This window comes from Mytilus californianus, unplaced genomic scaffold (assembly GCF_021869535.1).
Source record: "Mytilus californianus isolate M0D057914Y unplaced genomic scaffold, xbMytCali1.0.p SCAF_5, whole genome shotgun sequence".
Classification (NCBI taxonomy): Eukaryota; Metazoa; Mollusca; class Bivalvia; order Mytilida; family Mytilidae; genus Mytilus; species Mytilus californianus.
In genome coordinates this window covers 72,898,751-72,970,839 of record NW_026262701.1, presented here as the reverse complement: position 1 = coordinate 72,970,839, position 72,089 = coordinate 72,898,751, and the positions used below count along the sequence as shown (strand labels likewise).

Genomic DNA, 72,089 nt, shown 5'->3' with positions numbered 1-72,089 from the left:
TTCTATAAAGCAATGAGTTGTTCAACGGAATAATAAAAAGAAAATAAAAGTTCATACAACTAAACTTATTTTAAATTCCCGATAAATTTTGTCTCTAGCTATCGAAATTTATTTTGTAGACTGAAGGTAGCTGCAATTCGAAGCCAAACATTCGTATTATCTTATCTTTTGTGTAGCAGGAACTGCTTACCCTTCGGAGCATCTGAGTTCACTCCCGGTGTTAAGTGTTGCTCGTTCTCTAGTTTTTATGTAGTGTTTTGTGGCATCGTCTTTTTTACCATTGTGTTTTCAGTTTTGCTTCAACAGGATTTTTGATTGTCCTATTTCAATTTCTGCTGGTGGACTGAAAGTCCCCGAGGGTATCACCAGCCAAGTAGCACGTTCTTCGGTACTGGTAAAAAAATACGGATATTTTTCTATTTAAATGTGCTACTATGAAATATCGAAATCATTTTAAATTAAAGAATATATCTTCCTCACGCATAGCTCTGATTACTTGTCCAGATTTAGCTTTCCTTTGACCCTTTTTTGTGTTTTTTTCCAGCTCTTTAACGTTTGTATTAGGGTTTGGACTTTGGCCTCGAGCATCACTGAAGAGACATTAATTGTCGAAATACGCATCTGGTGCAATAAATTTAGTACAGTTATTGTTATTGGGTATATTCCGCCTCTTTTGTTTTATAATAAAATGATCTCTCAAAATCTTATTGTCTCAACATAATACAAGGTACTGTAAAAGGAATTCCCAAAAATCAAGCCCATTGTCTACTTCTGTTGGTACAATCGCCATTGTATAATACTTAATCAATAGTGTTGACTATTTGATTCCATTTGTATTGATCAGTTATAGTCTACATAGTACATGCGACTTCGACTGAGTAGCTGATATACAAATAAACAGCTGCGCCAAGAGCGCATGATACGCCTTTACTGTGCATTTTGTTGCAAGAATAAAATCGAAAATTTTGAACGCATTTAATCTTAAGCAAATAAAATAGCTCTGCAGAAACACATGAGGATATCTTTATTCTTAAATCGCAGCAGTTGTTATGTTCACCAATTCCAAAAATTATTTAAAGTTTCCACTGAATAAATTCAAGCAATCTCAAGTTATGGTACACTATGTTTAAAATTTACTTAAATCTGACAATTAAAGTCTTATAAAATGGAGCTTCCATTCATCAATCGCCTTAACAATATAAAGTTTTGAGGAAATCGATTCAGGATTACAAGGGTTAGTGCGCAATTTGTGAAAAATTGTCTTAAATCTAACGGTAAACGTTCCGTTACTCTAGAATAACATAGCCGCAAATAAAAAATACCAAAGGGAACTTTTGTTCGTCAATTTTAAGGTTGTGTTCAATTTATATTAAGATAGTTGAAAGGAAATTTGAGTTATCGTACAAAGCGTTGACGACTGACGACGGACTGACATTGGTATACCATAATACGTCCCGTCTTCGATAGGCGTTAAAAAATAATCCAAAGCTTTTAAACTTGAATATTTTATTTTATACGCTAAGTTGTTTGAACTTACCTCATAAATGAATTTTTGTCTAAATTCTACTTGTTACGATTTTATGGATGTTTTCTAGTTGTAAGTAATACTCAATAATTGTTTAACAAGTTTTAATTACAATTGATTCATGTAGCAATTTTCATTGTGCATGGTCAACTTTCCATTTATAACGCATACATATGTACATGCCTGAATAAAAACACTGTCAAATTTGCATTCACCTATATGACAACATATGAATGTTACTGGGTAATAATGTCATGTTAATATGTAAATGCAGACGTCATTTTGAACAACACGCTGTCATACTACTCGGACCTAGTGGGTTCATTGTGAGATTTGTAGCTTCGTACAGGAATTTTATTTCTGTTGAAAAGAAATCCATTGAATAACCACATGATTGCCTGTTGGTGTTCAACGTCATTTTCAGCACGACTGTCATGTATAACCGTTTTTCAAACAGATTTAAGTTCACAGCATCATATAGTATATATTAGTCCTGGTTATTCTATAATACTGTAAATGCTGTGTTATCATAACTGTGACCAGAAAAGGTTTGTTCGTCTTCTATTTTAGAAACTGTATTTTCTTTTTCTTTTTTACAACATCTACATACTCCAAAAACCATTCTTATCACGTTGTCTAATGGTTTGAAAGAATGGCAGCACAACGGCAAAACATTCCAATTTTTCAAAATTGACGGCAAACAATTGTTGCATTTTGTTTGACAACAGTTAATTATACAAATACAAAGTATTAAAAATAACATTATTGAGCCAATAATAGCAAATGGCAGCGTTCCTGTAAGGGATAGTCCAAAAATGAAACCTGGAAGAGCTAAGAACATCATTATTAAATATACGACCGAGAACCAACGATATTTTGCAGTGATATTTCCCAGCTTTTTCGCAAGGTTGATTGGCGCTTTTCTTGTGATCGGTATAGGATAAAATAAAAGTATTCCTGTGAGGTTGAAAAATAAATGACAAAGTGCAATCTGTAGTGCGTGTGGAATAGCCTTTGCTGGACTTGCAAGAGCAGCAAGTATTCCTGTAATACAAGTTCCAATATTTGAACCAAGAGTAAGAGGAAACATCCGGTCAAGGCTTACAACCCCGACTCCAACTAATGGCGTTAACGTTGATGTGAATACAGAGCTACTCTGGACAAGAATCGTCATTCCTGAAAAAAAAAAAAAATATCAAACTGTCATTGAAGTGCAAAGTACGTATATGAGATTAATATGATTAAGAAACTGACCAAATTAGTAATTCGAAGAATTACAAGATACGATAAGGGCACATTTTGAAATTGTCCACAGCATATCTTGTTGAAAGTATTGCAGACACCCTGTATTGTTCACATTGTTTTCTGTACCCATGAATGTACGTCTATGTTTGATCGTGTTTGCTTTATTTATTTGTTTTACGTCAAGTAAAATTTTGGACAAATACGATGAAAAGCAGACATAAATAATTACACTTCAATGATAACCTAGATACATCTTACAGTTTAATGCAAATGCTCAACTTTAAATTTGCTCTGGTTATAAAAAAAAACATATTTTACAAACAAATGCAATTATATAATTTTTTGATCTAAAATTGATAGTATGCATGCATTCAGACAAAAGTTGAAATGTTCGCTAAAAATTCCATGATTTTAAAAAGATTTATTTCGGTTTTGACTTCAGACCATTGGAAATTTTCCATCAAGAGAAAACAAATGTGGTACTACAATATCAAACATTAAATTAACGTTAAAATAGACCATATCGCTTTTTAGGAATCTGCGAAACTTGACCCGAGATTTTGCGGCAGTTGAACTATTGATGTAAAAAAAATCACTTTTGCATTTTTGTGTCAGACATTGCTCTTATGATGTAAAACGTTCACGGGGACGTCTGTGATGTCTACTAATGGCGGAGAAAATAGACATAAGGTGTATTAATTAAGAAAGGGATTTTCATAACAAACCTGTTCCAACAAGTATTGCAACATATCCTGTCAGATGTTTAAATACTCCAGGAAAATCTGAGTTGATGATCTTTTTGACGATTTTAGCAACTGAGCCCTTTAGGAGTGAATTTAGCAGTTTCACCATAATGATCAAAGATACCACGATTAATCCAAGGGAAATCAGTAAAAGAAGTATTCCAATAGTTGAATCTGACAAGTCTGTTTTGGCAAACAAATTGTCACCTATAACAATAATAGCATTACTGACACATATTAGAAATAATTTCAAAAACCGTCATACAAGATGTCAATGGAAAAAAAGAAAAAAAAAAGTTATCTTTACTCAAGAAGATGTTGAACATTATTATCACTCAAAGAGAGGTTGATATCAACATTATAGTGTGAATGCAATTAATATTTATGAATGTTATCGCGAGCAGTATTGCATGCATCTTTTGGCACGAATTTACAATGGACATGTTTCCGCGTGATTATTGATTCAAGACTTCACCTATATTATTTGAAAAATGTTTTAAACTACATATAAATGGAAGTTTTATCACTTTGAAATCGTATATACCATATCCGTCTATCATCAGAATGTCACTTATGATACAATATCACAATATATTTTGAGATTTAATGCATGAAAAGAAAATTTTTCACACTTTTCAAAACTATTCGGTGTCATAAGCGACTGTTACACTAATTCCGTTTTCCGCTCTGTCGTTTATATATCAAGTATCATTTATATTCGACACCTCTTTAAAACCGTCACTATGGGAAGAGAGTGCAATTGTTTCAGTATTTGAGTACAAGGTAAAAACTTGGCTTTGCCATAAAATCAAACTTAATATTGATAATGAGATTATTTTCAATATTGATGTTTGTTTCGTCCAAATTGAACATATCTGTATAAAATATGGTAGGTCAGATGTTTTATTTGCGGCCGAACACTGTGTAATAGTACATTCAATGCTATGAGTTGGCAGTTTATATCGTGATCCTAACAACAGGCTAGTTTTTCGTATATATTGAAATGTTATAAATCAGGCTGTTAGTTTTCCTGTTTGAACTGTTTCATATTTTAAATGTCGGGGCCTTTTATGGCTAACTAGAGATTTCCAATAAAATGACTTTACTCGACATAACCGACCTAACTCAGCGTATTTCGTCCTATTGCATTGCAGCATGACGGAGGGGAGCATACACTAAATGCATTTTTTGCTCTTTCGACACGCATTTTTTGCTGATATAGACTAAATGTAAAAATCAACCCCAACTATTTTTTTTAATCTTTAAATACTTTGTTATTAAATTTTGAAAGATTTTATTGACAAAAATAATTTAATAGAATAAGCAAGCTAGCAACTTGTAATCAAATACACCCATCATTTCTTGTCATTTCACTTGACCCATATTTCAGTTCTTCTCAAAATATGAATTTAAAAAACTACCAAGTAAAAATTTAGCATGAAAATATTAAAATAATGAAATCCGAAGCGAGAAGGTTATCTCTTTTTTAGTTTTTATAAGTTTTAACGCTTAAAAAGTAGATACCAACACACCCGAATGTAAAAGGTGTACGCGACTAACTTTTTTTAAAATTATTTTTCTATAATTTAATTCAAGATAATTTGACGTGAGCAGAAATTCATATCATTGGTACATTTATCAAATAGTACTTTTTAGTCTTTAACAATGATAATGCATGGGACGAGGTTTTTGTCCATGTATACCTAAACGTGCATTCGCAGATACAGGGGAGAGGGCGTACTCCCCCCTTTCGATCGCCAAATAATTTTGAAAATCTCACGTTTTCCACGTTATCTATACAAATGTTTAGTATAAAATCGTCCAATTCTTTTTTCGCGTTTCTCTGCTCGGCAGTATAAATTCAATTATCGGGAACTACGCCCTTTTTTCAAATATCTTGGATCCGGTCATAATCACAAATTGTATAGCACAAACAAAATTTAATGATTGTCGTTTGACTTTGATAAATACGTTTTAAAAACAACAATGTTTGAATATTAGACATCTCGCACGGGATTTAAAAGATTAAGGCTACATACTGAATTGGTTTTTTTCCTGGATTTAGAGCTCACTTAACACGGAAATGTGATACTGGAGTGTAATCTAATGGGTACATATTTTTGTTTCTGATGTTTCTTTTAATGTAAATATTCATTTATTAAGTTATATATAATTCCACTAACAAATAATCATGTATCTTTTACTGATGAATCATCATTACATTTTATAGAAACTACATATAATCTACTATACAGTTATGAACACTAATGGTCCTACCGACACTCTGTGCTTTTGACATGACACAAGGTCTTGCTTTTCTAGAGTGTTTATGTATTTTTTTACTTAATTTGTGATATGTACAAAAAAAATGTAGTATGATTGCCAATGAGACAACTCGTCACAAGAAACCAATTGACACAGCAATTAACAACTATAGGCCACCGTACGACCTTCAACAATTAGTAAAGCCCATACCGAATAGTCATCTATAAGAGGCCACACATGACGAATGTAAAACAACTATAAGGATAAAACTAACGGCCTAACTAATGTACAAAAAAATGAACGAAAGCACAGCAACAAACGATAACCATTGAATTACAGGCTCCTTACTTAGGACAGTCACATCCATACATAATGTGGCGGGGTTAAACATGTTAACGGGCCCTCTTACCTGGGACAGTGGTGTAACAGTACGAAATAATTGATTAATATTCTAGACTGAATAATTATTCTGTATTTATTAGTTGTAGTTGTTTTTAAGATAGTGTTCAGTAGCTGTGAATACTCTAAGATCGGTACATGGAGTTTATTTGGTAGTACTAGTAATTGCTGTTTTTGTGCTTCGTTTTAGTCGGACGAGTCAATCCCTTTCTTACTGTTTTAACTATGAGTGTAGACATGATCATTTGATAAACATACTTCTATGATCTCTATTGCTTTTAACTTGGACATTTATAAAACTTGAACTATGTAGCAAAGAGATGCAGGGGTAAAAAAAGTTCGCGACATAAATTGGCTAAAATATCAGATAAGGATTTAGCCTCAAGCTTTAATATTTACAAGCTATAATAAATACGACGAAGATCTAGCCTCAGGCTATAATACTTATGATGATGATGATGATGATGATACTGATGTATGTCTTATATCCAGCGACAAATATTACATATATATTAAGGATGATGAAATGATAATGATAAATGAATATACCTTTTTGTACATGACCAACACTTAAGAGTCGCATTTTTATATGCTAGATAACAAATTAGCGTACCCGATACAAAGACACACTTGGGGTCCAACAAAATAATTGAACCCGCAATTGAGGCTAGCCTGCTACCAGTCAATCCCATATTTAATAAAAACCTGTTAATATATTTTATGCTTTATGTGCATATCTTATTATTCTAGCAACACTTGTTTTGTTTTGATAACACTTGTTGTTGCATAATTTGTTTGATTATTCTCCTTGATTCTTTGTATCAAAAAGCTTAGTTTTTATTGTAAAATGGTGTTTCACAGCTTCCATTATCCTTGTGACTTGCTATTGTATTAATATCCAGTAGGCATGCAATTATTATTCTAAATAGTATGAAATATTTTTTAACAAGTAAAGATTACCCCGTTTTGATCCAGACTTCCTTACCACTAGCATCTAAGATACATACACTGACAAAATATTGTACCCGCACTCATATTACAATCATCCTGTCTGTCCGTCCGCCAGTCTGTCCGTTCAACAAATATTTTCAATTTTCTTTTCAAAAGCATTAGTATGCTTAGCATGCATTCTTTTTACGATTTATTCCATTTCATCCGACATGTATATATCTGGATCCGTGTCGAGCGTCCAACTATCAAACAGAGTCCAAATGGCGTGAATAACGACTACAGTGGCTCCTGCTGTCGTCAACAATAAGCAAAAACTCATACTGTATTATAATTATCAGATACTAGTATATGAGGCATTGACTTTGAAAAAAATATAAACAGTTCAAACGAAAATAAAACATCTTTACAACAGTAAAATTAACCCAAAAATGACAGAAAGTAAAAAAACGACATCCACTGAATTGAAAGCTTCTGACTTGGGAAAGCCAGTATAGAATTTGGCCTGATTAAACGCGTTTACCAGCGTTCAACACTCTGCTGTAACAGCACGATATAACAAATAAAACCGGCAAAATTCAGTTGGAAATAGCTCAACTAATCAATATTGAATTAATCCCAAAACAATTACATTTTTATGATGAAAGACACAGAGTACCGATCTTAAAGTATCCCAGGTACTGAAAGCTGATTCTTATGTTCATGTTGAATTACCTGAGTTAAAAAAAAATAAGGAGATTTAATATGATTGCCAATACGAAATGAAGTGGATGTAAGCAATGATAGGCAACCGTACGGCCTTCATCAATGAGAAAAATCCATACCGTATAGTCGACTATAAAAGGAACCAACTTGAAAAATATGAAACAATTCAATTGAGAAAACTACCGGCATGATTTAAAACAAAACAATTTACGAAAAACAAATATAAGTTATATGAACCAACGACAACAAGTGAACCACAGACTCCTGACATGGGACAGACACATTAAGAATGAGTGCTCAACCCCTCCCCGTAAGCCTGGGACAGTGGTGCAACAGCACGACATAAGAACAACCTGGAAAAACCTTCCTTCAGAGAGCTTGGTTTACACATATATACATATTTAAAGTAATTATGAATATAAAATTTATTTTCAGCCGTGTATCACCTTCACTGGTGATCCTATGCATGGATATGTCGTAGAGTTTAACTTTATATATAAATATATATCTCTAAGGCGAGACAACAATTGAAACTTAAAATTTTTGCTTATCTTAATCAATATGTTATAGTTTAAGAATCCACTTCTAATTGGACTAGTAAGAGTTGTCTTAATCCAAAAACAACTATGACAATATCAAGCCTTACTAATTAAAAGTACATTTTAAAAAGAAAATTACTGTAAAGACTGAAGTGGCATTGTAGTTGTCTTAAAAATGTAACAAGTATATAAATTGGCATTCTCGTCCACTTTAAATCAGAGATACTTGGGGACTGGACATTTTTTTAGCCAATTACTATGTACTATAAATTGATTGTTTACTATTCACAGCGGTCAATGTTTATATGCAGATTAGTCATCTATTGCTAATCAAGTACACCTTCCAAATTACAGTCTATATAACGAATTGGTGTACACATTTATTTACATATATCATTTTAAATTACAAATTTTTTTTTTTAATGTTAGTTGACTTTAAAATTTAAAGAAGTACAAGACCTGTATTAATTTTTTTTTAAATATACACATCCCTTTGTCGAACGTTTTCTCTGGGGAAAACATCGGAGATTGTAAATAAACAAGATTAACTGCAGAAAAAGAGAACGTTTGAAATGATGCTTAATAAAGTATGATGCAATCCCAGTTATCAATTTTAACAGAGACAAATTCTGACTAACACTTTGAATTCCATATTTCTGAAATTGCTAGAAAAATCTCTGTCTAATAATAAATACCCACGGAAATTAAATATTATAAAACATTAAGAGACGAAAGGGAAAAAGGGACACCAATCTGATAACGACAAATAAAAGCATGTCAAATATTAAATAATAAAAGGTTCATTTGCAAAGTATATCGAAAAACAAAATAATGGTCAAAACCATGAAAGACAACTCAAATCAATCGTATGATAGGTAAAGATACGTGTATATACGTGGTCTTATGACAGTGAAGTTTTGGCGGGAATCTCAATAATCACGTGATATATAAAAATCATGATTTCTTTGTTTTTCATCATCTTAGAAATACTTGATATTGATAAAATTTATCACGAATGGGTTTAATAGTTTAGGAATTCTTAGTTAAAATTTGAGTTACGTATTTAACAAAATTAATAGGTTAGCAATAACCGGTCCCGTTACGTGCGTACGTCGAGTTAGGTACGTATGTCATTTTATTGGAAATCTCTACTAAACGGTATTGTGTTTTCTCATTGTTGCAGACCATACGCTGACCTATTATTGATTACCATCAGGCCATTTGAGCTCAGGTGGCCAGTTGTCTCATTTGCAATCATACCATATCTCCCTTTTTATATTAAATAAAACAATTCTCATGAAATTTAATGTTGATGAATGAAAGAACATATTTTAAGGACGCCATCATGAGTTGGTTGACAGTTATGGAATATCTGTTGCACAGATGACGACGGAAATGTTCCAATTGTCGTCACGTCCATAAATGTGACCCACCAAATTATATTTATCACCCGGTTTGTACTTACATGAGCAACACGACGGGTGCCACGTGTGAAGCAGGATCTGTTTACTCTACCAGAACTCCAGAGATCACCCCGGTTTTGGTGGGGTTCGTGTTGCTCATTCTTTGGTTTTCTATGATGTGTTTTGTATACTGTTGTTTGTCTTTTGATGATTTTTCGTATTTTGCCATGGCATTGTCAGGTTTTTTTATTAAAGAGTTTTGAAAGTCATTTTGGAAGTCCTTTTGGAATCTTTCGCCTCTCTTTTATTAGTTTTAAGATTCATATCCCTCTGATAGTATTTAGATTTAATTCCTTCCGTTTTACTCCTATGTGCACGTGGCAATATTGAATCTGTTTTTTATAAGAAAAAAAAATCTTAACTCTAGACTACACGTGTCGTGTACATTTTTTAAGATGATACTTACATCTTTCTACGTTGATTGTCTTCACTAGTGTCTCGTCACTTTTCCAGTTGATGAACGTATTGTTGGTGTTAATTTCTTCTAAGGTATAATTAATATCTTGGGTTTTCAACTGATGAACTATTGTTAAATCTAAAAGAAACAAAATCTGGTTTAGATTAAAAAAAACAAAAACAAAAAACAAAAAAAAACAGCAAATAAGACAATTATATTTCTATGATCAATGAGAGTCTGGGTGGGGTTCTTTGTTTCTGTATTCTCAATTTTTATGCTATAATTCTCTAATCTTTCATTTTGTTTGCCCATTATTCTCTATTCTTTATTATTTCTTCTTATCTTTTTTTATTAGCACCCTTTAATATTTTCTTTATATTTGGCCCATTTTGCGATCTTTGTATGTTTTTCACATTATTTTCATTTCTATAACCCAACCCAGACACTCATCAATGTATCACTTGTAAAATCGTCAAAGTAAACAAAAGAAGCTTTGTGTAGACCCAATTAGATAAATAAATGTTTGAAGCAACCTTTATTTTTTTGTGTGGAAAAATTCTAATATTTTCATAAGGCTGAGAACAGATTATTTAATGAATGTTTTACTTAGTATATCAACATTTACAGATTTATGTAATAATAATAAAAAAAAAAAGATGAGATAAATACATTCCATTAAGGTCCAGAAATCCAGATAACTCTCCATTTTCTGGTTGATTGTTTATTTTAATTAAGAACACGTCCAGTTTTAATAATATGAAATATTGGTGATATGCTTACATGTACAGTTTACCAATTACTGATCAAAAGTTAAAAGATTCATTAAAACTTTAAAAATATATTTTAGGATTGAATCTAATAAATATAGTCAACAGTAGTTACAGATGTTCAAATCTCATAAATAGATTAAGAAGACAATTCAGGTAACAAACAAAAACTGAGGGAATCACATGAACTACAAAAGAAGCGAGAACGAGTTTCAATAGTTTTTATAAGTATAAGTATCAAACCACTCACACAAATGATTTGTTTCCCTTTAAGAGAGATAATGTCAAAAGCACTGATGTTATTCAAAGCGTGGATTGTAAATAAACGTTTGATGCTCCTTACACAAAATCTGATTCAACAGACGACTGAAAGCGACATTACAATGGTTTGACGGTCACCATCACGAATTGGTTCATCGTTCCTGGTGAATATTAATCTACAAATTTAGATAGATTTGCACTCTGTACCAAAATAATACAATTTATCAATACACCTATGAATATCAAATTGTCAACACCCTTATTCTTATTTTATTATTATTACTTTTACTGAAAGAAACACAATTATATACTTACTGTAATTACTATGATGGTCTATCGTGGTATTGTAGGGCTGCTTAATTTGTTTGCACCATCGATGTAACACCGAACGGTATGAAGCACCATTCTCATTCAAAGCAATGTCCGTGATTACATGTTTGTTTACCTAGAAAAAGTAATACTAAATACTAAGTATTCAATTGATACGTTATGCTCATGCATGTTCATATGAGGCGGACTTCATTGGCAGAGGTGTGCTTCCAACAGGGGTTTTAGAAAGAACGATTGAAACCGACACTACATAAGTTGAACGGCTACCATCACGAATTGGTTCACCGATTCGACATGTCTGTGTCTCAGTTCACTCTCGACATGTTTTCGCCGTCTCAAATCTTTTGATACCATAATTGTCGTCTAATATTCGGATTCTCATGACGGTTGATACATGCATGCAAGGTGACGCTTGCACTGTCGACGCACTCATATTGGGGTTCATGCGATTCCCTCAGTTTATGTGTGTTACCTTAATTGGTCCTCTTATCTGATTTATGCGATTTGAACTATATATATATATATTATCTTTTACAATTAATTCTGTTCGGATTTTATTACTTTGACTTGTTTATAAAACACTTTTGAAATCTCCTAGATATGACCCCCAAGATTATATGGAGGGCATATAAGACTTCCTTCACCCAGCAGTAATACCAAAGCTATGGATTGTTTTTGGATGTATTAAAACGCAGCCACGTCCGACCAGAATATGTACATTCCGATGACTTGTTAAGGATCGAAGGATCGAATTATTGACCCTAATCAAAATACTTATTTTTACAGTTGCAGTCTAAATTTCCTGCCCTGTATTCTGAGTGACCCACTTTGCAGATCCTACCTTTCGGAGTTATTGTTCAATTGATTTTGTTCTGGAAATGCATGCAATATATTCTAATGGATGATTAGCAAACAACAATTAATCAGAGATATGAAATACGTATATATAATTTCTTTCTTATTTATGTTCTTTTTGATGATAATTACCTTAACAATGACCTCTGTAAACGGTCTCGTTATAATTTTCAACAGGTCTTTTTTCTTTCCAGATTCTGTTAAATGTAAACTTCTAACAATTGCGCTTGTCAGATGATACAAGTAATGAAACGCTATTTCTATTGGTAGGAGGATTATTACAGACAACCAGTTAAACATGTCGTGTACTGTAGCGCCACCAAATGCTTTCCGGAACTCGTCTCGATCTCCGGACTGGGTCAATGAAACTATGGTATTTGTAACTGATGTTCCAATATTGGCTCCCATTACCATTGGAATAGCAGTCTTAATAGGAATTACTAAAATGCAATGCGTAAATTCTTACTGAATTGCCATGGCAAGCATTTAATACAGAGCCTGAAAAGATTAAGTTTAAAGTTCATTTGTTTGAATTCCATGTTACATTCAGGAAATCTATACTACTAAAGGAAGAGACCAATTTCATTGAGCCGCAACTCCTCTGAAACCATACAAAGTCGGAAATATTTGTGATATGACGTATCACACAGAGACAGAACTTGACTCGCACCTTTCGAGAAAAAAAAAGAAATACTACAAACTAGCACCACTGAGAAATGTTTTAATCATCAGTGTTCTAGGTTGTCTTCTTCTTCTCTGAGTTATTTTCTCCGTTCTAGGAGCACCTGTGTAACACCGAGACAAAAGCTACTAATTGGACATTCAAACTCCTATGGAAGAAGAACTGACAAACAAATAAAAACATAATGCATCAGTGCATAAAAACAGTTTGAGAAACACCAACCCAAGCTGTGTATCACCATAAACATTACAAGTAGTCTTCAAGCCGCGCTCGCGCGGGTTTTTTCTAGTGTCTATTTAAAACAAAGATACCAGTATTAAAATGTGATACGCCTGACGATCGTTTTGTCTACATAAGACTTATCAGTGGTGCCCGACACAAAACAGTTGGGAATAAAATTCCAAAACCAAGTTAAAGAGCATTAACAATAAAAAATTTCGAAAATTTGTGCCAAATACAACTAAGCCAATCTTTGCATACGGGTAGAAATCATTAGTGTTTCAAATAATTCCAACATTTTATAAACAGTAAATTTACATGAGATAAGCATATCAATTATATTTCATGTCAACACAAGAGTGCTGAATACTGGACTGTAAAATATTACATATCACCAAAATTTTTATTTCATTGCTTGCAGCAATTAAGTCATACAAAAATGTCTTAATCCTACATATGGAAAACATTCTTTTGAGAATTTGAACATTCCGAATGTTTTAAAAGTAATGATCATGTAATTTAGAACCAAAAAAAGCTTACTATCAGATCCTACCATTGTTATGATTATTGAAGTTGTAGTGGAGGAACTCTGTAACAAAACAGTAACCAGAACTCCCATCATCAAACCAGCTACTGGGTTAGTAAGAATTTCGTTCTCTCTGAAAACCTTTCCTGCTGTTTTCCCTGAAAAATATATATCTTATATACCATATACTCGACAGTTTATTCTACGATATGGTAAAAGGTCTCAAATTATATTTTACTTGTTCTCTCTGAAAGGTTTCCTGCTGTTTTCCCATATCTTTTTAATAGTTAAGATCCATTTTGTTACATCTGGTGATCCGTTTACTTGGTAATCGCCAATGGCAGTCAGCAGGGTTTAAGAACATCCGTTGTTCGACCTGCTAGTCAAATGCGTTTTGTTGAAATATACTTTTTCACTTTTTTGGTCTTTTGGAAAATGTTGTTTGTGTTGTATTTAGACCCCTCTACCAAGAAATTTGTTTTGCATGCACACGTATAAAAATTGCGGTTTTTATCCAACGCAATCATAGGTTTGAGCGTTGTTTTCAATTAAGACTTGTTTATATTTTTTCGTTTGGGCTTGTATTATATTTGCCTTCGGGTTTATATGATCCGTTCATCCTATTTCAACTCTTCAAAATTCAAGAGTCTATCCTAAATTGAGGTAAATTATACATGGCCTTCCAAATACAGTTTCGATTCCTAACATCACTGAAGAGACATTAATGGTCGAAATCCGGATATGGTATACTAATTTTTGCACCTTTTGTTTGCGGTAAACTATCTTTTCCGCAAGTTTATTGTTTTCTGTTTGGTATTAAATTAATAGTTAAGATCCATTTTGTTACATTTGGTTATCCGTTTATTTGGCAATCGCCAATGGCAATCAGCAGGTTTTAAGAACATCCGTTGTTCGACCTGCTAGTCAAATGCGTTTTGTTAAAATATACTTTTTCACTTTTTTTGGTCTTCTGGAAAATGTTGTTTGTGCTGTATTTAGACCCCTATACCACGAAATTTGTTTTGCATGCACACGTATAAAAATTGCGGTTTTTATCCAACGCAATCAAGGGTTTGAACGTTGTTTTCAATTCAGACTTATACTGGACTGTTTTTTAATATATGATAAATGGTCTCGTATAAAATCAACATTTACTCTTTATTTTTTAGTATAATATTGTAATGGACACTGCTGATTTCAGTTTAATTTAAACATATATTGAAATGTCTGGTGTAACGAAAATGGTCTCGATTTTTACATAGAAGATACTTTATAACAATTGGGTGTCCTGAAAATTGAATGATAATTAAAATATACACAAAATTGATGTGTAACAATAAATGTTATAAGATTAATATATAAATATAAACTAGTAATGAATTATACTAAAATTTCATTCTAAATTTTTAATAAAAACAATTCTACGTATGTACATATATTACGTACCTCCAACCAACTGAAATGCATCACCAAGGAAACCAAGTGCACAAATAAATAGGTATAAAAATCCAAAAATGAATGCAATCTTGATTAAGACTGTCATGAGGTAAACAGTCCTGTCTTTACCAGTCATATCTGAAACAATAAATAATATTGGCAAAGTTCAACTCTTGACACAGTGTAAGCATAGATATATAGTTATATAAATGTCTGATCTTTAATTGTTGATGAAAAGCGATTTTGAAGCACCAAATTATAACGTGTTATTTTCATTCACTGGTTGATAGTGTTAGCAAACAATAATAATAACCCTTTTAATGCAATCTCAAAGGTGAAATCTGATTAATAAGTATTAAGAAATTATACTAAACATTTATAGAGGTATTCTGATTGAAAATAAAGCACCGACCTTTCCAAGCTGGTCCATCATCAGTTTCTTTAGTACTGACAGCCCAAGGGTCAATATGTTCTTCCATTGTTTTATCTGACACGTTCCCATTTGAATCTACTTCTACAACTACCATTGTAACCTTAAATTGAATTTGTTTTTCTCGTAAACTTCTTTTCTTGGTCATACATGTGTTAATACAAAGATTTAAAAACTAAGTAAATTTACAATTACATGGCCGAAAGAATTCCAATACAGAAAAGCATCAACAGTGAAGAGAAGACAATCAGAAAATAAGGATATTTGTGTACAGACGATTTAATACGTTTGTCTTATTGATACACAATACTAAGTTCTTCCTATATTTACTCTTATATAAAGGAAGGCTATATATGTCCGATGAAAATTTTGTTTTATTGATCTTTCAATAATCCTCTTATTTTCTCATTTTGAGCTTTCTTTTAAAAACGGACGTATATTCTTATATCTTACGTAATTCTGAATCATTGCAAGAGATAAAAATAAAACAAAACTATTTACCTGTTTTGTTTCGTAATCCATTATTGTTCTTGTTCTTGCTTAACAAGGAACTTCCTTTTTGGAAATGCATATTTATAACTGAATTGGCTGCTTTTATACTTTCAGAACTTAATAACATTTCGTCTTAAAGGTCAAGGTAAATACTGACAGATTGAAACGTGCTGATTTTCAAATCTCAGGACGATTTGTAAGAAAATAAAACTATATCGCATCCATTATTTAATTTGGCATCATTAAAATAATAAAAGTATATTTTGGTTATCCATTTCCAGATTTCTACATTTGTTTTTTATATTATACACTAGAACTTTTTTCTTGAGCATATAAATGTATAAATTTAAAATGAGTGATAAGGATTAAATAATTTTATCTCCAAGGAAAAAAATCACACCAAGTCAGTTATCGTCGTGATTGATAACTTATCTCACAATTTATTCTATCAAGAAATAATCCTTCAAAATGTAATAATTATTTACAAAATTATAAATGTTAGTATTTTCTAATTGTACAAATAATATAAAAAGTAAGATAAAAAATACCGAACTCTAAAGAAAATACAAAACGGAACGTCCCTTACCAAATGGCAAAATCAAATGCTCAAACAAATCAAACGAATGAAAAACAACTGTTATATTCCTCACTTGGTACAGGCATTTCCATATGTAAAAAATGGTGAATTAAACTGGCCTGGTTTCATAGCTAGCTAAACCTCTCACTTGTATGACAGACGCATAAAATTTCATTATATTGACAACAATGTGTGAGCAAAACACTTTTTTTTACTTTATTTAATGTATACAAGTAAGAAAATATTGATAAGATTTAATTGAAACTTAAAAAGAAGAAAAAAACTTGTATGAAAGGAAAAAATAAGCCAGATATTTTTTAAATTACTCAAAATGAAAGTATTTCTTTTTTATTTATTTATATTTTTATTATTTCTAGATCAGAGGAGGCGGTTCTGTAACTTCATTTTAAATATTATTTTATTCAAATTCTGACTTTTTGTTGTCTTTGAACATTCTATTGAAACAATAAAATACCTCGTCTGTGTATTATTCTTTTTTTTCTTTATAATGCTTAGAAATAATTTAGGAAAAAATCATTCACACTGAACATATTTATTTTAAGATCAGTACCATTGTTCTAGACATGTTCAAAGTGTGTTTTTATTTAGATCAGGAACATATATATTGACATAGATATACTGTTCCCAGTTTGGATTTAATTTTTCTTTTAATCTTTCTTTAGTTCGTATTTAACGGCATTTCAATAATAATCTTCTTTGACTTTCTACAGATCATTCCGAAATGACTTTTTTCGTGTAAGCCTTAAAATCAATCAACACTGTCTACCTTCCAATGCACGTGCGTTTACCTTTTTTTTTATCAGTTTTTCACTCACACTTGCGCTGTGCGGTTGCCGAATTTCTAACGAGATGTCTCGTGCTTAAGGTCTGTGCATACTGAAAAGCTGTCGGCGAATAAGAAGAGTACGGGAAGACAATAATTCAATAGCAGTAACTTTCTGAAGATTTGGATTAGATAAAGGATTTTCTCTTACAATGAAGTTGATGTACACTTGTTTTAGAGTGAGACTTAGCTGTTCAAGTATATAAAACATATTCACCTTTTTTCACCTTTTTTTTTAAGTTTGACGTATCATATGACTTTAAGGAGTCGTCTGCTAATTAAAGATATGAAACAATTAATGCATTTTACCCTTATGTTCTATATTTAGCCATGGCGACTATGTTTGTTGACTGCCTCAAAAACAAGTTGTTTAAAAAAAAAAAAAAGACAATACGTGAACCTTAGAACTTTTTTATTCTAATTATTAATTCAACTGAATAAGAAATTATATATCAGTGTTATCTTGGCCATGTATGTGGAGGATAATATTTTCTTTTTATTGTAAATCATTACAATTTTGGCATGTTGAGATAAGTGTTAAATATAAAGCAAGGAGAGAAAAAAAAAGATTCCCAAACGTATAATTTCTTAAAGAATAATAATAATTCAAAACATGGAGGACACATGTACCTTCTTCCAAAAATTCATAAAATTAATCTAGAAATAAGTAATGAGGCATTGCGAACTGGTCAGCTAACAGGACACATTAATGTTCGTTGCCGACCAATCATCAATAAGTGTAACTCTCCCGCGAGAGATACTTACTTGATCTAATTATAAATATAAAAAAGAAGATGTGGTATGATTGCCAATGAGACAACTCTCCACAAGAGACCAAATGACACAGAAATTAACAACTATAGGCCACCGTACGGCCTTCAACAATGAGCAAAGCCCATACCGCATAGTCAGCTATAAAAGGCTCCGAAATGACAAATGTAAAACAATTCAAACGAGAAAACTAACGGCCTAATTTATGTACAAAAAATGAACGAAAAACAAATATGTAACACATCAACCACTGCATTACAGGCTCCTGACTTGGGACAGGCAAATACATACAGAATGTGGCGGGGTTAAACATGTTAGCGGGATCCCAATCCTCCCCTAACCTGGGACAGTGGTGTAACAGTACAACAATAGAACGAACTATAAAAATCAGTTGAAAAAGGATTAACTCATCAGATGGATACGAACAGAAATACTACACTGAGTGGACGTGGCCGAGTACTTGTATATCCCAACAACAAATAGACACTAAGTATACAGATCTGAGAGTACTCGCAGTTACTGACAGCTAGTTCAAAGCCACTAACAACTAATTAAAAAAATCATGCATCTAAGACTAAATTATCAATCCGTACACATCCAACATCCAATTATTGAAGAGGCATAACTTTTACATTCAAGATACAAAAAAAATCATTAATAAAATAGAGTCACACGAGGTAAAAAAGTATGCATTCTTATTGCCTATGAAGTACGTCAATGTACACAAATATGATCATTGATAATTTAGAAGAAACTGTTATTAATGCATTAGAATTTATTGACACACAGGAGAATATACTTTAAAGATTCTCAACAAAATAGATTTAACTGCATTTGTTAAATTAATTCTTAGAAACAACGAATTTGAGTTAAATGGACTGTTATACAAACACATTATAAGAGCGCCCATGGGTGGTATATTGTCACCAACATGCATAGATCTGCATCTGTCTGCCCTATTCATTAAAATCTTAATCTTATTTATTAATAGCCTATTGTATTACTATGATAAGTTCCAATGGAGAGAAAACATCAAATTACACTGTCAATAGGGATGACGGTTTTATGGTCTTCACAGGCAAATTAGAGCAAGTTGAAGATTTCTTTAACCTTGCAAACGAATTGACCATCTACTTAAGTTCTAATATGAGGTGTCGACATCTAGTATGGCCTATTTAGAGGGTGGTAAAAGGTTATTTTCGTGCAACGTTTTCGGCCCTTTTATTTCACGTGTTTCCGTGTTTCGACGCTTTATTTCTCGTTTTCTCGTGTTTGGTTCGATGTGCTTGCTTCGTGTTTTCCCTTAATTATTTTCCGTGTTTCGTGTCGGTACTCTTATTTTCTCGTGCTTGTCCTGCATTTGATTAAAAAGTAAACCGATACTTATTAAAAGTCAGCCCAAATATTGTTTTAAATCATAAACTAATTAACTGGTCCCAAGATATTTATTAATAGCCTATTGTATTACTATGATAAATCGGATGCAACTAACGGACGATAAAAGGTGACCACATGCAGGGTCGCCATGTCCATTTATAATGACTGCATGATCTCCAAGAACGGCTGAGTAATAACTTTTGGTACTTTTTCCCTTAATATTTACGATTTTATTCCTTGGCTTCGTTTTTCCAGAGTTTTTTTTCCGTGCAACGTTTTTGCGATTTGTTATTTCACGTGTTTCCGTGTTCAGACCCTCCCTTTTATCACCCTCTATTTAGATACCGAAGTGTACAAAAGTGAACGATTCCATAACAATGGAATTCTTGATGTTTAAGTCACATATATTAAAAACACAGAAACGTATCAATATTTACCAATCACTAGTGCAAATCCAAAACACACATAAATTTAAGAGCATTACAGTGTGTGAATAATATAAGAAATTTCTACTTCTACCACTAAGTGACCACCGTCATTTGGTTGACTATCTTGTCACTGTTTGGTGTGCGCTTGCATACTTAACAAGTCCAAAAATAATTTTAACAGAAAGGAAATAATTTGTGCTGTACATAACATTTGTACATGGTGCAAATAAAAACATGGGACTTGAAATTTAATGTGCATGTAATAGTCTCTTGAACGAGTCAAGACTTTCTGCAGCGGTCACTGAAATAATAGTGACATCGATGAATTAAATTTACATTTAACTAACTTACAAGATAACTTAATGGATTGAGAATACTGTAAAAAGGAAACAGTAAAAGTTGTAAAAATGTATTTTAACGAACAGTCTTTATTTTACTTGTTTTATTTTCATTTGAAACAGATTTTTTTTATCTGATTTGTCAACAACTGTCAACTTTGCTCAAGTCAGTACACCCTTGCAGTGCATAAAATGTAGCTTAACAATAAATATACATGTTTGAAAAGGATCTATAGATTGTTTATTATCATATATCAGATAAGTGAATTAGCGATCTGTGAAAATTCTTTATTGCCATGTTTTAAATATCTTGGATACACCGTATGGAGGTGCTCTCAATTGCAGGAAGCTAATACAGATAAGATGAATAGGTGTTCCGAATGAACAATAATTTAGCTTCCGAATATTCCTTCATAGACTATATTTATAACTAATATATATGCGTGAACCCTCAGGGGTTCACGCAAAAATTATAAACTGCATATAAGATACCCTATTGATCATTCACCCCAAGTCTGGTTGAAATTAGATTAGTAGTTTCAGAGAAAAATTAATGATCTATGATAAAGTTACGACGACGACGGACACCTAGTGACGGCAACTATCCGTTGCGAAATGGTCATGATATTATTGTTCTCTTACTACTGCATCGTTCATTCCCTCCACAATACGTAAGTGGAATAAGCTTGATCCAAAAATTCGCAGCATCGACTCTGTATCTAAGTTTAAGAAAGAGTTGAAAAACGATAGTCTCCTAAGTAAAGTTGAAACGTTTTGTTTGTATAGTCCGAGGAAATTGAATATTATTTAAACTCAATTGCGATGATCCGCTTCATTCTTAAACTATGACCTTTTTCGAGCTAACATTATAAATGATCCTTCTTGTCAATGTGGGTCAGATATTGAGGATGTTCATCATTACTTTTTCGTTTGTCCAAAATACACTTCATGTAGGAAAACTTTACTCAGTAATCTTAAAACTCTTAATTTTCGAAAACTTGGAACTTTCGAGTGAACAAAATATCTGAATTTTCAAACATGTTCAAAATTTCATCAAAAAGTCGAACAGATTTCTTGTACCTTCATAAAGCGTTATTGATACTGACACGGAACATCATCATCATCAACGCCCACGTCAACAGAATTATATGACTTTCCAATCTTTCCAACTTTTTTTCTCTTCTTTTCTTTTTTACCTATAGCTCGTATTATATTCTTTTAACTGTTTGCATTACATGCATGCTCATTATACTATCATTTTATATATTTATATTGTATGATGTAGAACACTTCATAAGTATGATTTAATTGTGTCTAATCCATTTTGCTTTAATTTAGCAAATAAAATATGTTTCAACTAAGTGATTGCAATAGCTCTCATGAACCCATGGACCAGATGAGCTAATAACATCGATGTTCTTTATGAATTTCTTCCTCAATGCAGCCCATTTCTAGTCTGCAAATCTAATGGAGCATGGAACATGAAATCAATTGCGAACAACTGTTTGATAGGGTCATCATTTAAAAGAAGAAAACAAAAACCAATGAGTTTTTAAAGATCTCAACCCTCCTCTTTAAAAGCTATTGTGTAACCCCAAGGGTGACTTGGGGATAGAAATATGGTCACCACAGGTCTTCTTCCGACCGACAGTAAAACCCTTGCAAAAGTGGGCCGTTCGTTTGGCTGTGCGGGATGTACAAGTACGCAGCCACGTCCGATCAGAATGGGACGTTAAATCTGATGTCTCGTGTAGTGAGAGTGCCACACTCTCTGCACGTTAAGAACCCTTGCAACAACTTTTTAGGGGTGCGTAGGTGGCCTGTTGTAAAGAAAAATTTATGTCCCTATCAAATATACCCCCTTATTTTCCAGTGGCAGTCTAAATTTCCCGGACCTTCATCCCGGACGGCCCTTATTACAGGACCTACCTATTGTATTTATTGTTAATTTGTTCTCGTCCTGAACATGCATGAAATATTTGCCCCTGGACGTTAAGCAACCAACAATCAATCAATAAAAGCTATTACAATGTAACGGCATCTATCTGAGCTGTACAACAATGTTCCTGCAGTGGTATCGATACATCTGAACCGAGATTTCAAATTTCCAAAACTCCTCTCAACTCATATTGCAACTGTTATAACGTTTTCCTGTCTTGTTGTTGGATTTGAAACTGGTGTAAGGAGCCAAGGTCGAAGGGAATATCCACTGTCCCCAAGAAGCCATCTATCGCTTATGTCTAAGTCTACAAACATTTCACATAGTCTTGAATTGTGCAATGCAAATGACTCATGTGTATTCCCAGGCCACTTTGCTACTATGTTTAAAAACTTCATATTTGAGTCGCAAACTCCCTTTCATTGAGCGAATGGTATTTTTTTCTGTTCACGTATATATAAGTGTGCATCAACAGTTGGGCTTTTGATACGCACATGAGTACCATCTACAGCGCCAATGACATTTGGGAAATATGCGATGTCATAAAAACCTTGCTTTACAGCATGAAGAGATGCTTGGTCTGTGGGCATCGAAATATATTGATTGCAAACATTCTTTAAACATTGTGTGACGTCATGTTTTATATTAGAAATACTTGCTCTTGATATACGGTGGACGTCTACATTAACCAGCTGAAAGCTCCCAGTCGCATAAAACCCTAAAGCCACCATTATTTGTAATGAGACAGGAGAATGGCATGGTATCTTATAGGCGGCCTAGCGAGTTTATTTTGAAACTTTCTACAAAGTTGTAGAATCATTGGTCTAGAAAGTCTAAATTTGCGAATAATATCAACATCGTACAAATAATCTAATGGATTGTCTCTATCTCTAAACACCCTGTTTCGGCAAATGTTATTTTCTCGTCGTCTTTCATGTTATGGCAGTATAATCAATTTGTTGATTGTGTCCATTATCTGGCAGAAACATGAACATACACAGCGGCCATATTTGTTGTTTTTATTTCGACTTAGGACATCGTAACTTTTAGGATTATCCTTAGACCATCCTAAGACACCTATGTATACATCCTAACTTTAGGACCAAATTTAGGACATATTTTATCTTAGTAGACTTTCGTTAACCTGACTTTGGACTAAGACGTGTCCTAATACCATCATAAGACAGTCCTAGTCCTAAGACGGCTTCGTTGACACGGCCCCTGGGTAATAACAAAAATAATATAAAACAGCGTAAATTAAAAATTAGTACAACAAACATCAATTACCCATATAATACTCGTATCATAAATAAAACATCAACAAAAAAACACATGCAAGCAAAACAATAATAAAAATAGCGTATCAAAGAAAGTTCGCTGTTAGCTAAACATTACTTAAATTGGAAAGGTGAAATTATGCCGTCCTACACTGTAATAACTGTTGCTGTACTTCGGTGATATTTCATACAGCAACGTAACAAACTATACAGGAAAACACGATCTTGTACAGTTCCCATACTAAATTGGTACAAAGGTTTTACAATACCATCTCAAAAATCAAGCGATTCTAATTGTATCAAATCAAATACTTCAAACGTCAACTTAATTATGATCAGTAATGATGATAATCATGGGATTGTTACGTTTCTATTGCGTCTACTATCTCCTGCTAAAGAGCCAATAGAATCAAAGATTTTTTTATAAGATAAATGTTTGTTTGCTTGGTGTTACAGGCGCGGATCTAGTCATTTTGAAAAGGGGTTCCAACCCTCGGAACACTATAGAAACGTTCACATAATTAAAAAAAAAAAAAGATTGAAAAAAAAGGGGGGGGTTCAATCCCATCCTGGATCCGCCAATGTGTTAGCTGAACGCCCAATATCAAATATTTTGAGCATGCTTTTGGACAAGAACAATTATTTGAAGGCATTTCAATAGGCAATGTGTTCGACTTGAAAAAATGATAAGCTTGAGAAATTTTACAGCCATCGAAAACGAAATTTTGTTACATATGTCTGACATTGACTTCTCCTACGAACTATTAATCCAGCTGTCTTAGTGTGCAGAAACATGACACTCCCTCAATGTCATGTGACTAATCATCACGTCTATTTGGTTAACTTTTAGTTAAGAAAGCACGATTGATGCGTCCAATTTCTTTTATTTCTTCTTCTTGTTTTATGTATTTTGGTTTTGCATTCTATAAAAAGTTCACTTTCTTTATTCAGAATCTAAAATAATTAATTGTTTAACATAAATATTTTAAGCAGAAATAATTCGAAAAAATGGTTTTAAAATGTTTATTATTTTATTGTGTAAATCAAACTTTCGCGTAATATGGACCTCAAAATATTTTTCTTCTTTCGTTTGTGTAGGCTTCCTACAAAAAATACACCCTATATGGGTAAAAGTAATATATGCGCAATAGTGATTTTTTTTTATGTTTCCCAACTTTTGACTCTGAGGTTCTAACACGTTATAAACGCAGCAACTTCTGTGTTTTAATTTGAATTTCATTCCAATGACCCAAACGTAAAGTCAATATGACAAAATGTCCCGACAACTTTTTGAACTTCTGAAAGTATCACAAGTGAATGCGGGTGTTGCGTAGGAATATGTAGTCGTACTATCATAAGTGTCAGCTTGATCACCATTGGGTGAAGTAACTGTGCAGAAAAGGACCGGATCTATTTTTACTTTTTTTGAAATTTACAGACGATTAAAAATGCGTAGTTTACGTAATATTTTAGTTCTGCATCAGACATGTTTCGACAGAACAAATTCAAATAAACTGTATTTTATATTACAGTAGTAATGATACCGAGATATAATTTTGTTTATGCATTTAAAGTTCAAATTGAAAATTGAATAATTAATAATAATATTTAAAGTATCGTTTCAAATTTATCAAATGTTGACAAATTTATTTAACATGATACGATAACAGGTTTGAACTAAGACTATTGCATTCATACATTTGTATTGGGGAATGACAAAATTAATGGAATATGGAAAAAAAGATAACATTATAATTCAACTTTCCACTATGCATACCTTGATATAATTTTCCTTCCGAAAAAGAAAAGAAATGCTGAAGCCTGAGTACGTTTATATTCCTAAAGAATAAAGTTATCTACGCCAGTGAAAAATCGAACTACACATGAGATTTTTTTTTTATTATTTTAAAATTTAAATTCATATTTCAATTTCCATCATTTTTTTTTTATAAAAAATTGTATTTTGCAAACATGAATAGGTATTGTGCAGTGTATTTTTTTCGATTATAAAAAGTGTTCAGTCTGTCACAAACAGTTTGTCATCCAAAGTTCACTGAGCAGTTCTCAAATCAATTTAATCGTCATTCCTGTCCATTTTGGGTTCAAACTAAACAGAGACAAAATGGAAGTGTACGAACGTTATGAAAGATTTTTGAAAAATCCATTTAAGATTCATCTTGATAATGAAAGAGGTTTGTTAATTATAAATAATGTTAATTCTTAGTTTGAAATAATGCATAATTAATTTTGTTACAATATAAATAAACATCGTGAAAGGTGAAACATTGGTGTTTCTTTCCGGAGTCGAAGTCTGATATTTATTATTGATTTGTCGATGGTTGTTGAACGTCCAACAGCAAATATTACATTCATACTCAGGACAATAACACATTACTGAGATATAAATAAATAAACCCTGCTTTGTACTATACCGACACGAGGAGTCAGATTTTTTAGGTTCATCAGAAGAAATCGACAAATTTGGCCGTGTTTACACACCAAAATTTACTCCGAATAAAGAAAAACCTAAGCATCTGGGAAAGTCATGGGAGGAACTGGATAAATACAATTTAAATGCAATTTATGTGACAGCAAATTAAAACCTTTCCTGAATTTTGATATTCCTTTTTTCCAAGCAAGCAGATGATGGTAAAATAAACAAGCATCTGCATTTCATTTGATACATGTTCACAGTTTAAATCACATATTGTTGTCCTGTAGATATCTATCCTATTTTCGATTTTAATCCATACAATTTCTACCAAAACTTAAATGAGGGGACGTCTCAAACAGTTTTCAAAACTTGCTTTATTACAGCACCCTCTGTGTCGACGAAAAGAAGTAATATCAAAAGCATAGAATTTTTTTTAGACACAAAATGCATTTGAATATTTATATTATCTAGTTCATACCATGTCTTAAAACTGTTTATAATACACAGGTTTGTCTATAATCAAGAGTAAATTTTGTTCAATTCCTTCTGATGAACCTCAACGTGATTACTGAAAAGTGCAAAAGAAAACAGTCCGACCCCACGAAGAAGTAAATTAAATTGATTATCTTGCCACCTTTATCTCAAATACTAATCAAAGTACTGAAGTACTGAACATCGGATGACCGCAGGTTCTTGTGGATGGTCAAAAGCACATGTCACAGAAACAGATCACATCTCTATACCTGAAACTGAGGTTAATTTACAGATATTTTTTTTTCTTATACAAGTTCGTGCTTGGATGATGAATAAATGACAGGAAATTCAACCTCACCGTAATAACTATTATATTGTAGTGATACAAATCAGTATACCTTAGACTATTATACTAATATAATAATAGTTCCAGAGAATACACTGGTTTGTTGTTATATATTATATTAATATTACGGTTGCATGTATATTTAATTTTCATCTATTTGTATATCATACTATTCTACTATTATTATAGTGTAATGCAAGTGCATGGTGGACACTCTTCTGTAAAAATAAATCAAAGTCTTAAAGGCTGTAAAAGCAATTGTTACCATGTTAATGTTTTGTGGACTTTTATTTTTCATCCATATATATAAGAATTAAACCTGACAGGACAGGAGTGTTGACTAGTGAGAAGCAAGACGGTTTTAACTTTATATCAATATAAGACTTTAGCAGGAAATCATTTTAAATATGTTTTATATTTCACAAGGAGACAACAAGTTTACCAGGCTAAAGTTGGGGTTAATTATACATGTGCTGAAACATATAACTAAAAAAAAATCATTATGGATTATCCCCTGGTAGTGTTTGTAACTGGGCAATAATTTCCTTTATTGATTTAATTTAATTTACTTGATTTCATAATTAATTTAAATTAACCATTCAGTTAAAACATTTCAACTTTCCAGACGCAAATGTTGAAAAACGGGACAGAAATAAAATATCTTACAAGACATAAACATGTAAAAAATAAATATATATTTCAGCTTACTAAAAATATTTTCATAATGTTACTTTGACGTCATTTCTTAAAACTAAGTCCCAAACATAATTGCTCAGTTGACATGTGTCATCCTCATGCGATACGAGATAACTATAATTCTGATGCAATCCCGAAAAGGGGGGTCATCAAAAACAAACATGACATTAAATTGTCATTATACGAACTAGAACAAACAGCTCTATGTTGCTTTGATATTTATCAATTTTCAGGAAACGTGAAATAAATTTCAGGTCCATTTCATTATAGTGCCTAACAAGATTGTGTTAGGTAGACGAAATTGACCTTAAAACGATCGTATTGTCTTTTGATGTCCACAAAATAGGCAGATCGGACATATAAGGACTTTATCTAATGACTACATAAATTTGGGATTTATTATTATTATAATATTCTAATGAAACTGAAAATTGTATTTTTTTTTTAGGATAAACAACAATTTTACCTGGCGTAGCCGTGCATAAATGTTATTCTGCATTTATCTTCGAAAAATGGCGTATTTAATGGAAAAGAACGTTAATACAGTAATCTTTCTCTTTTTTCTCCGCAATAGGCTATCAAAAATAATTTATCTAATGTGTATGTGGAAAATTATGTGAAAAGATAAAAAGTGGCAATTGTTACCTTTCATACCTTAAGTTTCATTCATCTGATTCTGACCAATGCTTATATACTAAATATCTATTTATATGCCGCTATTATTGTTGTTGTTACCAATAATGTAAATCAATTGTATCTGATTTTATGCCCTTTATGGGCCCTGTAATTTGGGAAATAAAAAAAAAAATCTATTCATTGATAAAACATAATATGGACTGGTCCAGTGTCCAGTTTGCAGGTCATTTAATTTTCTGTACACATTCATGCACGCTCTGATTTAATCAATATACTCGTACGAAAAAGCATGAACAGTTTGAAGGTAATCTAATAATAACTTAATCTAATCAAATTGCAAATTCAATAACAATGTCAAGTCCACATCATAATGAGTAATAGAGGTAAACTGGGTAGGGAGAAAATGACAGATATTTCAAGTTAATATTTATGCAATAACGAATTAAAATTTGTCAACCAAAAGTTTTGCTACAATTTCAAAAACATGTCGTTCTGTATGGGTATAGTTTTCGGATCTTTCATTAGCGTATTTAAGGCTATAAATGTTTGGGCTTCAAAAGTTCACACAATTATTGACTTTATACAGAAAATTCGTCCTTGTAAAACATTTAATAGTTCACAAATGATACGCGATTTTAAAGTAAAATTATTTCTTAAAACACTGCAAAAAATTTCATTCATATTGATAAAGTGGTATCGTCATAAAGTGCGTTGAAATGAACAGTGGTATAGCAAACATCGAATTCCCTCACAAAATGTTATCACACACTACAGTAAGGGGAGTCAGTTAAGTTTGTCTATTTTTAGATACTATACAGGTAATCATTTGACACTACGTATACAACCTGTGTGACCTGTGTAGTGATTTTGATTTTACGATAAATTCATGAATGAACGATAATTTTATGAATGAACATGAGCACCTGACCTCTTTCTTAAACACCTATTAAACATATAAAACCGTACTTAATAAGGAGATAATTCAGTCAAATTTTCAGTACTAAATCAACAACTGAAATGATTCCATTTTTTGATGAAACATCGTACGAACGGAGAACGGAATCGCAGGTATAAAAATGCACTTTTTTCCCTTGTAATGACCGCGGATCTATAATTTTTATAGATCGGTTGAAATCCCAAAACTAATTTGCATAATGGAAATTTAGGCGATAACAATACATCGGAATGACCCCAAGGTCATCCTCTGTAAAAATAATAATATTTAAAAACTTTTAAAAAAAATGAAAATTGTTCTATGATAATAAATGTTTCAGTTTTACTTAAAAATCAAGTAAAAAGGCTATGTTGGTTTTCTCATTTGAATTATTTTACATTTTGTTATGTCGGGCCTATTATAGCCTGCTGTGCGGTATGAGTTTTGTTCGTTGTTAAATGTCGAACGGAGACCTGTAGTGCAAACACCGAGGTTTTGAGTTCCAATTCTGCACATGACAGGTGCATTCGACTCCAATCCTTATTGACTACGATTGTCAGTTTCCTGGTGAGGGTCGGCGGTTCTCTCCTGTCATCCCGGCTTCTTCTACCAACAGCACAAATAAACACTGAAGCCACGATATAGCCAATAGTGCTGAAAGTGGCACAGTTTTAACTTATAAGTTTGATGACTATTAAAAGTAATTTAAGTTTTGCATAGGCATTTTTTCCCTCTCAAATTGGTGCGGGTATTTTTTTTATTTCAAACAAAGTGTACATATTTTTCAACACGATACCCTAGGGTAGTGCTCGACTATTAATGTAGGATCATACACAAATTTGAATGAATTGAGATGTTGAAATCTACTGGAAATATTAAAGCGACTGAATAATATATTCAAAATACTTTTCAATGATTTTACACATAATTATCCTAAGATAAACATGATAAAAACGTTATCATTTAGTTTGTTATTGTAAACAACTTTTATGATGATTGTATCTGAAAAACAACAAAATTAGCATTGCTTTACTTCCCATAGATTTTTTTTTGGGGGGTTAAGAATGTCCTTTTAATTTATTTTGAAAAATACGTAAAATCTGTCCAAATCAATCTGAATGACAGTCTTGAGGGATTTTAATGTTGTCTGGTGTTTAGAAAAATACGTCCTTATGTTGTGAGGAATTCAAAGTACACATGAAGCTGTGATATTTTGAATTGGAGTATTTGGTTCTTTGTAAACATGAGTCATTTAGTGTAAAAGCAAAACAAATAGGATAGAATATCCGGGTAGGTATTCATGATTACCAAGTTATCTTGCGATAACATGTACATGCATCACATTGAAAATACGACACTGCGTAATTTAACTTATTTGTCTGTTTAATCAATAATGCTTGTTATAATCTTTTTTCACGTATTTGTTTGTTATGCTATTTTAAAACTGTGGTTAACTTTATTTTGATAAAATAAATCTACCTATATGCACGTATTAATCTATTTAGTTAGTGTGGCATTCTGACGTTGTTAAGTATTTTGTTTTTTGTTTACGAAAAATTATTTACGGAAAACCATTGAAATTTAGGATCCTGGTGCACCATGCAGAACTCATGCGTAGTATTAGAGCTTATCTTCGAAAGCTTGATTCCTTTACTATTGAAGAGATTGTACATAGCTCAGATTGAAGTTCAATGAATGAGTACTAGTAGTTTTAATCAAAAGGTATTTAAAGGGGCATTAGCTACCAAATTCATTTCCACTAAAATGACTCAACCTCTTTAATTTGATTTATAACATACTCAATTACCAGAATTACAAAAGTTTCACAGGAAACAATAAGCAATGCATTAAATCTTAATAAAAACAGAATTGTTATGAGTATTTTAGGATCAGTTGACATCGAATTAACCGGATAAGAAAGATTTTAATTATGGGCTATATCAATCAACGAAATGATTCTTCCAGGTGGCTCGCTTAGTTCACTTTTCAATTTTTTGGCATTCTTTTGTTTATCCTTATTTTAACTGAACATGCTGAGCACATGCACAACTCATCTCCAACTTAGGGTGAAATTAAAGATTACATGCATACAAACCAAAATGAGGTAATATCATTGTCTTGCAAGATGTTTATTTTTAGCTTATTTTTACAAAAATGAACTAATTTTAAAACTATTAAACAATTATTATTTCAATAATTCGCTTTTATTAACGTTTGAAACAACATCAAAAATCATACTTTATTTTTTTTGGGGGTATAAATCGTAGCTAATAGCTCTTAAAGAAGGGGAATTTATAGATTTGCAACATAATATCTCGTTTTCAAACAGTTTATTTGACATTCGTTTTGGAACAGTGTATCAATATTGAGTTTTCTGACAGTGCAATGTATAGATGTTACGCCATCCCATGTTTACGAGTATGCCTTCCAGCAAAAAGATAGACTTTATTAGTGTTTCCCATTGATGAAATTAGCCTTTATTTTCCAAATTTTTGATGATCTCTGTCTTACAACGGATGAAGGGTAGCTTATGTAGACAATTATTGACAAGCATTAAAGAACGTATATTGAATTCAAAATTATTATTAGTATTTGATCGTGTTGATGGTTGCTGATTCTTTGATGTTTACCAATAATTAGCTAACAAGACCCAAATGGCATATGGCAAGTGTAGGCTATTACCATCATTTGGCGTCCGTCGTCTGTCGTCTGTTATTTTTAATATGATATTCTCTGAAATTACTCGGCAAATTTAAACCAAACTTTGCCACGATCATCTTTATGTATCTAGATAAAAAAAAAACATTGTCTTATGATTCCACTTGCCAACCAACATGGCCGTGAATAGTAGAAATAGAACATAAGGGTAAACATGAATAATCGCAAAAGCCGTTATCGATAGAAAAAATGCGGCAGGTCAAACGTTTTAAAGATGTCAAGATCTACCCACTGTTCATTTGACCAAAAAAAGACAACTCCTTATGGGAATAAATGACGATTTTTTATAATTGTTTTAATATAGCCTTTGCTATAATCTTGAAAACTTTAATATATAGAAACATTTTACAGCTAAAATGTGCTGCAGGGATAAGATCTATACATAAGTCAAAAGACCGAAATAGTCAATCGATTCCTTATAGGAGTAATTGCCATTCAATGACTATATTTACCATTTTTGTATTCTTGGCTATAATCTTGAAAACTATAATAAATAGACAGAAATAGTAAAAATTATCAGCAAGACAAGATATGACTGAAACCTTCAGTCGATTCATTTAAGAAGTTATTGCCCTTAAATGATGATTTTTAAAACAAAATTTTAAATGCTTTACCTTATATCTTGAAAACTATATATTAAGTTAGACGGAAACTTTGAACAGCAAAAATGATCAGCAAGACAGGATTTTGGTACACACAGTTTCCATTCAACAGAAATATTCTTGTTGCATTATATTTTACTCAAAATACTAGTAAAGCGATTCAAGCTATAGTTTTAGCGTAAGTAAATGTATACATGTACCTTTGATCACATCCATTTCAAGCTATGATTTAAATTGCTACAAGGCAGCATTATCACATTTTATTGGATTATTTTTTATGGTATTACATTTTAACCACATCAGTAAATCAGCATTGGCTGGATAATCAGCGTTTTTTTTTTAGTATTTGAAACACAGAGAGAGACAAGTAATCTTTCGCCACTACCAATTACCAACAGCTCTAAAGCAGATATCACCTATGATAAAGAACCAGAACATTTTTCACAGCTGCAGAGGTATTGTTTTATGGACAGTATAAGTATTAACCACGTTCAATCCTACAAAATGAAAAAGTAGTTCCATACCAATCAAAATTAAATTTCGGGTTTATTCCTTTTTCTTCAGAGACCATGCAACAGGTTGCTTCACACGTTTACTATAGCGGTTTTTGTCTCGCCTTGACGGAGTCAAAAAGCGAGACATAAGTATGCTGTTTCCGGCGTCGGCGGCGTCAACCTTACCTTACCTTACCTCTGTATCTTTACCCCCTTCAAAAAAGAACCACACAAGTTCTGTGTGTTGAACAGGTGCTTTGGGTGGCGGTGCATATTATTTACAATAGTGCTGTGACTGTGGATCCCATCACCACATCCATGAATTTTGGATCATCCTTCCACCATTATGTACATTATTTACATATATGAATATCGTTAAAGATAGTATTTGCAATCCGCAACGACACATCCCGACATTTTAAAAGTTATATATGTTATCATTAAAAGTTCATGGCGATTTTTATCAAAGTTAGAAAAAGTCTTTCCACACGGGATTTTGCGTTAATATATAAAAGCGACGCCTGATTAATCGTTTAAAATCTAAATGTATTAGTTTGTGATTAGGTCTAGTTCATGGTGAACCACTAGTGGTAGGTAAATGATATTTGGTATGCAGTTGTATTAGCATTGGCACATCTCATTACCATGGAGATTATTTGGCCCCGCCCCCTCAGTCAAGGTCTATTGACTTTGAAACTTTGCTTAGTTTACATGTATTAGTTTGTGATTAGGTCAGTTTATGGGGAACCACTAGTAGTACATGTAGGTCAATGATATTTGGTATGCAGTTGTATAAGCATTGGCATAACTCATTTCCATGGAGATTATTCGGCCCCATCCCCTCATTCATGGTCTATTGACTTTGAAACTTTTGCTTAGTTTTCCGTGACGTATTAGTTTGACTGTGATTAGGTCAGTTTAAGGGGAACCGTTAGTGGTAGGTCAATGATAATTGGTATGCAGTTGTATAAGCATTAGCACATCTCATTTCCATGGAGAGTATTTGGTCCTTATCCCTCAGACATGGTCTATTGACTTTGAAACTTTTGCTTAGTTTACGTGTATTAGTTTGTGATTAATTCAGTTTAAGATGAACCACTAATGTTAAGTCAATGATATTCGGTAAGCAAATGTATTGGCATTTGCAAGTTCCATTTCCATGGAGATTATATAACCCCACCCCCTAATTATGGTTCATTGACTTTGAAACTTTTACATAGTTTACAAGTTAATGTTTGTGTTTAGGTTTGTTTAAAGGGAACGACTTACGAAAAGTCAATGGTATTTGGTTTGCAGTTGTATTAGCATTGGCACATCTCATTTCCATGGAGATTGTTTAGCCCTGTACCTTCAGTCATGGTTCATTGACTTTGAATATTTGCATAACTTACATGTTAAAGTATTGCTATTTTAATTTCAACATTTGCATTATCAAAATAACAAATAGGCGAGACATATTTCTGTGTTAACAGTTTATTAAACAATACGATAAGTGTTTTCAACCTTTTAAAACCCAAGCAGTGATTCTTCCTTATTAATATAGCTGTTTTGAAAATCGTTGTTTGCCATTACTCTGCCCTCAGACCACCTATTAAATTCAGAAACTTATATACAAGATCATCTGAATTACGTATGGTTATACGTCAATGAAACAGCAACCAATAGACAAAAACAATCAAATGACATCTAGTGGACAACATTCAGTCTTTAACAATAGACAGATGTTCGTGCTTATACAATATACCAAGCTCTAAACCTTTCCGAGTCATATAAGTCGTGAAAAAATTAAACGATCAAAATGTATGGGCCATCTAAAAATCATCCGTTCTACAGTAAAACCCATGAAAATAAGGGGCGTTTGGTTGTGCTGGATGTATGAATACGCAACACAGTGTCCTGTCGGAAAGTGGACGTTAAATTCGATGTATCGTGTAAGGAGAGTTCGACTCTATCTACACTTTAAAAAAAAACCCTTGCAAAAACTCGGAGGGGTCCTGCAATACAAGATACCTGTTCCTATCCATATTGATATTTGTATTTATTAACTGAATCATTTGTAAAATAACTTACAGTTCTCATAGTTCTACAGTTATAACTTAGTTGTTTTATATGTAACAAAAATTTAACAATACTTTTAGATATTTGGATGATATATTGGCTCTCAATAATGACGACTTCAGTATGTATACTACAGAAATTTATCCTGTTGAACTTACTTTAAATAAAGCTAATACTAACAATGACCACTGTCCTTTCCTCGATCTTGATATCTATATCATTAACGGGAAGCTTAATACAAAAATTTATGATAAAAGAGATGATTTTTCATTTCCTATCGTTAATTATCCATTTTTAGATGGTGTTTATATATTTCAACTTATACGATTCGCTCGTGTATGTAACAACGTATTAGATTTTAGCGAGAGAAATTTATGTATTACTGAAAAATTATTACACCAGGATTTTCGATATCATAAACTAGTCAAAACATTTACTAAATGTTATCATCGGTATAAGGACATCATTCGTAAATATAACTCAACATGCAGATATCTGATACGTTCGGGTATTTCACATCCAATCTATTATGGTAATATTCTTTACAAAGCACAAAAATGTCAGTATTCACCTCAAAAGCTAACAAAACCTTTAAACAGACCTATTAAGAAGGGATATAGTTACGATACTGTTGTCAGGTCATTAAAGAATGCATATTTTGGCTTTAATATTAATTCACTTATAGGATCTTTGCATCGGAATTACACACATTTATTCTAAAACCAGTTGTTGGCATGACACGGGTTATGTTCTTCTCGTATATTTTATGACGGTATAATACTAAACCCCTATCAGGAGGGATTGTGCCTGATATTCATATGATGAAGACATAATCTTTTAATCAGTTTAATTGAGGTCTGGAGCTGGCATGTCAGTAACTGCTAGTAGTCTGTTGTTAATTATGTATTATTGTCATTTTGTTTATTTTCTTTTGTTTCCTATTCTGACATCGGACTCGGACTTCTCTTATACTGAGTTTTACTGTACGTACTGTTGTGCGTTTGTTTTTTCTACATTGGCTAGAGGTATAGGGGGAGGGTTGAGATCTCAAAAAACATGTTTAACCCCGCCGCATTTTTGCGCCTGTCCCAAGTCAGGAGCATCTGGCCTTTGTTAGTCTTGTATCATTTTTAATTTTAGTTTCCTGTGTATAATTTTGAGTTTAGTATGACGTCCATTATCACTGAACTAGTATACATATTTGTTTAGGGGCCAGCTGAAGGACGCCTTCCGTTGCGGGAGTTTCTCGCTGCATTGAAGACCCATTGGTGGCCTTCGGCTGTTGTCTGCTCTATGGTCGGGTTGTTGTCTCTTTGACACATTCCCCATTTCCATTCTCAATTTTAACCATTATATTGAAAACTGATTATGTATGTGGTAGACACTTATAATATGACATGCATGTACCAAAAAGCAATTGTTCTGGTAATATATCCAATATCAAGACCATTATTTCGATATTCACTGTAAAATATTCAGTTTATAAAATCATAATTCTATGTACGTGTCAAGAGGTTGATAATTAAAAGTAACTTTTAAAATTTTTACCTTTTATCGAAGGGGCCCTTATCATTATTAATTTCTCTTAATAATATTGTCCCGCTAACTGAGACTGCATACGCATCAAAATTACAGAAACAAATATGAAGACACATAAAAAAAACTGCACCATACGACAACCAAAGAACAAAATGTAGCATATATATTTAAAATTATCTCTTCTTAAAATCAAACTCTTCTGATAGTCAATAACACAAATGTTAACAGTCAAAAATATCATTGATATTTTTACTCTTAAATTTGATAAACTTACCAAAAACGTCTTCCATCATCTTCGTGCTTACCAGGGAAATTATCAGAAGTTTATGGAAATTTAAATGTCACAAAAATTAAATGTTAAGTTAATAGAAATTACTACACCTAGCCTTAGCACCATGTGGATTTATTCATTAGAATTTGAAAAGGAAACCTCCGCGTAAAAAAGATTATTAAATGCTTCATTACTTTAAGTTGACTACAATGGAGTTCGAGGTCTGAAATGCAATTTTGGTTTATCATGGAATAGAAAAGAAAGAAAAGAAAAGATAGTATGTATACATTTATGACAAAAAACCTCTACACGTACTTGAAAAAGTAAAAAACTGAAAAGTGCTTTCATTGTTCTTCGTCTCAAAGTTACGGCATTTCAAAAAAATTACAGAAACTCAAACCTCATTGCAAATTTCAAACGGCCCTAGCAGTACTGTTTTGACTGATTCTTTGATTGATTTCGATTACACCAAAAACTGTGCATTGAAGAACAAAGATCTTTGAATAAATCAAATAATTCGGAAGGACTCTTCAGTAATTTAAACCAAACAAACCAAAACTAAGTGAAGTAATACACATAGAAACCATCTCAAGAACATTTTTATTGAGACCCGTGTATATAGCATAAATCCCAAATACACCATTTTGTGGTGCGCCTGACAGAGGCGTAACTTACAGATTATGTTAGGTAACAAGAAATATATATACACAAAAACTTTTCAACAAGTCTAAATTGAAAACAACGTTCAAACCTATGATTGCGTTGGATAAAAACCGCAATTTTTATACGTGTGCATGCAAAACACACAAAAACTTTTCAATATATACAACTCAAGCTCGGGGAACATTACGTGGCATCAACACATCAAGAGAAATGAAACTCTACCTTTTTTGATGAAATACGTGACTTTATGGTGACTCATTTTACCTTACAGGACGGAAAAAGAAGCCATTCTTTTCTATTCTGATTGGTCGTCCAATCAAAGTAAGGATGTGCCAATCGAATATGTGAACTACTTGCTGGCAGCATCGAAGCAGAATTGCTTCAATATCACAGATGAGATTATAAAGAAAATGGTTAAAAAACTCCAAGAAAAAAATGATACAAATTCTGCAGACAATGATCTCATGTCATGTTTGCATGGTAAGTGTAATTTTATAGAAAAACAAATTTGATGAAGGTTTTATAAGGATCATATCTAGTATATATTCTGAGGTCTACTTCCGGTTCAGCGTGTCGGTTAAGTACAAAGCAGGGTGTATATTCATATCACATTATCGTGTTCTCGTCCTGAATTTGCATTTAGTTTGCTACTGGACACGTTAAACAGCCATCCATCTATCCATCCATTCATCATCTACCTTTAAAGAATACTACAATGACAAACATTTTGATGAAAAGTAATAACACGTACATACATTTGAAGTATATCATGTCTTACAAAATTATATCAATACATGTAACACAAGAATTAAAGCCATTACCGCCTCCAAATGTCTCTGCCTGGATTATTCTGGGAAATTGTAATAACTAGATATATATATATATAATATTTAATATGGAATGGCAAATATTATGAACTTATGAACAAAGTTCTGCATAAAATTGAAGAAATACACGTTCAAATGTTTTAGAAAATATCACCCTTTCACAAAATATCTTACGACTTTATGGTCAGATCAATTCGTAAGTCGAATAAATTGTTTATTGACTAACGACTGTTTTTTTCTAGATTTTTTTTTATGAAATATATCTTTCAGGAATACCGCTTGGTGATCTTTCAAAGGATCCTAACCGTCATCTAGATACGTTATATTTAGAAGCAAGTAAAGAACAGGAAAAATATGTGAAACTGCAATCATTTTTAAAGTCGGAAATGGTGAGCATAATTATGATCTGAATGCTTATAAAAATAAAATAAAAAAATAAATTAAATTAAAAATTGTGCTATTGGACGAAGAAATCTTGGCAGATGTTGGACCAAATCCGTAAAGTAAAACTAAACTTCAATGTATTTCATTATTTTCATGTCTACATTTTTGTATTCGTTGTATGTCTTACTGCGAATGGGTATGCATTCATATTAGGAATACTTTTACAAAATATATATTGAGTACAAAAATAATACTGGGGTATTGTTTAAATCTTATAAAATTCCCATGTCCTTGACGTTCAGTAATACAGCTTTAGATTTTTAGAATCTTTTCGTCATGAAATAGTTAGCTGGTTTATTAAGATTGACCCTTATACTGTGATCTGACCTTATTTTTTTGTCCGGTAAATGGTAGCGAAAAAGAAAAAAAGAACTTATCAAAAGTGATCAAGAAGTTGCACTCGTTGTCGTACGAATCATACCATTACTGGTATTTCAAAAGTATCGGAAAACAGGAAGTAGTTCTCTGATAGGTCTGAAAAGCACTCAAACGTTACAAGTCAGCACAGTCAATCTGCAGAACAAATATATTTAGTAATTATGTTCAGTTGTACTGTCGAAATGTGTGACGAACATATGAACATATGCTCATTGTTGAAGGCCGTACGGTGACCTACATGTATAGTTGTTAATTTCTGTGTCATTTGGTCTCTTGTGGAGAGTTGTCTCATCGGCAATCATACCACATCTTCTTAATTTTATATATGAAGTTCATTCAACCTTATAACTGAGCTTACACGTTACAACTAAAATTCATCTCCCAAGCATTTGACACTTGTATGAGGTCAATCTGTTCGGAAGTACTTAAGAAGGTTGGGATAACCAATATGTGTTTGACGAACGGACGGACACAGTGATTGCTATTAATAAAACTCCAACTCCTATACCCTAGTGTAGGAGAATAATAGTCACCCTTTAAAAAAAACATGTAACACAAGTATAAAATATGTCCATATTACTTTTAGGTACAGTTTTACATGGAAGGTACATGTACAGAACTAGATGAATCAGCATTTGACAAAACAGCAACCATGCATTATTTATACGGACGTCAATAAAACCAGCAGTTTTCATCTACAAATGGTGTAAATTCTATATAGACTGATATTATTTTTCAAAGATTTATTATTGTCATTTAAATATACATAGTTCAAATTACAATTAGAGTTTGTTTTACTACTTTCCTTGACCCAAGTTGTCGTGGCATATCTTTATGGTTATCTTTTTGTATACTTCGCATGACAATATTGATTGTCGTGGTACGTGTTTGCCTCGAGTGCGGGAGGTCGTGGTTCGAACATCGGCCGGGTCAAACCAAAGACTTTAAAATTGGTATTTGCTGCTTCTCCGCTAAGTACGCGGCATTTAGGAGTAGGAGCAAAGTCTGGTTGACTCGGAGTCAGAATAATGTGTCCGGGTAAGGTGACATGTCTTCCTGCAGACTGTTACCTTGAGAACTAGCACGTTAAAAATCCGGCTCAGCGTGTCGGTCTAGTACAAAGTAGGGTTAATATTCATATAACATTAATATGTTCTCGTCCTGAATATGCATATCAATCTGCCGCTGGACGTTAAACAGCCATTCATCATCATCATCATCATCATCATCATCATCATCATCATCATCATCATCATCATCATCATCATCATCATCATCATCGATTGATCGATTGATCGATTGATCGATTGACGCCCAATGGCAAATATTTCGCGCGTGTTCGGGATAACAAATCAACAATTTCAAATGCATTAAGCAGGTTCGATAAAGTGGATTAACCGAGATAAAGGGATATGATTTTGCCACTGGAAAGGAGGGCATGTTGAAAATAGGGCAAACATTTTATATTGCTACGTTGTTCTCTGTCTACACGGGGCATCATATGTTAAGTCACAATTTCGACTGGGCGTGGCTGCGCACTTATACATCCCTCACAGCCAAACGGACGCCCACTTTAGGAAAGGTTTTACTGCCGGACGGGAGTAGTCCAAAGGATGACCATATTACCACACCCTAGTCAATCCTCGAGAGTTTTTTGTCATTAGATTTACTTAAAGTTCAGTCTAAGTAAATCTTGTCAGTAATAATGAGAAAAATGTATTTCTTCTAATCATACATTATTTCTAAGACTGTGGTAAAAATATGGCATTCAAGGAACTAATCCTAATAATATAATATGTCGGACGGTGAACATGATATATTGAAATCCTAAAACAAGTGTCGTCATATAGGGTTGATTCGGTCCATTGATGTAAGAAAGTTAAGCTAACATTTTTCGTGTTTTGATAATTCAAATGTCTGTAGCGACGACTGTATTGGTGTTTTTTTTTAAATGACAAATTAGGGAGTACCTGCTATCATTCCACAATTTGTGCTTACCAAATGACATTCACGATCGCCAGGCTACACATAACAAAGTATTCTATTTAACCCTTTTTAAAAACGTCGAATACCGCGCAGCTTTTCACTGTAATAGTATATGTTATGCAAAAAAAAAAAAAACGCAATTTCAATGCCAAAAAACGCCCTTCCAATCTTTCTTCGTTTTGAGTAAACTTTTTTTAAAGACTTCTTGGCAAATTCTAAAAGTATAATTATACATGATTCGAATGACGAGTGATGCATGCACAGCAAGATATACTTACCTGTAAGTCACATTATTTCACTTGTTGTTAATCTGACGAGCGTTCAAGAATTGATGTGGTAAATTATATTTACTAGATTAAGATTTTTCTTAAATATTAATGGAATTGAAATATCTGAGAAACAACCACCATTTAAATATGTAACATACATATTCATGGGTGGTTTTGGGGTGTTGTCTTTACTTGTCTGTTGGATATGTTATGACTGCTTGAATTAAAGAGAGTTATTCCCTGATTTTTGTTGGAGTTCATGGAGCTCAATCTTTATTTGTAGTGTTTTGTGTTTTGTGTTTTGTGGATTGTTGATTATATGATCGTCTGTTTTGTGGATTGTTGATTATAAATTATGATTGTCTGTTTTGTGGAATGTTGATTATATGATCGTCTGTTTTGTGGATTGTTGATTATATGATCATCTGTTTTGTGGATTGTTGATTATATGATCGTCTGTTTTTCATTTATTCAGATGTTGTCCGTCTTTCTTCGACTTGTAGTTTTTGTCTCGCCTGCGACGAAAGTCGGAGAAGGCGAAACATAGGTGTTGCTTTTCCAGCGGAGTCAACAATTGTTAAGTTTTCTGCTTAAGTCAGTTTGATAGGAACTACTTGTGATATATCAATGATATGTTCTATAAAGTTGCATTACTATCAGTACATACCAGTTTGACGACTATTTTGAAGCCCTGTCCCCTAGGTCATAATCCAGTGACTTTGAATTAATTTGGAATTTTTCAATGTTAAGTTTCTTCAGTCAGTTTGATAGGAACTACTTGTGATAGATCAATGATATTTTCTATAAAGTAGCATTACTATCAGTACATTTTAGTTTGACTATCATTTTCCTACGCTGCCCTCTATGTCATGGTCCAGTAACTTTGAATTAATTAGCAATGTTGCTGTCCATCAGATTGTCTTTTTCTGAATTTTCTGCCGACAGGTGAGACATATAAGTTTATTTATACAAAGATATGTCTCGCCTGTCGGCAAAATTCAGAAATCTTCTTTTTTTTCTTTTATAGGTTTTGCAACGTCAAATTCCATTTTCAATATTAATGAAAAATTAGTTGTTACTACAAGTGGCAAAGAAAGTATATTTTTTCTGTGTTCAGTAAGTCGAAATAACGTAAGTTGGAATCGTGAAAGAATGAATTATTTCAGATATTGTACAAAGCGGCATAACTCAATCATCAATTTCTAAAACCAACACTGTACCGGAATATGAATCACAGCCATTACGTCAAAATCATTCATTAGGTGCACGCACTATAAATCCTAATTAAATATCACCTAAGTAAAATAGCGGTACAGTATGGCCACCTACACATGACAAACAACAATTCTGGCAAATATGAAAGTTTTTGGGACAAAAGATCTCAGAGAGTCATATTGTTACCATAGGCGAAAAATGGTCAAAGTTATATAAAACTATTGTAGCAAAAATAGCCAAATTGTATTGACAATTTATTTTAATCAGTTATCCATTATGACAAACAATACCTCTAAGTCATGAATAATAACTAAAAGACAACAACACCCATAGTTGCCACACTTAACTGGTTTATTTAGGTCTACATGTTTTGTATGTGTGGCGTCTTCGGGACAATTGAGCGGTTTTCACAGCTTCTGAAGTACATAAATAGCGGTGACAAATTTTAACTATTTGATTGTCCTACCAATTTATTTTCCAATGTACGAGGTGTGGTTCACTATACCCAGCTACAATCCCATTCATTTGTAAAAGCTTCCGGACAGACGGACTTTGATGGGTAGCGCTTACAATGTTATACGGACGGACGAAGCCTATTAATATGTTTATTCATAAGGTGATGGGATTGATTAAGCAAGACCCACAACTAAAAATAAAAGAAAAAAAGTCGGGATTATAAATGAAAACACATCAAATACAAAATTTATTACAAAAAGATATAGAAAGCAGTTTTATCCACAAGTATTTATGTAAACCTATAATCTAAATGTACAAATTAGAGTTATAAAGGTACATTTTACATCGAAATATCTATCATATATATATATATATATATATATAAACAAGTCTAAATTGAAAACAACGTTCAAACCTATGATTGCGTTGGATAAAAACCGCAATTTTTATACGTGTGCATGCAAAACAAATTTCTTTGTAGAGGGGTCTAAATACAGCACTAACAACATTTTCCAAAAGACCAAAAAAGTGTAAAAAGTATATTTTAACAAAACGCATTTGACTAGCAGGTCGAACAACGGATGTTCTTAAACCCTGCTGACTGCCATGGCGATTGCCAAATAAACGGATCACAGATGTAACACAATGGATCTTAATTATATTAATTTAATACCAAACAGAAAACAATAAACTTGCGGAAAAGATGGTATACCGCAAACATGAGGTGCAAAAATTTGTACACCATATCCGGATTTCGACAATTAATGTCTCTTCAGTGATGTTAGGAATCGAAACGGTATTTGGAAGGCCATATAATTTACCTCAATTTGGGATTGACTCTTGAATTTTGAAGAGTCGAAATAGGATGAACGGATCATATAAACCCGAAGGCAAATATAATACAAGCCCAAACGAAAAAATATAAACAAGTCTAAATTGAAAACAACGTTCAAACCTATGATTGCGTTGGATATATATATATATATATATATATGGAAGTGTTTTGTAAAACTTCAAATAGATAAAATGATCAGTAAATATGTCATGAATCTGTTAAATAGAAAATCATTTAATTTACATTAAGCCCAATAATCTCATAACTGAAGAAGTTAAAGCATCCATACATTCGTTCAGACAGATTATAGATTTACAAAAAAGAAGTTATTATAATTATGATGACAAGATGATATATTGCGGCATTAAAATGAGAAACGTACAAAAGAGTCAAATATATGATGCCCAACATTAGTCATAAACAATTCAAAATAAAAAAAAATGGTCAAAAATGGAGTTAATAATGATATTTTACATTTTCATGATAAATACTACTTCTGTATAACTGACAACTTACTGGAGGATAATCTCAAGAATTAAGAGTCCACTGCAAGTGGTATAAATACAATGGAAATAAATCGAGTAAATGGTACTAAACGTTAACAGACAGACGATTTTCTATTATCATAAATAGCCATTATATCGGTAAATATTTCCTGAGTATTTACAAGAAAAATAGTATTAAAAGGTTCATTTTTCAAAATAATATTTGTTCATATTTTATAAATGAACGTATACAACATACAAGACTGAAAATGCTGTGATATTGTAAACTTTTTCATAAATGTACGTGTTCAATCTACAAAATTGTGAATGCTTTGTTATCGCAACCTTTTCCCGACATGTCTGTTTCTTTTTCTTGGTTTCTGCAGCATACGAATATTCCCAAGACACTGGAAATTAGTTTGTCAATTGGTTTCAAGGACCGACAACACAATGGCAAAAAGTTCCAATTCCTCAACCAACTTGGTAGCCTGCCGAGGCAATATTTTTGTGCAATATTTATAACAATCAGACACACTAAGATTAATAATATAATTGAACCGACAACAGCAAAAGGTACCGTTCCTGCTAATGATAACACAAAAACTAATCCTGGAAGGGCGATGAAAACGAGTATCAAATATAAAATAGAAAACCATCGATACTTTGCTGTTATATTGCCAAGTCCTTTTGCTAGGTTTATGGGTGCCTTTCTGGTAATTGGAATCGGGTAGAACAAAAGAACTCCAGAAATGTTGAAAAATAAATGACAGAGAGCAACCTGTAGGGCATTTGGTATCGCTTTTGCCGGATTGGCTAATGCAGCTAGTATGCCTGTCAGGCAAGTTCCGATATTAGCACCAAGAGTCAGAGGAAGCATACGATCAAGGGAAACAACTCCAACACCAACTAACGGGGTAAGTATAGATGTAAACACGGAGCTACTCTGGATAATCATCGTTGTCCCTGTAAAATAGTCATTTTGTTAGAATCTTGTGAAAAGGTGAACATTTTACATCTTGTAAAACGATTTCTGAATAAATGGTTTCTAATGAATATTGTAGTGCAACAGATTTGAGACGTTTAAACCGACAGCGAATAAGTGATTAACTTATAATCTAGATCTGTTCACATTTGAAATCAAATTAACTCAACGCCAGTGATCCACCGATCACCTGCTTGCATTAGACTGGCAAAAAACGCCTTGCAAACAAATAATATAGCCAACAGATACATCTTAAAGAGACCGAACATGTGTCACGGATCAGTGGCTTAAATTGCATTTACTCATATTAAATTTTACCTTCGAATTCAATTTCAAACATAAATGAGTCAACAACGAAACATTTTATCTGCCTATATCGTTGTGCTCTTCTCTCAAGTGCATCCCGTGCCACAGCTTTTGACGTCAAAAAGATTTCACCCGACGTTACCATATTTAGCACGCTTCAAAAACAGACAGACGTTTTATATCAAGAAAAATACTCATTGACAAATAGATTATTAGTCTTTATACTTATAGATATTGTAAAATAATACCCAGTCGACACAAAATTAATCATGTTAGTGTTTTTGCTGCATTAACTTTAAAAAGCTTTCATATTGTGAGTCGCTGCTTATATTTCATGAAATCTAAATATCTTAAAACTTGATATATATCAGGATTTTAATATATAGATTTCATAAAATATCAGAAGCGATTAATTATATACTTATTGCCGCTTTAAAAGGTATACCATCTAAAGATCATCACAAGGCCGCTAATAAATAAGATTTACATTATGGAACATGTAAAGATCTAACAACAATGCACATCTAGGTCATTTGGTTTGTGTTGGAGAGTTGTCTTATTGGCAATCATACCACACCTTATTTTTATACTTTCCAAAAACTGAAAATACTAATTTACAAGATTTCTTCAATAACTATTTAGAGGGTTAAACAAGAAATCTATAGATGCACAATTAGATTATCAATTCAAATATATCTACCTTAAAGTATAATTATACTAACCTGTTCCTATAAGGATTGCAACATATCCTGTAAGATATTTGAACAATCCCGGAAAATCAGAATTGATGAACCTTTTTACAACTTTGGCTACAGATCCTTTCAGCAGTGAATTAAGGAGTTTGACCATGAAGATCAACGCCACAGCAATAACAAAGAGCGATATTACAAGAAGCAATGCACCAATGGTTGAATCCGACAGATCCGTCTGAGCAAACAAGTTATGACCTACATGAAAAAGAAAAATAAAAATGATCACCGACCACGTGTTGTTACATGCAATGGGATACACAAGAACAATACGTTATTGTGTGTTAAATTATATGTTTGTATATATATGTGCCTCACCCTTTCGTTTCTTTGCACAAACAAATTAGTAAAAAGTCGTTTTTTACATATGCGAATTTTTTAGAAACAAAAAAAAAAAAAAGAAAAGAAAAAGGTGACTTTTTTCTTCTTTTACTATATAAATCTGAATGTTCAATAGATAAATTGTTAATAAAAGAAATTGACATATGAATTCGGTTAATTATGTATTGAATCATCTTCATTAACATTTTTTTTCAATAGCATATGATATAATAGTATAAGACCCGTATTTGAACATCAATTGCGCCCTTAATTCCTTCCCGTTTTAAATTTGCAATTCCAGATGTTTTGCTCATAAAGTTTGAAATCTGTGGAAAAAACAACTTTAAATTGCTCTAAAAGTAGTCATGTTTGCATTACAAAACCTAAAACGTACTGGCCATGAAGCCAAGGAAACTCGATTGAATGCTGCTTACTTCAACTAAGTGGCAATTATTTTATGCATATTCAAGACAAGAAACTATTAACAATAAATACAAAATGTAGGTTCTGAAATGTGGCATAAGAAGGGGGAAGGACGGGAAATTTGAACTGCTACTAGAAAACCATGGTATGTTGGATAGGGCCAAATTTTGCCTTACAACAAGCCATCAACGGAAGACTCAAAATGTTGTTGCAAGGGTTCTTTAATGTGTAGTAAGCATCAAATTTAACGTTCCCATTCTGACCGTATGTGGATGCGAATTTAAACATCCAACACTGACACGGGCGCCCCATTTTGGCACGGGTTTTTACTGCCGGTCGGAAGAAGACAAAGGTGACAATTTTTCTATACACCAGTCACCTTTGGAGTTATAATTAATTCGAATACATTATATGATTTGTATATCACGAAAGCGTTTCCCAATGATCTTTTCCATTGAAAAGAATTTCTCATATACATACGGATTTCTAATAGTGACCAGGCTTAGGCCTATTACATGTAAGAGGGTCTGGATGCGTTTTACAGAATAGATAATAATGGGCCAATATTGCAGAAAAACGGGTAAACAATTAAAGAATAGAGATAAATAGGCAAACAGAAAAAAATAAAGAATAGAGAATAACGTGGTGCTAAAATATAAAGAATAGAGAATTATTGGAAAACATGTAAAGAATAGAGAAAAATGACATAAAGAATGAAAGAATACAGAAATTTCTAGATAGACCCTTTATTAATAGTTGGAGGGAGGTAATTTCAAGCTTGCGCTATTATAACGGTGTACTTACATCTTTCCATATTTATTTTCTTTACCAGTGTCTCGTTGGTTTCCCATTTAATGAAAGACGTGTTACTATCGGACATTATTCCTAAAGTGTATCTGGTTCCCTCTGTTTCTAACTTTTCAATTAAGGTAGAATCTAAATAAAGTAAGGTACCAGTAGACAGACATTTGAATTATACCGACCAAATCACAAGATAAGATGCAAACAATGAGTTTGTATGCTTAACATGTTATCAATGAAAGGGGATGATTGAGTGATAAAAACTAGTTTTGTACAATGTTGTTTGTCTGTTCCTTGTTTTTTTATTGGTCATGGTGGTGTATGTTTTTCCGTAGACTAATGGATTTTGAAATCCTCCTTGGTTATGTGCCGGTGCTGAAACAAGAACCTGGTCCTCGGTGTTATTATTGAAAAGTATTGTTCTTTTAAATAATGTGGTGTGGATGTCATATCTTTGATAGTCTTTGCTAAATTTATTCACAAGATTATTACACTCGGTGCGATTTAGAACTTGACAATATTTATAGACGTTTGTCTGCTGCTGAAGACCTTATGTTGACTATATATATAAAGATAAGGAGATGTGGTATAATAGCCAATGAGATAACTATCCACCAAAGTTCAAATGAAGTGGAAATAAGCAATGTATATTATAGTGTTGTCGTTTGGTTGACGTCTCATTACGAATACCCAACATCTCTTTTACTCACATTGGTTTTACTTAAAATCAATTAAAAGAAGGCCCTTTATGTTTAAACTGTTTCAACAATATACTATTTTAATATTACCGACTTTTGACTCCGGAGTGTATAATTTTTCGACATGCTACCTACTCTGTGATAGGACATTTCAAATTGGTACTCGGTCAAATAAGAGCAACTAAAAGAGGTACAACCAAGCTTACATTTGGTGCAATTTCGGGGGAGGGGGAGGGGGGGGGGGGGTAATTGTTTTCTGATGACTTTGTCGTGTATATATGGAAAACATGAAACATGTCAAAATATTATACACTCCGGAGTAAAAAGTCGGTAATAGAAATGAAAATAGATTTTATTAGTGAGGCGTCCGAAATAGCGACATCATTAAATTTCATATCAGTATCGGATTTATAAGACATACATATACTGCATCGAAGACATATTATCCTTTTTTTCTGGTAAAACGATAATAACCCAAATCCGAAACTTGTGTTTTTTGTCATTACAAATGCATTTTTAGTACTGATACTAACATTAAGCATTACTGGTGTATGAATGATTTTATTTATTCTACACACGCTTACAATATGTTGATGAACCGAAAATGGTTAAACAGCATTAAGTGGCAGAACATCACTTTTGGTTTTGATGTTATACCACATTTAATACCTGACGCTTTATAAAACTATACATATTTAGTTTGTTACCGCCCGAACATAGTCGAAACTTGTACATCCTCGTCCTTTGGTCTCTGGTGGATATTTGTCTTATAGGCAATCACACAACATATATTCATTTTTTTTTAATATAAAGCTCCCCTAATGATACTATTATACAAAACTGAAAATATACTTACTATATTCTTCGTGATGACTCACAGTGCTGTTGTACGGAATATGTACAGTCTTGCACCATCTTTTTAATACTGAACCCTCTTCGGCACCCTCTTTATTCAATGCTATATTTGTAATCACGTGTTTGTCCACCTAAATTTGATATCAATAGTATTAGTTAGAAAAGGTTAGTACTTAATATGTTAAAGCTATATGTTGTGCGTGTAATTTATTGTTGTTTGCTTTACGTCCAGTGGCAAATATTTCATTCATTTTCAAGACGAGGATAATAAATCTAAAAGCTAGGCTCTTTATAGTGGGTCGACAGAGTTGAAGGTAGGAAAACTACACTGCCACTGGAAAAATATAATTGATTGATTGATTGGTATTTAACACCACTTTCAGCACTATTGTGCTATTTCGTGGCGGTCAGTTTTTATTGGTGGATGAAGCCGGAGTTCCCGGAGAGAACCACCGACCTTCGGTAGGAAAACCTGGAAAAATATGCTAACTATATTAAATGGGGTTCTAGCGCCTGTGACAGCATACATGTACATGAACTTAAATGATGTATAGTTGCTCAGAAGATGTACTTGCGACTGTATCAAATTGAAAAAAAGACATAAAATGTTATGATTCAAAACTATTTAATAAAGTTCGTACAAGAGAACCTCACCCAGGTCAGGCAAGACAAAACCAAACGTCTCGGGGTTAGATAATTTTCAAAAAAACAACCCTTCATTGTGATCCAACTTTCATCGTTTAAAGATAATGAATTTTTTTTTCTATTTTGAACCGTACTTTCCAAACAGTAATAGGTACCTTTACAATAAGACCAGTAAATGGTTTTGTAATAACTTTCAGCAAATCTTTCTTCTTTCCAGATTTTGAAAGCTCTAAACTGCGCACGATTACTCCTGTTAAATGGTATAGGTAGTGAACAGTCGATTCAATCGGAAGCAATACAATAACAGTCAACCAATTAAACATATCGTGCACTGTTGCGCCGCCGAAAGCCTTTCGAAACACCTCTCTGTCGCTAGATTGTGCCAATGAAACCAGAGTATTTGTCACTGAAGTTCCGATATTTGCTCCCATTACCATTGGTATGGCGGTTTTTATTGGAATAACTGAAACGAGAAGAAAAAAATGTATATTCTTCCGTGTTAATTCTTCAGAAAATTGAGTAAATCCAAGCTCCCAATCTTATTCAATTTATTATATTACACATGTATAATGATGTATTTTCTTACTTTCAGATCCTACCATCGTTATTATTATGGACGTCGTAGTTGAGGAACTTTGTAAAAGAACTGTCACCAAAACACCAATCATTAGTCCAGCAACAGGATTAGTTAGTAAGTCGTTTTCTCTAAAAACTTTTCCAGCAGCTTTACCTAACAATGAAAATAAAATACATGTATTAGACAAGTGGCTATTAGCCAAAAACAAATTAACCGCTATGAAAATTTTGAAGCAAGTCGAACAGTTAAAAGAAAATTATTGCAACAGAAGAAAATCTCAATTTTATCAAGGTCAATAGCAGACTTTCGAGTAAAGTCGGAAAACTCTGTTTTTTCCTTAATTTTTTTTTAGTGAATTCAACCTTAAAGTTCGTATTTCTTGCCAGTTTGAGAACAATGGATGTATTTTGCTTTAAGTAATTCATTGACACCGTTACTACTTAGATTTGTTTTACCCGAATTGGATCCGTGTTTATGTTGTCAATGATACCGGTCACATAGAGTTATAGTGTCGTTTTGTACGTTCTTCAATGTACCTTTGGTTATTCCACTAATTGAGAATACAAGAGACGAGTTCAGTGGTCTAAATATTATTTAATGACGTCACATGTTAATGTGTTTGTCTCAAGTCAGAAACCTTTTCATTGGTTGTCTTTTCTTATCTTAATATTCCTATGACATTGTCTTTTTCACTCTTACTATTATATTATCTGAAGACCAACAATCTTTGCCAAAACACACGAGGACGGCAATACCATTATTTCTATTTGAAAATCTACATAAAAAAATTACCAGAAGTTTGATTACAAATAACAACAATGGTAAGCAATTTAAATAAGGACTAACAAGGCGTTTTCATTTTGTTGTTGTTGTTGTTTTGCACAATAAAATAACATTAGAATTTTAAAAAATTGAAATAAATTACCTCCGACTAACTTAAAGGCATTACTAAGGAACCCTAATGCACATATAAATAGGTATAAAAATCCAAAGATAAGAATAATCTTCAACAGCACAGTTAGTAGATAAGTAAATCTATTACATACTGTCATATCTGAAAAAAAATCAAGATCAAATTACTGCAAGATAAATGCAATGCATTGTCGATGAAAGTAAAGAATATTACACGCGGGTTCAAATCTAATATTCGCATGTGCTACAGAATTCAGTAAATAAAAATAAACATTTCTGGAAAACCTTGAATTTCTTCTGATATATAAGAGAGGAAAAAGTGTGGGAAGCCCCAAAAATAAATTTGTATAACAGCATCAAAACCAATCTTAATAAAAATGCACAATCCGTCTTAAATCATCTTTGACAGATGGTCCCAGGAGTGTCAACCTTATAAAATGAAAATTTGCAATTGAAATGTATTGTTTGAATCATACAAATACTGAAACAGTTCCTTCTTACGAACTTGAGACAACATTCCACCACAAGCAGCATTGACCCAGTTGTTATGATATAAACATATTTATTCTTAACTGTTCAATTTCGCATACGATTACTCATTTCTGCTCGATTTGGCCTGCAAACTGTTTTGATTCGACCGCCACTGATGAGTCTTGTGTAAGCAAAACGCGTGTCTTCCGTTTTTGTCGAGCCTGCGACTTCTGTCACAGAAAGCTAGCTCGACATAGGGATAGTGATCCGGCGGCGGCGGCGTTAGCTAACTTCTTAAAAGCTTTATAATTTATAAGGTGGAAGACCTGGATGCTTCATACTTTGTATATAGATGCCTTATGTTATTAAGTTTCCGTCCCGTCTGTCATATGTCCATTGTCCTTAACCTCATTTTCATGGTTCAGTGACTACTTGAAAAAAAGTTAAGACTTTTTGTAATGTTAATTTCTTTCTTATTATGAGTAATAGGATAACTATATTTAGTATGTGCGTACCTTGCAAGGTCCTCATGCCCGTCAGACAGTTTTCATCTGACCTCGACCTCATTTCATGGATCAGTGAACAAGGTTAAGTTTTCGTGGTCAAGTCCATATATCAGATACTATAAGCAATAGGTCTTCTATATTTGGTGTATGGAATGATTGTAAGGTGTACATGGCCAACTGCCAGGTGTCATCTGACCTTGACCTCATTTTCATGGTTCAGTGGTCATCAAAGTTAATTTTTTTGTGTTTTGCTCTATTTTTTAATACTATATGCAATAGGTCAATTATATTTGGTGTATGGGAATATTTTATGATGTACATGTTAGTCTCACAGGTTTTATTTGACCTTGACCTCATTTTCACGGTTCATTGCTCAGTGTTAAGTTTTTGTGTTTTGGTCTGTTTTTCTTAAACTATAAGCAAAAGGTCAACTATATTTAATGCATAGATTGATTGTAAGGTGTACATGTCTGTCTGGCATGGTTCATATGACCTTGACTTTATTTTCATGGTCATTAGTCAATGCTTAGTTTTCCTGGTTAAGTCTGTTTCTTAGAAACTATAAGCAATAGGTCAACTATATTTGATGTATTGAATGATTGTAAGGTGTACATGTATTTCTCGTTTGGTTTATCTGACCTTGATCTCATTTTCGTGGATAATGTTAAGTTTGTATGATACTTGTAGTAAAGCTTTATATTTAGGACTATCAACATAAGTGCAATGGTCATTAAAGAAGGCGAGACATTTCAGCGTATGCACTCTTGTGAATTGTAAGTCTAGCATCTTTGATAAGTTTTTTAATATGTGTTGAAATAACACAGTTTATCCCAATCGGCCGTATTACCAAATGTGTACTTACCATGAGCACAATTACGGGTGCCACTAGTTTAACAGGATCTGCTTAGCCTTCTACATGATATCACCATTTGGCTTTGGTGGTGTTCGTTTTGCTTATTCTTCAGTTTTCTGTGTACAGGGTTTTTAGGATTGGTTGGTCCTTTTTTTCGTACTTTCGTTTTTGCCATTGCGTTGTCAGTTTAATATCTTCGACTTATGAGTTTTGAATATCCCCTTGGTATCTTCCGTATCTTTTAAGGAATTCTTGGCTTTTTACAACAAAAAAAACCCCAAAAAACAGTAGTACATAAATACCCTATATATCACTTATAATAAGACTGACCTTTCCAGTTCACCCCGTCATCAGACTCTTTTGTGCTGATCGCCCACGGATCAAATTCTTGACCATCTTCTTTGTCATGGCTTTTAAAAGTATTCGTTTTTGAAATATCTCTTTTATCCTTAGCTGTCGTGTCTGAAACCTTTTATTAGAGAAAAAACAGTCCATTGCATGTAATAAACATAAGAATCTGCTTACATGGCTAATGTAAAATGGAAAAGTCTTTAGAATTTTACAATGACGTCAAAGTCTCTTTGTTTGACATAAAAGATAAAAAAAAAAAGAGAGCGAAAAACAGACCACACAAATCAACAGCCCTTATCCCGTCGCAGTAGCACAAAATACAGAAACAAAATGTTCTAGCGCCAAAAATGTTTTGGAGAATTATCTTTGATTGACTCTGTTATAATTCAAAACTTGATATATTGGGGAAAAAAGACACCTGTCCATTGTTGTAGACTGTATGTTGCCCTCTAGATGTCTTTTAGTTATTTTTTGTTGTTGGCGTTCTGTCTCATTGACGCATACCAAACATTTTAGTGATTAAGATTAAGGTCATTTCTTTTTAAAGCTTCTATCACGATGCAAAAACATTCCTTTCATCCTTATAAAATTATCAATAACAGTTATCTAATGGGTAGAATATGTCAATTCACCTATTTCATTAAGTTTGTGATCGAAACATGTTACTTTCAACTTTATATGGGTTAATATGGATGACAAAAAACTCTTATGAATTCGAAGGGGTGAAAAAAACCTTTTCAACTAGGAGGCAATGGGTGGTTAATGTCGCAGATAATATCGACCAAAAAAAAACGAAAACAAACAAACAAAAGGCAATTAGATGTTCCTTGTAGGCTGATACCATGCTCTGCACGTTTAAGAAGCATTTCAATAACTCTCTGACGAAGCCAAGGCACAATTTCTGCCCCTATCGAACATAATGACCTCATTTTCCTATGGCAGTCCAAAACCCCCACCCCTTCATTCCGGTAAACCTACCGTTCACAACCTACCTATTCTATTTAGTGTTAATGTATTCTAGTCCCGAATGTTCATGAGATATTGGCCATTGGACAATATGCACCCAACAATCAATCAATCATTGTTGCTTCAAAATTTAATAACATTTGACAGGAAAACTTTTCACTGGCTTTACACTACATATCTTTATTTGCCTCTTAATGCAATGCTTCGATACTATGAAGCAAAAGACAAGTTATATGTGATAACCATCCATCAACCCATCCCACCTCAGAAAATCTTTTAAATGTTTTATACTAAATTTTTCTTCGGTACAAAAATTAGGAAACGGCCAGAGTAAAACCACTCAGCCCAAGGTTCTAGTCATGTTTTTTTTTCGCAACATTTATTTTGTTATTCCATTATTGAAGGTAAATCAAGAAAAGCGCTTCGGACGCATGAAATTTCTTAGACGTTTTTTTTCATTTTTTATTATAGTGTTTTGTTGTATATAAAAGAAAACGATTACTCTCACTGAGAAAATCAGTACAATACAATAAAATATGCTTGTAAGACATGGATGACTCAATATAACATCAAACTATTACTAATGTGAATTAGTTACACTACTTTATACGACTGAGATATTATACTAGTGGAAAAAAGAAACTATGTATTTCTAAATACATGGCAAATATTTAAAACATTAAGTTTACAATTTGCAATTGAGATGATTAAACTAAATTTATGTTTTTAGCAGGTTTGAAGATGAGAAATTCCTCTTTTTATACTTCATCATGGTTCATGAACACACGATACTGTGTAGTTAGGTGATTTTACCGTTTGAGTTGTTTTACTGCAACTTATTCTACAAACATTGACGCAAAACAAAAATTGAAAAATTGAGTATGTGTTCAAGAATAATGCAAAATCCGTCGCGCGGAGATGCGTACCACCGGGTTTCTTCAAACACATTGTTTAAACGAGATGGTTACCTATAACTTATAAATTAATACATTCTGTATGAGTATGTCCCAAGTCAGGAGCCTGTAATTCAGTGGTTGTCGTTTGTTGCTGTATATCATATTTGTTTTTCGTTCATTATTTTGAAAATAAATCATCAGGCCGTTAGTTTTCTCGTTTGAATTGTTTTACATTTGTCATTTCGGGGCCTTTTATAGCTGACTATGCAGTTTGGGTTTTATTCATTGTTGAAGGCCGTGTGGTGGCTTATAGTTGTTAATTTCTGTGTCATTTGGTCTCTTGTGAATAGTTGTCTCATTGGCAATCATACCACATCTTCTTATATATTGTAAATAGTTTAAGACATTTTTTAGGATGCACAGTATCTTTCTTTCTGTCGGTAGTATATAAAAACCAGGATATTCGTTTCGAATATTCTCTATTCCCTCCTTTCCTGCAAAATAAATGATCGTTCTCTAGATGATTCAATTTGATTGTTAATGTTCAGTTTATAACTGCTGTTGCTTTGCTTTAAGGTAACAGATTCGTAAATGGTCAATCTCAGGGATTTTTATGAAATTTTGCAAGCAATTTGAGGATGTGGAACTGCATATAAATATCGAAAAAAAGATATGAATTACTTTTATACTTTCGAATATATAGGAAATTGAATATTCTGTAGAAAGAAGTACAAATGTATGGGATGCACGTAAATATAGAAAAAAATATTGAAAAGTTTAACTTTAAATTGCATTTTCTCAAAAACGTGTCCTACGAATTTCTTTAAAATTGATATTTTATTTTATTTTATTGATATGAAAGTTAAAGGGGATCACCGAATTTGTTTTTCTTGTATAAATCATTCAAGTGTCTCTGTAATATCTAAAAACGTCAAGAAGAAGATTTCTAGCCAAGACGTCACGATAACTTTTGCCTTTTCGGCGCTTTTTCCAAACTATACAGAAGATTCAACTGTTTGTACTAAAAAAACGAATTCGGTGACCCCCTGTAAATTTTATATCAATAAAATGGAGATTTCAGTAGCAATAACATATAATTTTTAAAGAAAATTCGTAGGAAAGAATTTCGAGAAATGTTGATTTTAAGTCAAAATTGCTGAACTTTTTAACGATATTTACGTGTATTCTATACATTTGTACTACTATTTTCCTAATATGTTATAATTATATCTCAGAAATTATAAAAGTTATATGTATATTTTTTTGTGATGTTCATGTGCAGTTCCTCATGCTCTAGTTGTATGCAAAATTTCATAAAATTCCGCGAGATCATCCATTTACGTACCTGTTACCTTAAACTCAGGTTACAACTCCCCTAGGCAAATTGCCTTTTATTACCTTAATTTTTTTTCATGCTCAAAAGTTAAATGTGAGTCGTTTTTCCTGCATCATATTTGTGGTCTCAAAATAACCTCATTAAAGTTTTTTTCAAGAAACACATACATTTGTCGGTGGTATAATATATTTGATAAAATACCTGTTTATGCAATACATCTACGCCAATAAAATGCATTTTGATAATATCTAATGATTTTTAATTATTTAATTTATTTTATTGAATAAGAGAAAGAAAAAAAACCAAACAAAGTAAACATAATTAGGTACACGATTATCATAGTATATGGGCCAAAATATAAAAAAAGAAATTATCTAAGTAGGAAGTAGAGACATGTACAATCACCATTAATGTCAAATTAGATGAGAAAAATTTTATCAAACAAATAGGAGAAATGACCTTCACATTGTCATCTTAACAACGTTTGGCGTACAACCTACGGTGATGCGTATTTTCGTTTTACTTATAATGATCGATTTATAATTGTATAAATCGTTTGTTTACAGTTAAAATGGGTAATTACCCTTCCCGAATTACAAACAACAATGCTTCACATTTTTGTGATTAAATATAAGACCAATTGATTATGTGTTTTATGGAATGAGCACTGACGATGTTGGCGTACACTTTACAGCGAAAATACTAGGCTTCTAAACAGAAAAAAGTTCTAAGGACTAACGGATTATTTTGAAAGAAAAAAAATACTACACAAATTTTGTTTTTTATTTTACTTTTCTTCATACTAAAACAAATGATATATAGATATTGTGCTCGAATTTTCTCAAATCTTAGGTTTTGACATTCAAGTCAAATATGGACAATAGATATACGAAGATGTGGTATGAGTGCCAATGAGACGACTCTCCATCCAAGTCACAAATTGTAAAAGTACACCATTATAGGTCAAAGTACGGCCTTCAACACGGAGCCTTGGCTCACACCGAACAGCAAGCTATAAAGGGCCCCAAAAATGACTAGTGTAAAACCATTCAAACAGGAAAACCAACGGTCTAATCTATATAAAAAACGAGAAACGAGAAACACTTATGAACCACATCAACAAACGACATCCACTGAACATCAGGTTCCTGACTTAGGACAGGTGCAAACAAATTGGTTTAAACGTTTTAATAGGTGCCAACCTTCACCTTACCTGAAACAATAGTGTAACATCACAACATAGAAAGACACACTATAAAATATCGATTGAAATGGCTTAACTCAATCAAAAGTCAAATATGGACAAGGCTATCTTCCCATTGAGCTTACTTGTGGTATATATAGAACACCGTTATTTTATGGTATTCATGATGACAAACTATAGGTGTGAGTCATTTAAATCATACATGAAAAGTTTTAAACCATTTCGAAAAGTTCTCATGAAACATTTTTTTTTTGGTTTTCAAAAACTACTTTGCTGCTGATAGAATATACTTTTCAAATAATTATCATTAGCAAGAATTAAAAAATAAAAAAAAATTAATGTGAAAGAATATATAATTATAAAGTGACGCATATTAAAGTGTTTGCTATACATACTGACCACAACACGATTCTTCAATAAATATGTCGTTTACATGTAGAAGTTGTAGTTTTGTACTAATAACATTTTTATGGTGTTAGCTATCAGTATTTTGAGAACCTTTAAAATAATTGGATAAAAGAAAACAATCTGTCTGTGAATTAGCTTATCACTGTATTGGAACTTTCACAAAATTTTTATTCAGAATATCAATATGAATAATTTCCGTTCAAAATTCAGATTTTACTGACAATGTCCATTCCCTATTTTGTCTTTGTCGTGCTTGGCGAAGTATTTCACAAAGCTTTCATTTAAGTCAGCAAAACAGCCTGAAGATTATAAAACCAACGCAATTTGACATTTTATAAAATATTATGACATATGCAAAAACAACTTTGCTGCCGGTGTTCAGCTGTACAGTAGATTAGCTGAATTATGTCCTTTCAAGAGATTACATTTAAATATAACCCTACCAAGGATCACGGAATAAAAAAAAAAAAATGCTGTTGGATATACTATTAGATTAAATTTTAACGACATGAATAATTAATCAGCTGTAAAATTGTCTTATTTTTTTAGAGTTCATCTGGTTATTAAACGAATTGTTAACACAATAGTAATTTTGTCTCGCCTGCGATGATAGTCGCATAATGCAAGAAATAGTTATTACAATCCGGCGGCGGCGGTGGCGGCGGCGACGGCGTTAACTATTTGTATAATTTAAAAGCTTTATATTTCAGAAGCTAGAAGACATATAGATGCTTCATACCTTGTAAGCAGATACCTTATGTTACGAAGTTTCCATCTGTCATTTGTCTATTGTCCTTGACCTCGTTTTCATGGTTCAGTGACTGCTTGAAGAAAAATTACTGTTTTTTTTTAAGTGAAATACTCTCTTATTATGAGTAAAAGGATAACTATATTTAGTATATGGGTTCCTTGCAAGGTCTACATATCCGCCAGGTATAGGGTTCACCAGACATCGACCTCATTTCATGGATCAGTGATCAAGGTTTAAGTTACCTGGTCAAGTCCGTATCTCAGATACTATAAGCAGTAGGTCAACTATATTTGGTGTATGGAATGATTGAAAGGTGTACATGTCCGAATGGCAGGTTTCATCTGACCTTGACCTCATTTTCATGGTTCATTGGACACTGTTCAGTGTTTGTGGTTTTGTCAGTTTAACAGTTACTTTTAATAATAGGTCAACTATATTTGGTGTATGGAATGATTGTAAGGTGTACATGTCTGTTTGGCAGGGTTGATATTTACTTGACCTCATTTTCATTGTTCATTGGTCAATGTTAAGATTTAGTGGTTTGATCTGTTTCTCGGGTACTATAAGCAATAGGACCACTATATCTGGTGTATGGAAAGATTGTTAGGTGTACATGTCTGGCTGTTATGGTTCATCGGATGGTAAATTCATTTTCATGGATCATTGATAATGTTAAGCTTATGTAATACTTGTAGTAGAACCTTCATATTACAGATTTTCAACATGAATTCAATCATAAGTAAAGCAGGCGAGACATTTCAGCGCGTGCACTCTTATTTAAGATAGTCCTATACCCCCCCTCCCTTCCGAATTGCGTATCGAATTCATCGTCTACAGCATGCTCGCCATATAAAGATAAGGAGGTGTGGTTTCGATTTCCAATGAGACAACTGTCAATCAGCGTCCAAATACCGTTGATGTAAGCAACTATAGGTCACCGTACGGCCTTCAACATTGAGCAAAACACCAAGCGTATAGTGAGCAATAAAAGAAATGAAAAAATGTAAAACAATTAAAATGAGAAAACGTAATAACTGATTTATGACAAAACAATTTACTAATAAAAGAAGATTGTGTCTGAGGACACGAATGCCCCCGGTCAAGCTTTCTTATTATATGTGAAAATAATTTTTGGACGGACGGAAAGACGGCAGGACGGAAGGACGGACAGTCAAGGGTAACACTTAATATAAAAACATATATGACAAACATGGAGAGGGGATTAAACATGTTTGGTTTTGGTTTAATAATCTAAAAGGAATAAAAAATAAACTGTTAGTTATCTTGGTGTAATTTTGATTGTACGGATTTTCAACAGCGGTGTAAAATTCCGTACACCCCTGATTACACCAAGATTACGAATTTATTTCTTATCAAGCGCTTATTTAATCGAATTTCAGCTTCCGTATGTGAAGCAAATCCCTCGCCGCCATCTTAGTTAACAAATAAAATCATTTCCCAGTTACCGACTACGCAAGCAAAAACAGTGCATTGTCTACGTTTAAAAATAAAATAAAAATGATTATAGCACGTAATCAATGTTTACAATCATGAAAATTTATGTAAATAAATCATTTCATATTACTTCGTTTATACTACTTTTTTTATCCACGGGTCTAAATTGTTTAGCTGGGATGGAGTGCTATTTACACCAGGGTAACTAGCAAATCAGATTTCAAGAGTCTTGCATCGTAAGAAATATTGTCTTTACCTCATGTTTAGTGTCAACAGTGAAAGACCAAGCAGGTATAGGTTATTTGGATTAGATTAAAGAATTTATTTTTAAATTATCAAATTATGAACACATTTTTAGATTTAATAAACACGACGGTATGATATTGTTTTTACATACTTATCTTAATTAATTAAACACTAAAATACATATCAGATCTACTGATTCGTCGAGTATTGAGCCTTTATTAACCAGGGCGTCATCCTGTTCCCCCCGATATTTTCCCCATCAATCTTTCCATAATATTAATATTTAATGACTTTTTTTTGTCTATTTATTTTCATATTGATTAAATCAAATAACGAGTTCTAAATGCAAAACAAAATCCGTACAGACTACGTATAATAATTCATCGTAAACAATTAAACAATTATGCACTGTACTAAATACTTACATTATCCATATTGTAATCGTTGGCTACGACATGTTTTCTAGTCTCAAGAAAATGTAAACAACATAAAGTGACAGTGAGTGTGGTTGTTTTAATCACTCGAACATTAACATTTAGGTTATTTTATGTTTCTATTTTTACAACGTGCTATACATTTCAAACCTATCGAGAAACAGGATATAGGTTGGAAATTACATAATTTTATGCTGTAACAACTAGGGCTGCTAGGTAAACTTAATAACTGAACAATGATTCACCCATTAGAAATGACTTTTTTTTACTTTTCAATTTTATATATGTCGCCGAGTCAAATTTTGTATACAGGATTTGTCTCACTTTGTATTTAAGCCAATCTCAATATCTAATTTTATTACTTTTAGAATATAAAGATACATGCAGTTGTATGCATGCAATGTACTTTATGTATTTAATACAAATACACTGCACCAGATTCATAATTCAAATGCACTGCACCTGGTTCATAAGTAAAATGCTTTCAAATTATTAGTTTCTTATAGAGCACATAAAGCAAAGGACAACCTTGTCTGATAATGCAAAGGAAAACAAATCACTCAAACATAAGCTTGGAAGAGTAACAAATCGACGGCGGTGTTAAAAGGATATTAAAAAAAATATGGCAAATCCAGATGACGACACAAGACCGAGACGACGATCAAACGAGCAGCTAGCTCGCAACGATATCAAGTTCCAGTCGTACTACTCCGGTATAAAACCAGCTCTTCAGATCTGAGAGCGAGTATTATAGTAGTAAACAAATGATACGATACAAGGCTTACCCGTACATAGTGAAGTTGGATACACATTACCAATCTAAAAATAGCCTAATTGGTCTATATTTTACAAAGAATTTTAAGTTTTTCTATTTATTATATTTTATGATAAACTGTAGATCAAACTTGTATATCACTAGTGTTTCTTGGTCTATAGATAACGTGTCATCTTAATTAAATATTAATGTAACGTTTGTAATGTTTTGAAGTTTTGCAATAACTCATTTGGACTTAGTATGTATTGCAACTAATTTCAACATAAATATCTATATATTGAACATTTTGTAGCATATCCCTTTGGTGTCTTCAATCTCTCTTCTTCTGAAGTCGGCTACTGTTAAACAACATATTAGTCAAGGACCACGCTAAATGAGAAGAAAAAAAATTCATAATGAAGAAAGAAATGGAGGTAACACAGAAAATCCATACCACGAATAAATCTAAAAGACTGTTTTCAATAAATATTTTGTGCATCGTAAGGGAAAAGAAAGAAAATCAAAACACTAGCTATCGACTTTCTTGGTATTGCAACGGTTTTGCTTAATGGCACGCAAGTCATTTATTTCCGATGTGCTAATTTAGAATTCTTAATAAAAATAAGGCGATGTGTTATGATTGCCAATGAGACCACTCTCCATCATATAACAAAAGTCTTGGATATAAGCAACTACAGGTTATCGTACGGTCTTCAACAATGAGAAAACCCATACCGTATAGTAAGCTATAAACATTTAAAAAGGTAAAACAATTCAAACGAGAAATCCAACGGCCTGATTTATGAAAAAACAATTAACAAAAATCAAATATGACAAACTGGAAATAACGACAACTGAATTACAGGCTCCAAACTTTGGACAGGCACACATAAAAGTAGCGTGGTAAAGCATGTTTGCGGGCGCTCAACCCTCCCCTTTCCTGGAATAGTGATGTAACAGCACAACATTAGCAACAATTGAAAAGGGCTTCACTCATCAGATCGACACAAAACACATACCAACAAAAAGACAGGAAAAACAAAGTGCCGTTCTGTGAATACTTGCAATTATTGAAAGCAAGTTCAAAGTCAATTGCAACTAATAGATAATTTATGTTTTCCCAGACTAAAATATAAATGTATATTTTCTATCTTAGACACTTACGCGTTCCATGATTACTCCTGTTTGTTTAACAAATGTATATTATCAATAATTTGCTACTTGACAAAACATGTAGATTATATGGCCTTTTGGGTTTGCATGTGTCATTTGTACAATACCTGTGAAAAAGGGGGAATCCCATAATTAAGAATAACGGTGTATCTGGTAAGCGTCAATAGTATGATTTTCTTGTTAATCAATGGCCTTGATCGAAAACAAAAGTTGTAAACAAATTTGGTTATATGATGTACGAGGTACACTTAATAGGTATAAGGTTAATTATGTACATGCATTTTCTCAAGGGGATTAATGTTAATGCAATAATTTATAGATTAAATTTTTGGCGTGAAATAGTTATGGGCAATTAAAGGCCTTGTATGATTTGTTTAAGGGCAATCATATTAGTATGAATTATACGAATAATTTACTGCAAAAAATTAAGCGTTTAAGAAAAAAAGGTATCTTATTAAATTATGCATTAATTCACATTTTTAACTTGTGCATTGTCTTCTTCCTGGGAGGTTAGTTAATTTGATATTGTATTGATATGCTACTGATATTTGACAATATATAACTAAAAGTCCCCCAAAAATATTTATCATAAAACAACAGGTAAATTATCAATTCTTTAATATACGTATACGTAGTAACTTGAAAATAATTATAATTGTGTTATAAATGAAGTACAAAGTAATATTATGTAGGGGAACACACGTACATATTTTATTCTAAATAATTCGCTCAGTACAAAAATAAAGGTATGAGCAAAAGGAAACGATTCATGCAAATTTATAAGATTAATTTGCAGTACTCAAGTTTCGTATTTCTGATGGGCGAATCAATATTCAGTTATGGTATTAACCTAGCAGCTCTAGTTGTTACAGCATATACTTATGTAACATTCAACCTATATCCTGTTTTTTTAATTTAAATTCTAAGCATTAAAAGTATACCAAACAACACCCGTGTTCCTCAATATTATAAAAACGTTAATCTTCAATACACTCATAGAAACGTATTCTTTGTATTCATGGTATTGCTAATAATTTTTTTTTTACATATTTTAACGGTAATAACTTTCACACATTTCATTTTAAGAAATCCAGGGACTGATTTCGCGTATTTTTAAAATTTATTTCAAAAACATAATTGCACTGTCCTTATTTTCCATAATTTTGACGTATCATACAAATACCTATTTAAAAAGAGAACAATAATGACTTTTTTTATGATTTTGACTTGTCGAAGATGACAAACTTAAATTGTAAAGAAAATATGTATGAAAATACAACCAGGCTTCATATTTCTATGTTTCAAAAATTAAGAATAGGAATACTAGTCTAAAGACAAAGTTTCATGATAACAACATTTTTTACTATTGATATAAGTCGATAAAGGAAAATGTACAACCATGATAAAACACCCGCGGAAATAGAAACGTTTCATTTTAACAAGATGAAATTAATTATAATTTAAAACCAAATTGATGTATACAATTAGAGTTACCTAAATAGTTAACTAAATATATAGCAAACATAATTCATATCAAATTATTTCGATATCTTTATAATATATGATGTTTTCATATTAAAGAGAGGAGAAAGATATCCAACAGACAATCAAACTCACAAGTCGAAAACGAACTGACAATGCCTTGGCAAAAAACGAATATCGACCAAAAGACAAACAACAGTATACAACACAACATAGAAAACTAAGACTGAGCAACACGAACCCCAATAAAAACTGGGGGAGATCTCATGAGCTTTGGAAGGGAAAGCAGATCCTGCGTAACATGTGTGTTGCTCATTTATGTACAAACCCGGTTATAAGTCTAATTTGTTAGGTCACATTCGAGGAAGACAGGAGGAGATTGAGGATACGATAATAGGAACAAATCCGTCGTCATCTGTGAAACAGATATTTCATTACGGTCAATCAACTTATGATGGCGTCCATAAAATTTTTGAAGACTAGTAGATGATTTCAACTTCACCACTTTGAACTCTTGGTTTAAAAGCTTCTTTGTAAGCAGAAGTATCTTAAAACAGTCTTCGTTAAGAAAAGTTTTTTTTAAAAAGGTGTTAAATGACTATATGAATCAAAGCTGTATGAAAGTTAAACCTTCGTTGACATCAGTTAAATGGGTTAGATCTCAGCGGAGTCGTCTGATCTGTAATTCAACCGATTGTGTCCGGGTTAGATCTCAGCGGAGTCGTCTGATCTGTAATTCAACCGATTGTGTCCTATTCCCGACTATAACATTTTGACTAAGCGTGGATTCGCATGGCGGCTGTTCCATGTAAAGCAGGAGACGCTTACCTTGTCAACGTATCCTGTCTCGCTCCTTTTGTTTTTTTACGATTCAATCAGTGATTGTTTATTACGAATACTTGTATCTTCTTAATCGATTTTTGAGATTACTTTAATTTAACAGATTTTGGACTCAAGTTAGTGACCAATACAGTAAAAGACAATAGATTTGCATAATGTTTAAATGTTCTATTAATATTCAATAACGCTAACGAGATCAATTTTACTGCACCACTTATAATTTGCAACCAATCTTTTGAGGGAACACAAGAGTAGATCTCTTATACTGAACTGAAATTCCGTACATTAACTTACAATATCATAAGACTAAAGTTTGATATATTAGAATTTCAATCATTATGATTATTTACCATAAATGTTTAGCTCACTTGCTCCATTTAAAGTTGTTAGCTGTAGTCTGGTAAATTGGACTTATGGAGAACAAAACGACATTACCATATGTTTCAACCACAAATTCTAAATACAATTAATAAGATTCTAATAAGCAATACATGACAAAATTACTTTTTCCATATTAAATTGTGGCAATTATTTTTATGATGTAAATTTTTACACCCGGAATGCCAAAAACTATGCATCATGTTTCTTAAATGAAAGAGCGTCCTCTCAACTACAAATATCCATTAATTCTGATGCATTTGAGTTCACCCTCTCTCTTGATTGGATTCTTGTTGTAGTCATTTGTTTTTTTTTCTGTCGTGTATTGTTTGCTGTTAGTTGTCCTTCTGTTTTTGTCTTTGGGAAATGGTGTCTAATTATTCATATCTTTGCCCCACCTTAGTAGCAATTACCTCCTTCACCTGCATATGGGATATACATTTCCTAACTCATTCGGTATTCAAGAGCTTGCAGCTGCTATTCAGACTATATAAAACGTCACCAGTGTCTGAGCAGAAGGTTGATGAACCAGGGTTATGTCAAAGGCATTCCGCCATTGTGTTTTTTTGCTGTGGTCATGTTTTGTATTCTTGTCTTTCATTTTTGCTTATGTGCTTTGTCTATATGTCATTTTGTTTTTCTTTGTTGACATGTTTGTTGGTTTTTTTAGTGATCAAGATAATAACACAATGTTGACTACTTTACCCCTGTTTTTGACATTTTTACCTATAATTAGATATAAGAGGATGTGGTATGAGTGCCAATGAGACAACTCTCCATCCAAGTCAAAATTTATAAAAGTAAACCATTATAGGTCAAAGTACGATCTTCAACACGGAGCCTTGGCTCACACCGAAGAGCAAGCTATAAAGGGCCCCGAGAATTACTAGTGTGAAACCATTCAAACGGGAAATATAATGTCTGTTTGTTTTGTTCACACATTGTTGTCAATATAATGGAATTTATGCGGTATGGGTGTTGCTCGTTGTTGCATTTATTTGTACAGTTTTCCTGTCACGTAATGCTGTCATTTTAGCGGTATTTTTAACATTGCCATATAAGCGGGATGTTTGGCTAGCCATAAAACCAGGTTCAACCCACCATTTATTCTTAAAATATCCTGTACCAAGTCAGGAATATGGCAGTTGTTATCACATAGTCCGTTTCTATGTATGTTGGTGTTTGTTTTTGTAGCAGTTCAGTGTTTCTGTTGTTCCGTTTTGTTTCCTATTATAGTTGATGTGTTTCCCTAAGTTTTGGTGTGTGCCCGGGATTTGTTTCAGTTAAATCGATTTATGACTATATACAACTATTGCCTTTATTGAACGCCCTGCGGTGACATCAAGTTGTTGATTTCTATGCCATTTGGTCTCTTGTGAAGAGTTGTCTCATTTGTAATTATACCATATTATTTTTACATTCTCACTGTTTAAAAGTTCCTATCAATGGAAACAAAATGAAATAATGTTTATTTTGTTTCTGTGTTATCTACATTGATTAGTATACATGATTACATTTGATTATATGTCTTCTTATATTATAAACACAACATTATACAAAAGTAAAGTAAAATTATATTAACCTTTCTTAAATCTATAAAATGAACTTCAAACTATCAAAATAGGATGACAGGGATTAGAGGGAACAATTTAAACTGCTACTAATAAAAGAGTGAATTTTGCACTTGTATTTGGAAGCCATAGATGCATAAGTATGTAGAAACGTTAGGAGCTTTTCAGTGCAGGCTTTATTTACTAGTTTTGGGTTGGTTCAATAATTAAGTCGTGCATTAAGTCACCTACAAACCCTTCAAAACGTTTTTACAAGTTCTCTTGTACGTGCTTAAAGCGTGGAACTATCTCATACTAAATTTAGTACTTATATCCCCGAAACATCGCAAATGGCTTAGTTTTAAAACAAACCCCTCAGCTTTGGATTGTCTGCAGAATGAAAGAAGTTTAGGCGCAGAAATAACAGTACTTGAAATGAAATGACACATATGAATACCTATAAATAAAGAGTGTTTTACTAACACAAACAAGTAAACATAAGCTGAAATTTAATAATCTAACAATTGATTATTAGCCAGTGGTATTCCAATATACACGAGGAAGGATCGGAAGGCAAGTTAAACAAGTAGACAGCTTGTTTATCAAGTTCACCATCTGCAACAATGCAATAAATAGTATATGACAATAATTACGATATATATTTAAACGTAAATAAATGTTGCAATTGAAGCAAATCTTTATTATTCCTAGGAAAGAGCATTTTTTACTTAAAAGAACGACATTCTGAATGCTATATGAAAAAAAAGAAACTATTTTTTAATCACAACATACTATTTTGAAGATCGAACATATATTAAGTGTAAGAAAACATGTTTTTACACTTCAGATAAATTATGGTTTGAAAAATAATTCATCTATTTTCTGACATCCATTTATTGTATAGTGTCAAGACTGTTTTTAAACTAAAAATACTTTAATCTTAATGTCTTTGTTTTCATTACTCAATAAATATTTTGGAAAAATGTCCACATAGGTATGCACTTCCCTCTTAAAACTGGAATTTAAAGGAATCATGATTTTCTTAGAAAAGAAACAAAACAAAACTTGACCAAATATCATACTGGATTTGTATTATTCACAATATATAATTATGAAGCAAACATAAGTGCATTATCTTTATCTATAAATTTGTTTTACTCTGAACAAAACTTAATTTATCAAACCCAAAACCGAATGGAGAAGTTCGGTGCATTCATACAGAAGATAAAAATAAAGATAAAAAATAAAAAAAACTGAGGGTATCGCATAAACTCCAAGAAAGCAAGATCAGGTTCGTCAACAGGATAAGCGTCTACTTCTTTGTATGCTCCAACCGCAATAGAAAGACTGACAAACTGAAAGACAGATGGTTAATTGGTGAATTTCAAGAATCTTAATGTAAAAAAAAGTATACACAATGTCCATTTCATAATAAAAATGTTATATAATGGGGGACAACTTTTTGCTTTGGGTATTGCGCCAGTGAATTAGCGGAAATTTTAACTTTTACATGTTCTATTGCTACGATTTCAGAAGAACAACCTTGACTTGTCGCAAAATAATAATTATAAAATATAACAAGGTTATTTGAATGTCTATAATTCCTTAACTAGGTATACAGATTAACTGAATTGTCGATCTTATAACGCGACCAAATAACAAATAAACACATCATAGATACCAGGATTGAAACGATCAGTTAATCATTTTCATTATTAAAAAAGTGAAGAAAACAAAAATGTTTATGAAATCTTCCTCTAGTAAACCAATTTTCATCTGAAACGGTAATTTTTTATCTGAACAGCTCTCAAAAATCTAACATCAAATTATTAAGTCATTTTCAGGATTTCTGTCAATTTACAGACTTCTCCACCGCGTCACATTCAGTGGTACTGTACAAACAGTTGGCTTGCAGTCAATTAAGATATGTTCAGTTGTCGTTCAAACCGTTCAAAAGTTTGTATTTACCTGTACATACCAACAACATACTGAATTGTCTCAAAGGATACTGAGCAGTACTGAATTGACTGCAAGCGAATTGTCTGAACAATATTTAATTAACAGCAGTAGGTAAGTCTGAAAATTGGCTGAAGGCCTGATCATGACTCAATAATTCATTGTTCAGACGTTTCATACGGTGTTAAGATCAAAATGACCATTTAAAACTAAAGTTCATGTTCTAGTGTTCTAAGTAAAATAATAATTACTCTCTTTGTATAACCTTAAGAAACGCAAATATCTGTTTAGAATTCTTTTTAACTTTTGACTTATAAGAAGCAGCAATTCACTGTAGAGCCAGAATTATTGCTTGTAATTTTTTGAAGTAGCTAATATGTATTCAAAGACAGCAATACTCTGTCTTCATCTTTTAGTTCAATAGTCTAATAGTCGTAATGGTTGGAAAAAACATATTCACCAGAGAATAAAGTTGGTGAATGCGTGACATAAATTGCTTGGTTTGTATGCACGAAGGTGGACATGGATCCCAAGACTACAGTTGTAAGATTAATATACTAGTATTGTAAATTCAGAAATTGAAGTGATGATAAAGAATGTTACAAAATAGACAATAATTAATAAAGCAAATTATAAAAAATATTCTATACAAAAAATATACAGGACTCACATGAATCAAAATGTTGTTCTTGTTCTTGTCGTTAATACGCAATACTAAATACACACATTTACTTTTTTTCTTCAAATAGCTTCAAGTCTAGTTGTATCGTTGTTAGTCCTAAGAACAGTTAATAAAATGTTACTGGTCATGATGACTTATCAGGCTTTCCTTTATCTTTGCCCAAAAAACGACATTTCCTTGTTCATCGTTCGGGTATTCAATATACGACTTACGGTCAATCAATTCGAGCATAACTAGTGGTAGTTCTTGTGGTTTGACTTGTTCCTAAAAAATAAGAAATAACATATTTTCACCACTTCTTCCATAAATACTTTCCATCCTCGCCATATTGAACTCAAAATTACAATAATAGGACTCCAGAAATGCTTTTGATACCAAACATATGGTTTTCTGGCTTTGATGAATTGCATTAGTAATATTAGTTGTAATTTCTTCCCCTGGGAAGAAATCACGATGATGAATGCATAACCTAATATTTCCCTCGGCTTCCAGATTTGAAATACATTCTTTTATAATAAAGTCGCGATCTTTTTCTGCATATGAGATAAAAGCATTGTACTTGTAATGACTGTCCTGTCTTGACGGTATATGGCGCCAATATTTCTTCTTCGTAATGTAATAAATATATCGTAATTTCCATCTGTATCTATACGCTAATCCACCTGAGATCACCACTAAACTGACAGCAACAGCAACAGATGTAAGCGCTACTACGGCGGTAAATGATGCACAACTTCTTTTTAATTGTAACACTGTATTTCGAGGTGCTTTGAGAACAATTTCAGTATTGTTATCAAAAATACATCTGTATTTATGAATGTTGTAGAAGTGATCTTGATTCTCAAGCATCCATTCGAGAAAAGGCAAAGAAAAACAACTGCACCGAAGGGGGTTGTCTTTTAAGCTTATATTCAGACCTGATGTTTCGAACATCGATGATAATGAAGTCATTGTTGTTTCGTTGAATGCACGAAATAAGTTACCAGAAAGATCCAAAAACTGTAAATTCTTTGATTCCGATAAGTCAAACGTTATTTCAGATATAGTGTTATAACTGAGATTAATCTCAGCTAGTAAAGGTTGATGATTAAATATGTTTAATTGTAGAGAGCGAATAGAATTAGATGCCAGGTTTATATGTTTCAAATGGCTTGTTGTAGGGAAAGTGTTATACGTATGTCGTTTAAGATATGGTCCCAGTGCATTATTTTGTAATAACAAGCTAGAAAGGTTTGTCAAATTTTGCTGAAAAATTGTAAAATGATTGAAAGAAAAATCTAAAACACGAAGTGAGGCTGGCAAAGAGATGTCTTGAAATCCAGAGAATAAGTTGTTGCTTAAATATAGTTCCTCTATTCCTGTTCGTTTCAACATATGAAAAATATTATACGGAAATTCAATTGGTGTCCTATTACAATTTGTCAGTTTAACAATTTTTATGCCAGTGGACATCATATCAGACAGGAAATGTTGCTTGTCGCCTATTCCTGTGAGGGAATAAGAGAAATCAACAAATCTTAATTGTTTTCTGTAGGATAGTGTTTTGTAGTTATAATTCACGATGCTACAATCCGTTGCATGAATGTATT

The 72,089-nt window shown here is 32.6% G+C and overlaps 3 protein-coding genes across 3 annotated transcripts; 1 reads left to right on the top strand and 2 right to left on the bottom strand.

Moving 5' to 3' along the window:
* Positions 1–1,496: 1,496 nt before the first annotated feature.
* Positions 1,497–15,828, bottom strand: LOC127703037 (sodium-dependent phosphate transport protein 2B-like). The gene is made up of 8 exons (XM_052207420.1): positions 15,719–15,828; positions 15,316–15,444; positions 13,884–14,027; positions 12,575–12,882; positions 11,573–11,702; positions 10,239–10,367; positions 3,496–3,720; positions 1,497–2,701 (listed from the first exon to the last, which is right to left on the bottom strand). The coding sequence occupies exons 1-8, from the start codon at positions 15,783–15,785 to the stop codon at positions 2,028–2,030; spliced, it is 1,806 nt and encodes a 601-aa protein (XP_052063380.1). The 5' UTR covers positions 15,786–15,828; the 3' UTR covers positions 1,497–2,027.
* A 10,010-nt stretch (positions 15,829–25,838) lies between these two features.
* LOC127703036 (uncharacterized) lies at positions 25,839–40,036 on the top strand. Its single transcript, XM_052207419.1, has 5 exons — positions 25,839–25,971; positions 32,963–33,074; positions 37,916–38,124; positions 38,742–38,860; positions 39,880–40,036. Exons 1-5 carry the CDS (start codon positions 25,902–25,904, stop codon positions 39,970–39,972), a joined length of 603 nt encoding a protein of 200 aa, XP_052063379.1. The 5' UTR covers positions 25,839–25,901; the 3' UTR covers positions 39,973–40,036.
* Positions 40,037–44,680: 4,644 nt separating this feature from the next.
* LOC127702757 (sodium-dependent phosphate transport protein 2B-like) lies at positions 44,681–52,325 on the bottom strand. The gene is made up of 8 exons (XM_052207060.1): positions 52,310–52,325; positions 51,822–51,950; positions 50,906–51,049; positions 50,475–50,782; positions 49,676–49,805; positions 48,125–48,256; positions 46,550–46,774; positions 44,681–45,502 (listed from the first exon to the last, which is right to left on the bottom strand). The coding sequence occupies exons 1-8, from the start codon at positions 52,323–52,325 to the stop codon at positions 44,853–44,855; spliced, it is 1,734 nt and encodes a 577-aa protein (XP_052063020.1). The 3' UTR covers positions 44,681–44,852.
* Between the last annotated feature and the right edge of the window lie 19,764 nt (positions 52,326–72,089).

Bases quoted from the DNA above. Each gene is read 5' to 3' on its own strand.
- LOC127703037 (XM_052207420.1), bottom strand. From the start codon at position 15,785: ATGGAAGAACATATTGACCCTTGGGCTGTCAGTACTAAAGAAACTGAT. The intron at 12,883-13,883 runs GTAAGCTTTTTT...ATTGCATTTTAG, and splicing joins AACAATGGTAGGATCTGATA to TAATTCCTATTAAGACTGCT. The intron at 3,721-10,238 runs GTAAGTATCATC...TTATTGTTATAG, and splicing joins GACAATCAACGTAGAAAGAT to GTGACAATTTGTTTGCCAAA.
- LOC127703036 (XM_052207419.1), top strand. From the start codon at position 25,902: ATGGAAGTGTACGAACGTTATGAAAGATTTTTGAAAAATCCATTTAAG. The intron at 25,972-32,962 runs GTTTGTTAATTA...TTTTTTTTTTAG, and splicing joins TCATCTTGATAATGAAAGAG to TATTTGAAACACAGAGAGAG. The intron at 38,861-39,879 runs GTGAGCATAATT...TATTACTTTTAG, and splicing joins CATTTTTAAAGTCGGAAATG to GTACAGTTTTACATGGAAGG.
- LOC127702757 (XM_052207060.1), bottom strand. The intron at 46,775-48,124 runs GTAAGTACACCG...TTTTTCATGTAG, and splicing joins GAAAATAAATATGGAAAGAT to GTCATAACTTGTTTGCTCAG. The intron at 45,503-46,549 runs GTTAGTATAATT...ACTATTTTACAG, and splicing joins TGCAATCCTTATAGGAACAG to GGACAACGATGATTATCCAG.